The following is a 71,741-nucleotide window of genomic DNA, read 5'->3' as shown; positions in this document are numbered from 1 at the left end:
TCTGAAACAGGTGTCACTGAGCTAAATTCAAGGTGTCGGCAGGGTTGCCTGCCTTTACAGGAGGCTCCAGGGGAGACTCGTTTCCCTGCCTTTTCCAGCCTCTGGAGGCCACCCACATTCCTTGGCTTGTGGTCCTACCTCCATCTTCAAAGCTGCTCGAGTCCTTCTCGTGTAGCATCCCTCTGAGGCCCCCTCTCCGCCTCCCTCTGGCTCATTTAAGGACCTCTGCCACCACGTTGGGCCTACCAGGGTAATCCAGACTCACCTCTCCACTTTAAGGTCAGCTGATTGGCAACACTAATTCATCTGCAACCTTAATTCCCCTTTGCCATGTAGCAGCATATCATCTGCACGGTTTCCAGGAATTAAGAAGTGGACATCTTTGGGAGGCCATTATTTTGTCCACCAAAGCCCATCAATTAGTATCTTGGGCCCTAGGTACTGTGCCGAATGGATAAACTGGCCCTGAACCTTAGTGTTCTCACTTCATAGCTGAGAAAGCTGAGGCTCAGAGAGTGCAAGCAATTCACTAGAGGCTGCACAGCTTGGAGTTGAGATTGCCACCCTCTGAAGTCGGGGATGGGGCGGGCAGCTATGGTCAGGGTCCTGGGGAAGGTCATGCGAGGGCATCAAAGCCGTCTGCACCAACAGGTAGGACACTTGGAAGGGCCTGGGTTTGGTGGGGGGGCCTGGTTGCTGGGGGCTGACCCAGCCCCTCAAAGCTCCCAGCACTCTGCAGGAAGGCGATGCTGGCAGGTGCCGACAATACAGAGCCGGGGGGCCGGGGGCTCCATGATTCACGGCCGAGCAGATGCCTCCCTGCACCAATGTGCTGAATCTTAATAAAACAGATTCATTTATCTCTGACATTTATGACCGGAGACAGAAATCACGTTGGGGGAAATGTATTACTTTTCAAATGCACATTTGCTTCATCCTCATCACCTACCAGTCAGCAGATGTAGGTAAGAGTTATTTATTTGAGGTTCCTATTAACCGGTAATTAAGTTGCTAACACACTATGAAAAATGCAATTATCTGGGTGAGGGCATCCTCTCCGGACGGGCAAACCAGGCTGCAGAGCTGGCTGGAGACCCCGCTATGCCCCCGCGATGTGGGGACTGTGACCCAGAGAACCCAGAGAGGCCAGAAGGGGAAGGTGGGGGAGGCCGGAGGTACGTCCAGCAGAGGTCAAGCACCCTCAACTCTGATTCTGGGAATCCGGTGATTCGAGAGGCACCAAGGAAGGTGATGATGGGTCATGCTGGGGCCGCAGTGGGGCTCACAGCAGGACACAAGCATGGTAGGAGAAGGACGGGTCCAGGACTTAAGGGTGGGGGCCCAAAAGTTCATTAGTGCACCCTCCAGAATAGTAATTCCTGCCATTCACAAAGCGCCTACTATGCGCTGAGCACCTGGCAGAGAGCTCCTTGAACCCTCTGTGATAACCATGGCTAACACATGCTGGCGTGCTGACTGTGGGCGGCACTGCCCCTGCATCTCACACAATGCCTGCCAAAGTGTTCCCAGTTTTCCAGGTGAAATAACCAAGGCACAGAGAGGTTAATTCACCTGCCCATGGTCACACAGCTTGGGGACCAAGATGCATATTTAAGTGGCTGGGCACCAAGGGCAAGAGGACCAGCCCCTCCTTACTTGCTGGGAGACCAAGAGTCTCAGGGAGTCCCCCAGACCCTCCCTCACCTCTGCAAATCCACCATACACATCAGGCCACCCTACCACTGACAAGGGTCTCAGGCCAGGAACAGAAAGGGAGGCAGGCGAGGGAGGCGAGAATCACCCCTCTCCCCAGCTGCCTGCCCAGATGGCCTCACAGATAATTCTCCCTAATGTTTATTGCCTTTCCGCTTATTTATTAGCCAGGCTGCCTTAAAATTTATGCCCTATCAATGTCGTAACAACAGCTCAGCTGAAAGGATTGATTTCTTTTATTTAAGATGAAACTAGTTTAGTTTGGAGGCCCTGAGCAAAATCCTCATGTTTGCTGAGAAGATGCTGCTTGGCAAGGGGATTCCTGGGAAGAATCCCAAAAGCTGGAGCCCCTATGGGCAAGCTGCCGGCCTTCAAGGCTCATGGTTCCCAAGGCAGCGCCACTAATGCCAAGGAAGGCAAAAGAGGGGAAGACGTGTCACTGACCAGGGCACTGCCACACATACTGCCTCAGTCATGCTGGGAAAGGCGTGTCTCCTCCCCTCCAATTCCTAAACGAGGCCACTGAGGCACAGAAATGTTGAGAAACTCACCCAAGCCACATAGCAAACTAGGTTTGTCTACCTCTAAGTACATGAGTCTTCTCTGAACCTAGTGATGATGGGAGGTTTTTCCCCAAAGTAAATTTGCTGAGTTTCTGAAACCACATCATAAAATGAAACGTGCAGAACACGTTTCCCCGCAGGAATGATGTAAGGTATTCAGCTTGGGATCCTGATCAATGGCTGGGCATCCAGTACATCATAAATATGACTAGCCCCGCATCATAAATATAAACGTACAATAACTGTAAATGTCTTAATAATCAGCCAAGATGTAAACCCTAAATGGTCATGTAAAATTTGTCACAAGTCCTAGAACTTGGGAATAAATACAGCATGCGTATTTGTCACGGGAGAAACCCTAAAGTATTATAAATAATGCACGCATTCAGTGCATAAAAAAATAGAGTTCTCTCATATCATAAACTTGACTTTAATGAGTTGCTATAGCAGGGAAAGGAGGGACCTTAAATTTTATTTTTCCTAGTTACCATCTGATGCTGGGATCCCCATCACAACAGCATTGCCAGAGTCTTCCAGCCTCCACTTGAACACCCCCAGGGACGGGGAGCTCACTACCTCTATGGCCTCCTAAACTACTGTAGGTTACATTTCCCTTGCTGTTCCCCAGCATCCTATGGTTACTTGAAAGGAATAAGAACAGCACTCCAAGCAGGGTGTAGCTAGCAAGGATCTTGTCCTTGATTAATGTTCTGTCACCAGCAAGCTGTGTGACCCTAGGTAAGCTACTTCACTTCTGTGAGCCTCAGTTTCCCCACTGAATGATTTAATAGTATCTACATCATACATTGTTATAAAGCCCACATAAGGTAATTCATGTTAGCATTACTTTTAATATTATTATCCTATTGACTGAGTGTCCTCAGTTTCTCTCATATGTGTCTCCCTTGTCTTTGGGCAGCTGCTCTTGATTTGTTTTTCTGTTTTTTAATATTTATTTATTTATTTATTATTTATTTATTTATTTGGCTGCACCAGGTCTTAGTTGCAGCACACAGGATCTTCATTGCCGCGTGCAGGATCTTTGTTGCGGCATGTGGGATCTAGTTCCCTGACCAGGGATCGAACCTGGGGCCCCTGCATTGGGAGGGTGGAGTCTTAGCCAACGGACCATGAGGGAAGTCCCTTGATTTGTTTTTTAAGCCCAGGTGCGAGGCCTTGAACTCATCTTTGTAACGTCACATATTGTTATTTTGAACCATTTCTTTACCCTGTTAAGACGTCTTTGGCTCCCGACCCTATCACCCAACACGTTCTCCATCCCATCAGGGTTTGAATAGCTCACTGCTTTGATTAGTAGACAATCAATGTCTTCTTCTAAGTCACTGACAAAAAATGCTGATCTAGATGGGCCTGGGATGGAGCCCTGTGACATACCACTGTAGACCTTCCTCTAGGTCGGTGTTTCCCAAATCGTGTTCCACAGAACCTTTATTTTCCATGAGATACAAATGTGTGTTTAGGAATAAAGGAGCCTTTTATCAGATGAAGTTGATACACACAGATAATAAAACAGCATTTGCATGAAAAAGCAAATATATAACATCTAATGGTAAGCTTCCAGGCTAGATGGTTTACCTTCCAATAGTATGGGAGGTAGTATTTAAATCCATTTTGTCCACTAAGATTTAATTTTATAAAAGAACTCCAGGAATTCCCTGGTAAAGAGTCCGCCTGCCAATGCAGGGGACACATGTTCGAGTCCTGGTCCAGGAAGATCCCACATGCCGCGGAGCAACTAAGCCCGTGCATCACAACTACTGAGCCTGTGCTCTAGAGCCCGTGAGCCACAACTACTGGGCCCGCGTGCCACAACTACTGAAGCCCGCGCGCCTAGAGCCAGTGCTCCGCAACAAGAGAAGCCACTGCAGTGAGAAGCCCGCGCACCACAACGAAGAGTAGCCCCCACTCGCCACCACTAGAGAAAGCCCACGTACAGCAATGAAGACACGACACAGCCAAAAATTAAATAAATTTAAAAAAAAAAGAAAATGGCAGCTGCTTTTTTAAAATAAATACATAAATAAAAGAATTCCAAGCTACATGTAAAGATGTTCAATGTCACTAGTCATTTCAGACATGCAAATCAAAACCACAATGAAATATCTCACTGCATACCCATTAAGATGGCTACTATAAAAAAAAAAGAAAGTAACACATTTTTGAGAACGTGGAGAAACTGGAAGACTTGTGTACTATTGGAAGGAATGTAAAATGGTGCTGCCAGTATGGGAAACAGTATGGTGGTCCCTAAAAAATTAAAAATATAATTACCACATGATCCAGAAATTCCACTTCTGGGTTTATACCCAAAAGAATTAAAAGTAGAAACTCAAACACATATTTGTACCCTCATGTTCATAGCAGTACAAAGCACAATAGCCAAAAGGTAGAATCAACGCAAGTGCCTATCGACAGATGAACAGGTAAGAAAATGTGGTACGTGCATACAATGGAATATTTTTCAGCCTAAAGAGGAATGAAATTCTGACACATGCTGCAACATGGATGAGCCTGGAGGACACTATGCTAAGTGAAATAAGCTGGTCACGAAGAGAACAAATACTGTTTGATTCCACTCACATGAGTCCTGGAGTAGTCAAAATCAAAAGGACAGACAGTAGAATGGTGGCTGCCAGGGGCTGGGTGAGGGGAGAGTGGGGAGCTACTGTTTAATGGGTACAGAGCTTGGTTGTGCAAGAGGGACAGAGTTCCGTGGATGGGTGGTGGTGAGTGTGCACAGCAGCGTGAATGTGCTGAATGCCACTGAACTGCACAGTTTAAAGCAGTTAAGATGGTAAATCTTCTGTTATGTGTATACCTCCTACGAGCGCGCTCCCCATAGCCAGTCACTCCCTCCTTCCTCGGATGCTTTATTTCTTTCAACGTCCCTGCCCCTGGTGAGAACCCCAGCCATGCCAGAAACTAAGAGGTTCTGAGGCACTTCCTAGGGGCCCTTTGTTTGATCCCACAGGAGCGAGCAGAGTAGGCAGCTGCCATCAAGTTTGACTCATCTCTGTGGGCTCCTATTTAGACCCTAGGCACCAGCTTCAAGGGGCTGCCCCCCAGCACAGCCACCTCAGGTGCCCCACCCCACCTGCCTCCACTGGAGCCCCTCCCAGGGCCAAGAACAGACCTGATGGGACCACAAGGGATTGAGTACCCCAAATATTCTATGCTTCCCCCACCCCGATGTCTGAGAGCCAGCACCACCTCAGACCAGACCCACAGTGGCTGTCTGTGGAATGAATCAATGCCCACATGGAGGTGAGCCGAGCTTTCCTGCCCAAATGAGTATCCATCATTTCAGATTCCTTTCTGCCTCCCCTTCCAGCCCTGCCTAGGACCCAGCCTCCCCAGTGTTAAAGGAAAAATATATTTATGGTACTTGTTAAAGATGGTAGGGCAGACTGTATTCAGGACCACTGCCATAGGTACAGGCACCACTGCAATAAGATTTGGGGTGGGGGGTAGGGGGATTGGGCCCAACTCTGAGAACAGCATTAACAAGTGGGAATTTATAGCCAAGGATCAGGATGAGTGGGGGTCAGTGGATGGAAAATTACTAGGAGGAAACATCAGGGGTAAGGGGAATTCTGGCTAAATTGACCTAATAGGATTCTTGCTGAAGACAGGCCAGGGAGCTCAGACATCACCTGGAGGATGCTGGAGGGTGAGGAACCATATTGGATTTCGAGGCTCTGGTTAAACTGACTTAGCAGCATTCTTGCTAAAACTAGATTTTTCAAGGAAGTACACAGATGGGTCCAGGAGAAAGTTACAGACCCTGAGTCAAGTTGGATCAAGAAGAGACTCTCTCTCCAGCCCCTCCTGGGGTTTGTGAATGACCTCTAATCAGAAGAGCTTAAACATGAAACCTGCCATCATGCCACTCTCCTTCTCTCAAAAGACATCTTTTGGAAACATGGGCCCACGTTTCCCAAAAACGTCTGTCTAAGCAACGTGAATGGTCACCTTCTCTCCTCCCACCTGTGTCCCCTGAGAACACAGTCATTGGAAGTCCTGAAGCTGCTCGTCAGTTCTCATAAATGGCCACTAGATGGCGATATCGTGCCTCAGTTACTTTCCGAAAGAGAGCAGCTTGCGGAAACAACACCCAGGATCTATATTAAGCAAAAAGTAAAGAATGGGAGGAAGGAGAGGAAGTGGAAAGGCAGGGACTTTGAATTCCAGCTCCCCCTCCTGCTACGTGGCTATATAACCTTGAACACGCCCATTAATCTCCCAGAGCTTCTGCACCTATAACAGGGAGCTAGTGGTAGGAACTGCTCCTAAGGCAGTCATTAGAGTCCTGGGTGCACATTCGGATCTCCTGGGGCGCTTTAAAACCCAGCGAAGTCTAGCCCCCACGCAGACCAGTTAAATCAGAATCTCCATGTGTGCCTCTCCTCAACCTAGCACTTAGGAAAGAAGCAAAACAAAACAAAAGCTCCCCAGGTAATTGCAGTGTGCAGCCTGGAGAGAAGCACTGCTCTAGGGCGGCAGTTCTCACGCTTGCGTACATCAGAATCACTCGATGCTCTTAAATAACACAGATTGCTGGGCCCTACCCCCAGAGTTCCTGATTTAGCAAGCTTGGGGTGGGGCCCAAGAATCGGCTGATGTTGCAGGTCAGAGGCATACTTTTTTTTAAAACATCTTTATTGGAGTATAATTGCTTTACAATGGTGTGTTAGTTTCTGCTTTGTAACAAAGTGAATCAGTTATACATATGTTCCCATATCTCTTCCCTCTTGCGTCTCCCCCACTCCCCACCTCCCTATCCCACCCCTCTAGGTGGTCACAAACCACGGAGCTCATCTCCCTGTGCTATGCGGCTGCTTCCCACTAGCTATCTACCTTACGTTTGGTAGTGTATATATGTCCATGCCACTCTTTCACTTTGTCACATACTTTTGAGAGCCTCTGCCATGGAGAGAGAGAGAAAGTCAGCTAATGCATATAAAGCGCCAAGCACCGCGCCTGGCACAAAGGAAACCTTCAGTGAATGTTGGTTACTCTTTTCCTTAACCCACTGCCATGCTTCCAGGCTATCTGTGGGTCACCCTGGCACCAATCTGGGCCCAGTTTTGAAGTCAGACACCCTGCCATCTACTCGCTATATGCCCAGGAATGAATCGAGCCTCAATTTCACATCTGTAAAATAGGAGTGAAAATTCCTGCCTTGCCAGGATGTGATGAGGGAAGGTAATGTATACATGGCACAGGGTAAGTCCCAAGAATTGGCAGCTCATCTTCATGACCTTGAATTAGGCAATGGTTTCTGAGGTTTGATACCAAAAGCACAACAGACAAATGGAAAAAAAAATATATATATATATATATAGATATAAATTGGACTTCATTATAACTAAAAGCTTTTATATTTCAAAGGACACTATTAAGAAAGTAAAAAAAACAACCCAGAGAATGGGATAGAACATTTGTAAACCACATATTTGATAAGGGACTTATATCTAGACATATAAAAAACTTGCAACACAAGCAAAAAAAGGACAAATAACCCAAATAAAAATGGGCAAATGATTTGAATAGACACTTGTCCAAAGAAGATATACAAATAGCCAATGAAAAGATGCTCAACAATATTAGTCATCTGGGGGCTTCCCTGGTGGCGCAGCGGTTGAGAGTCCGCCTGCCGATGCAGGGGACACGGGTTCGTGCCCGGTCCGGGAAGATCCCGCATGCCGCGGAGCGGCTGGGCCCGTGAGCCATGGCCACTGAGCCTGCGCGTCCGGAGCCTGTGCTCCGCAACAGGAGAGGCCACAACAGTGAGAGGCCCGCGTACCGCAAAAAAATAATAATAATAAAATAAATAAATAAATATTAGTCATTTGGGAAATGCAAATCAAAACCAGAACGAGATACCACTTCACACTCACGGTAATAGCTAGAATCAAAAGGACAAACATTGACAAGTGTTGGTGAGAATGTGGAGAAATTAGAGCCCTTGTATATGGCTGGTGGAAATGTAGAATGGTAGAGTGGCTCCGGAAAACAGTTTGACAATTCCTCAAAGATTAAATCTAGAGTTACCATATGACCCAACAATCCTACTCCCAAATACATACCCCAAGAGAATTAAAAACATCTTCACACAAGGACCTAATCAAACTTATAAGCTTCTGCACAGCAAAGGAAACTATAAACAAAAGGAAGAGACAGCCCACAGACTGGGAGAAAGTATCTGCAAAAAATGCAACTGACAAGGGCTTAATTTCCAAAATATACAAACAGCTCATGCAGCTCAATATCAAAAAAACAAACAACCCAATCAAAAAATGAGCAGAAGTTCTAAATAGACATTTCTCCGAAGAAGCCATACAGATGACCAACAGGCATATGAAAAGATGCTCAACATTGCTAATTATTAGAGAAGTGCAAATCAAAACTACAATGAGGTATCACCTCACACCTGTCAGAATGGCTGTCATCAAAAAGTCTACATGTACTAAAGGCTGGAGAGGGTGTGGAGAAAAGGGAACCCTCCTACACTGTTGGTGGGAATGTAAATTGGTACAGCCACTATGGAAAACAGTATGGAGGTTCCTTAAAAAACTAAAAATAAAGTTACAACATAAGCCAGCAATCCCACTCCTTTATCCAGAAAAGACGAAAACTCTAATTTGAAAAGATACATGCACCCCAATGTTCACAGCAGCACTATTTACAATAGCCAAGACGTGGAAGCAACCAAAGTGTCCATCAATAGATGGATAAAGAAGATGTGGCACATATATACAGTGGAATATTACTCAGCCATAAAAAAGAATGAAATGCCATTTGCAGTGACGTGGATGGACCTAGAGATTGTCATACTAAGTAAAGTAAGTCAGACAGAGAAAGACAAATATTATATGATATCACTTATATGTGGAATCTAAAAAATGGTACAAATGAACGTATTTACAAAACAGAAACAGACTCACAGACATAGGAAACAAATTTATGGTTACCAAAGGGGAAGGGGGGGAGGATAAACTAGGAGTATGGGATTAACAGATTAAAAAAAAGAAGGTGTGTGTGTGTGTGTGTGTATATATATATATCTCCAAATCACTTTGCTGTACACCTGAAACTAACACAATACTGCAAATCAACTGTACTTCAATTTTTTTTAATCTTTACACAAAAGCTTGTAACAAGCGTTCAAGCAGTCTTATTCGTAATAGCCAAAAAGCAGAAACAACCCAAATGTCCATCAACTGATGAATGGATAAACAAATGTGGAATATCTACACATTAGAATATTACTCAGCCATAAAAGAATAATGAAGTACTGATAGATACACAGCATGGGTGAACCTTGAAAACATTATGCTAAGTGAAAGAATCCAGTCACAAAAGACCAAATATTGTTTGATTCCATTTACAGAAGATGTCCAGAAAAGGCAAATCCATAGAGACAGAAAGTAGATTCCTGGCTGCCAGGGGCTGGGGGCAGAAGAGAACTGGGAGTGACTGCTAATGGGGTACTGGGTTTCTTTTGGGGTGATGCAAATGTTCTGGGATTAGATAACGGTGATTGATGCACAACTTTGTGAATATACTAAAAAAAAAAGAAACAGTAAATAAAGGTTCTTACATCTATAAAATTCTAGAAAAGTCCCAACAAATCTATACTGACAGAATCCAGATCGTCAGTTGCCTGGGGAGGGGAGATAGGCAGGGGATACAAAGGGGCATAAGACAAGTTTGGGGGGTGATAAATATGTTCAATATTTTGATTGTGGTGATGTTTTCACAAATGTATACATATGTCAAATACTGTCAAACTGTATACCTTAAACATACGCAATTTACTGTATACCAATTATTCTTCAATAAAACTTTAAAAAATACATAAAGCTCAATAAAGCTTTTTTTTTTTTTAAGAGGGGTAACTCTATTGTTGTTTGTCACGGAGAAGATGATATTTGGATTGAATTTCAGGAAGCTTTAAGGACTAGAGTTTCTTTGGGAGGTGGAATTCCAGGCAGTAGGATGGCACATGCAAGGGCCCTGTGGCCTGACAGAGCCCTGTGCGTGTAGGGAACTCACTCCCCCAGTACAGCTGGAGCTGAAGGGTGAGAAGCAGGACTGCAGAGGGCAGCAGGGTCTTGAATACCCAGCTGAGGAACTTGGACCTTGTCCCAAAGAGCAAAAGATGTTGGTCATCAGGCAGGAACTGGCACCAAACAGCAGACCAGTGAAAACACAGGTGGGGTGGGGTGAGACTATGTATGACCCTCCCAGAGTGAGGGAGGGCCATAGTGAGAGTCCCAGAGCTGAGGCCCTGCAGCGCTGGCCTTCAGGGTGGGAAAGGGTGGCAACCCATCCCTATCCAGCCTCCCTTGTCACCAGGAGTCCAGACCCTCCAAACCCCACCACCCTAACCCCAGTCTTCCCTCACTCCAGCCAACGACCACCATGTGTTTCCTGTGAGTGACCACAGCCAGGACTCAAAAGCAGAAGGAAACTTTCCCAGAAGTACAAACAGAGTGGGAGGACCTGCTCTCAGAAGTGGTCCTTCAGCCCAAGGCAGGGGAATCCCTGATGATGGCCAGATTCTCAGACACAAGGGGGTACAGAAACAGCCCAAGCCTTTGAAGAGCCGTCCATACAGACAAATAGACCCCCAGTTTCCTCCTCTCCGCTGGCAGGATTGCCACAGCACCACCCTGCCCTCCCTGCCCGCAGGCTTGTTAGAACCATACGTAAACTGAGTTAACAGGCTCAGAGACAGCCCTGTGCCTATGAGCGTGAGCCCCGGGGCTGGGGAGGGTTGATTTGGGCCAGGTAGAGTCTCTCGTTTCCCTCCGGGTTCTCAGTGGCATGGCAGGTGGATGAAGCTGGGGGACCCCCAAGACCTCCACCAGCTGTGATCAGTTTCCCCCAGTCTGCCCTGAGTTCTCCCTGGCAGCTTCCTTCCCCAAGACCAGCTCAGACCCCCACCACCTAGCTGGACTGTGCCCATAAGATCTGCCTCACAGGCCACAGGGGGCAGGGTCTGGAGACAGCTGAGGGGCCTGGAGAACGGCCAGAGCCCTGTTTGCCCCATCAAGAGGCAGGATCAAGCTGCTCCTGACCCACCTTCCTGCCCCACAGATGGCAAAGCCTCCGATCCATTGTTCTCTGGGACACTCGATGCAGGACGCAAGCAACGCGGGGCCCAGAGGTAGGAAGTCCTGGCTTCCGTGTAGCAAGCTCTCTGCCAGACTCAGGCTTGCCCTCCAATCAGGGAGGAAGGGCCCTTGGTCCCATCCTGCCACTCCCGGCTCGCTGGGCCACCCTGGAGCAAGGCCTTGACCTCTCTGGGCTTCTGCAGGAGATGAGGGTGCACAAGGCTTGGTCAACAGGGTAACAGAGACAGATGATTCCAGATCATGGAGGAGAAAGGGGCTGCCCCCAGGCCTGGCCCTCCTCTGGCCCAGCTGTACCCCTCAGCCCACTTGTGCACCCACAAACATGCGTGGCCACATCAATGTGGGCGTCTTACATGGTCCACGCGAGCTCTGGCACGTGCACGTGTAGCCACACGGCTGCCAAACAAACGCCGCGCACATGCAGAGGCCGCGCTCACACCCTCACACGCGCGCCCCCCACCATCAACTTCTCTGTGGCGTCACTGTCATGACTAACGTTTATCGAGTGGCTACTGTATGACAGAGACAGCTCTGTGCACTTTACTTGAACCTTCTCAATGAATCCTTCCAGCAACCCCACGAGGAAGGCACGCAATCACTCCCATTTTACAGAACGGGAAACTGAGGCACGAAAGGTGCGTCCAGGATCAGCGGGACGGTAAGCAGCAGGCGTGCCCGGGACCTCAACCCTCACGTCAGGCTGCTCCTGGGTACCCCTCAGCCCTGAGCTCAAACACCGCTTCCTAACAGCCTGCCCGGATGTGGTGGGAGAAAAGTGAAAAACATCTGGGAAAGTGCTGTGCAGACAAGGTATCGTTCTCACTGTCGGGAATTCAATCCCTGTTCAATTGGTCCCTTCCTGGCCAAGGAAAGGCCTCACTTAGTCCAGCTCCAGCAACTGTACACTCAACAGCCGCAGCTTGTGGCTCCCCAGCCTGGCCATAGGCCACCAGACTGGACGGGGCGAATCACCTAAAATTCAGGGCTCCTCGGGGCCCGCCCGGTGAGAGGTGCCCTGGGGTCCCCAGTGTGGCTTGAAAGGCCCCGGCCGCCTGGCTTCACTCCAGCCAGTCCCTGATTTCCCCCACCCAGCAGCTCAACGCTTCCACCCAGGGAATGGCCTCTCCTTCCCAAACAGGCCTCTGTGCCTCTGACCTTGCTGTTCTCTCTTCCTCTTGCCCTGCCCATCTTCTGGCAGCTCCCCAGGCTACCTCCTCCAAGCACCCCCAGCACAAGGCACACACCTCTGTCGCCAACCTGGCTCCACCAGCGCCGCTTACACTGGTCTGACACATCGAAAGCGGGGACCCAGCCCAGTCACCTCTGCATCCCCCATGCCCACCTCAGAGCTAGACAAAGCCTGCACATCATGAAATGTATTTTTTTAATAATAAACAAGCACAAAACACTATCGAGCAATGACCTGCTGCCTGGAGTAGGATGATGGTGCAGAGCGAGCACTCAACCGGGAACTGGAAGACGAGGGCTGGAATCCTGGCTCCGCTGCTCAGGAGCTGTGTGACCTTGGGCAAGTTACTCAGCTTCTCTGAGCCTCAGCTCCCTCATCAGGGAAATGGGAATATGAATAGTACCTACACTTCTCCGGGCTGTAGTGAGGAATCGTTATATAAGCGGGGAGGAGCCCAGTAGGCTTTGGAACTGAATGAGTGGGGTACAGGTGAGATGGGATCCTTCCAAGGGGCAAGATGCTTTCCAGAATGGGAGTTTAGCAGGGCTGGATGGAGGGGTGGTGCTGGGTTGGGCTAACAGAGGTAGGAACGAAGAGCATCCTGGGTGCAAGGGAAACCGTGCAACTCAGGTTGGGACTTGAGCCCCAAGAGCCGGGACTCGAACCCAGCCAAAACCCAGACTAGGACTTGAACCCATGTTCTTTCAACTGAGATCACACACCACCTGGTCTCAGGACTTAATGAAGCTCAGGTCCTTGATGTCTCATTGCAGAAACAATTCAGTGAGAGACAAAGCGGTAGGTAAGAAGTGGATTTGTTTAGAGAGAAACACACTCCACAGAGTGTGGGCCTTCTCAGTTTTTATAGGGGTGGGTACTTTCATAGGTTAATGAGTGGGAGGAGTATTACAGCTATTTTGGGGAAGGGTTGGGGATTTCCAGGAATTACGTCACCGCCCACTTTTTGACCTTTATGGTCAGCCTTGGATGGAACTGTCATGGCGCCTGTGGGTGTATTACAATGAGCATATACTGAGGGCTCAAGGTCAGTGGAAGTCAACTTGTCCGCCATCTTGGACCTATTTGGTTCTAAACAGTTTATGTCGTGTCCCTGGACTATGTCATCCTTTCAAAGGTTGTGCCCTGGCCCCTTCCCTCGTGTTTCACAAGGACAGCACAGGCAAAGGCCCGGAGGCAGGCGGCTGCAGCAGCTCAGCCTAAGGTGGGCCTGGGGTGTTCAGCAGGGCTCAGCACGTTTGCGGGAGCCCTGGCTTGAGGTGGGCAGTGCCGCCCTGGGCTAGCTACTCAGTGCTGTAAAAGGGGCAGAGCCATACGCCCCCTCAAGGTCGCCCTGCGTATTAAAAATAAGGCTCAGGGCTTCCCTGGTGGCGCAGTGGTTGAGAGTCCGCCTGCCAATGCAGGGGACACGGGTTCGTGCCCCGGTCCGGGAAGATCCCACATGCCGCGGAGCGGCTGGGCCCGTGAGCCATGGCCGCTGAGCCTGCGCGTCCGGAGCCTGTGCTCCGCAACGGGAGAGGCCACAACAGTGAGGGGCCCGCGTACCGCAAAAAAAATAAAAAAATAAGTCTCAGAGCCTGGGCCAGGACATACACATAATAGGTTGGTGACTGTAATTAAGTCCACCCCAGTCTCAGAGTTTATCAAGGGACAGCCTCCTTCACCTCCCTGGGTCCCCACCCCCAGCCGGCACAGAGCTGGGCCCCCAGCAGGGCTGAGAGGCTGACTGACTGATTCAGTGCCTCCTTGAAGCCTCTGAGAAAAGGACCCACTATGTGCTGGAATATACCACGGACCACAGCTACACGCTACACTCGCCCCTCGCCCGGGTCTGTCTCAACGTGCCGGCGACTCATGCAGCCACTCATCCATGCTCTCATTCGCCCATTCATTCGTTCAATGACCCCGGCTCTGGGCCCACCCTGAGCTCAGCTCTGAGTGCCCAGAGGTGAGTCCAGCCCAGCCCCTGCTTGGAGCAGCGCTCCCTGTTCCTTTCGGAGCCACAGCTGAAGGTGAGGCTCCTCCCCTGCCCCTCCTCCCTCCTGAGCCCCTGCAGGCTACCCTACACCAACCCCGCCTTCTGTTTCCTCGGAAGGTTGTGTTCACTGCCCTCTCCACAGCCAGGGGGCCTTCCCCAAATCCCTGCTGCACCAAAGGCCGAAGTGCTTTCCTTTCGTCTAAAACTCAGCAGGCTGCTCACACAGCGCCCTGCACTCAGGCTCACGGGTAACACAGTCCTCTCCTGCCCACCCCACGCCCGCCCCCAGTGGGCAGCCTGGGAGCCCAGGGCACTCAACTGTCCCCTCTGTCCCCCCAGCACAGGGAAAGTCTGAGCCTCAGGTACCCACACTCCTCATCAACTACAGGTTTCGACCAATCATCTGGAGAAAAGAGGAAGGAAATGAAAAATATTTCAGCCACGGAGTATATCCCAGGCACTTTCACAGGAGCATCCTCACTTTATCCCTCCCTGCGTGTTCTGTGACACTACGTGCTGTGCTCACGCTCTCTGCCAGGGCTTTGCCTACAGGTGCGGGGCCACCCCGTGCAGGGGTGAAGAGCCCTACACACCCACACACACCCTGCAGAAGTTGCAGATCGGATCCACAGTGGGCTGGCTGCCCTTCTAGGAGCCCACGGTTTCAAGTCCACGTTTATGGAGCGCTCCCCCCGTGCTGTGCGCCCACCAGGAACAGACACGCAAAGGAGACACAATCCAGGTGCAGGGAAGAGAGAGAAGCAGATGAGCGAGGTGGTGGGCCGTGAAGGGGGTCTGTGTAAAAGGCTTCAGGGGCCCGGAGGAGGGAGCGGAATGGCAGAGGAGAGGGCGGAGGAGACAAGCTCTGGGGGGATCAGGGGATGGGGGCTCTGCAGGCATGTGAGGGGGGCAGAGGAAGCAGCCCAGTGAGCGGAAGAGTGTGGGCAAAGACCCGGCGGCCCGGCTTCCCTGTGCCATCCTCGGGCCTCCCACACTGTGGGGAAGAAGGAACGGGATCGCTTGCTGAGAAGCCCCTGCTGTGTGCCAGGCAGGAAAGCTTGGTGGGTGAGGAGGTGGCCTCTGGACACAGAGGCCTGGCTGGGAATTTCCAGTCCACCACTGACAAGCTCTGTGATCTTGGGAGCACTTAGTTCCCCGGCTATGTTTCCCCATCTGTATAATGGGAATAACAACAGAACCCTCCCCCAGGGTTGTCCTGAGGATTGAAAGGGGTGTCCCACGGAGGGAGAGCTCCCAGGCCAGGGTCCTCCAATGTGAGCGTGCAAACACGTGGCCTAGGAGCTACATACGTGCAGGTCTCAGGGTTCCGTTGCCAGCCATTCTGCCTCTGCCGCCCTGCTGGGGCCTAGGAATCTGCATTTTCAACACGCGCTCCCCAGATGATTCTGAGACAGGTGGCCAGAGGACCACACTTTGAGAAATACCTGTTCAACGCATGTGTGCTGTTACGATCATTTATTTTCATTGTCTCGTCTGCTGCTCCGACAGCCCTGCAAAGTCTGAACTGGTGACTCATTTCACAGGTGAGGAAAGGGGTTCAGAGCGGCAAGCTCCAGGTCACACAGCCAGTGATAAGCTGGCATAGAATCTGCACCGGGTCTGTCCACCCCCAAGCCTGAACCCCTCCAAGCAAGATGTCATAGGGCCCCCTCCCCGGTCAACTTATGTCCTGGCAGAGGCCTTGTTATCACACTCCCCAGCCCACCCACACCGCCTCCATTGTCACTTCCCCCTCCAGCTACTAATCAGGTCCCACAGACCATCCCGTTTCCTGCCAGCCCTCGGGCTGCCTCCTTTGCCCCTGATGGTACCTTCCTGGCCTTGTGTCCTCCCGTCACCTCCTCTGCCTCCAGAGGGGTTGGAATCGGGACTGGGCAGTGGCAGAAATCGGGCAGGAGACCCTGAGGGGACCCTCAGGGGCACGAGCTTCCCTCCGTGGCCTGGACTACCTCTCTGTGGAGGCCCCATCCCCACCCCCGGGGCACACGCCCGGATGACCAGCCCCTTGTTTACTAATGACAGGAACAGTGGGGTTTCAGGGCAGAGTCAACTTCCTCCCAGACTGAGATCACAAAGGGATGGTGCCAGGACAGACCCCATCCCTGTCTGCCACCAGGGCTGAGTCTGAGACCCAGCAGGAAGTGATGCCCGGGCCTGGACCAACCTCACGGGCACACAGACCACAAGGGCAGGCAGTCGGCACAGGCGGGTGTGAGAAGTCAGGCTGAGGCACGAGGGACGGAGCCCTGAGCCGGTCCTGGCTTCTCTGTGGCCACCCCACCCCCTGGCAGGAGAAGGCAGAGTTAATCCTGTTGGAGAAAAAAGTGCTGAGCTTTTGTTTGTTCATTCCACGAACAGCCAGTGATGTGCGGCTTCCCGCGCAGAGGCCCGCCTCAGGACCATCCTCCCTCCAGCGTCATCTGCCTTCCCTGCTGCTGGAGTCCCCTCAGCACACAAACATGCCAGCACTGCTTTAAAACAAAACCTAAAAGCCGCCCATCTCTCTGCTCCATTCACTGCAAGTCTGGGGGAAGGAGCTGGGATCACACGCCTCTATTTCCTGATCCCCCTGCACCAGCCGCCCCCCTCAGTCCCTCATGTCGACTCCCTTCCCTTTAACCTGCTCTGGTCACAGCCATCAGTGACCTCCCACTTCCAGATCCAGTGGTCAAGTCTCAGTGCCCACCTTTCCCAGGCTGACCCAGCCAACACCCCTGGCTTCCCTCCTTCCTCCCTGGGCTCTCTCCTAAGGAATCTACAAATCTCAGAGGCCCGGGGCCTCCCTCCCTGTAAGCTCGTCCACTGCCAAGGCCTCAGGTGCCAGCCATACGCTCAGGGCTTCCAAAACTCACCTCCAGCCTGAGTGTCTCCAACTGTATCCACCCTGTCTCCCACTGTCTCCAACTGTAGCCACTAAATCCACCCCTGCCCCCAACTGTATCCACCTATATCCAACTATCTACCTCCATCTCCAGCTGCCAATCTGACATGCCACTTGGGTGTCTAAAAGCCATCTCAAACTCAACATGCCTGGAACAGGGAAATCTTTATCTTCCCCTCCCCCCAAAATACCCTCCCACTCCATTCCCCATCTCCACACCAGTGTCCACTGACTTAGTGCCCCTGGGCAAGGCTCTCTCCCTCTCAGGTCTCTGTTTGCCCAGCTGTATAAGAGAACCAGTTCGGGACTTCCCAGCCATTCACCCATCCATGGAAAAACAGGGGCAACTAGGCAAAGATTCCCACTACCTGCCCTGGGAGATTCCAAATCAGTTGGACTGGGGTGGGGCCCCGGTACCTGCAGTTTGTAAAACCTCCTCTTGTAACTCTCATGATTCACAGAATCCGAGCGCCTTCTGCCCGCAGCTTCTTGGTTCTAACGGTCCCTGGTCCTGCCTTCAGCTTCCCCATCTTCCACGCCCCTCTTGGACTCTTGTTTATCTCAACAGCCATGTGAGGCTGAGGTTATATTATCCCCATTTTACTGAAGAGGAAACTGAGGCTGGGGTGGAGGTGCATGACTGGCCCATCAGGCACCTGGCTCAGCCTGATATTCCTAAACCCAGACGGCGCACCCCTAACCCCCAACACCCAGGCTGGCACCTTACAGCTGGAACCCAGGCCCACGCCCACCGGAAGTCAATCCAGTTCACAGACCCAGGAGCTGCAGCCTGTTCCCATCTCCTACCCACCCCACCGCAGGGGCCCCTGAGGCCTCCCCAGCCACTGCAAAGTCTGCCCCTCCCCCAGCATGTCATGGAGTCACCTGGGAAAATCTGGCTCTGGGCCCAGGGTGACCCAGGCTGGATTTCTGGCTGTGCTACGCCCCAGCTGAGTAGACAAGCACCTTAAACTTGCTGAATTTTTAGTGTCATGAGCTAAAAAGTGGGGGTGACGGCACCTGCCCTCGGGGTCACAAGGAAGATGAACGAAGCCCCTCGGCAGGTGTTGGGCTCAAAGCCCCAGAGCTGAGGCCTGGGGTTTGGGCCCGAGTTAAGCGTCCCGGCCAAGTCCAGGGCTAGGCCTCCATGGGGACAGCCCAGCTGGGCCGAGGAAGCCGCCCACCACGGGGCCTGCCTCTCTGCAGCCAGCCCGGCCCTCACAAACGAACAATAACAGGAAACCATCCTTGGTGGGGGTGGGGGGGTGCACGTGGGCCAGGGCCAGCTGGAAAACCTGAAGGGGCGGCGGCCAGGCCTCCCTCACCGCCGGGTGGGGCTCCCCTCCAGAGGCTGTTGGCCGAGCTCTGCACAGTTCCACGGCACGCTCAGCCCTGGCCGGACAGCCAGACGGAACGGACACGCCTCTCAGCCCACAGGCAAGGTGAGTGAGGGTCCTTGACTCCCCCATACGTAGAATGGCCATCATCGGCTCCCAGGGAAGCGCCACTCCTTGGGGTAGACTGGTCTCCTGGCTCACAACAGAGCTGGGAAAGGTGGACCCAGGGGTGGTGCCGCGGACACGAAGGGATGTTCTCGGGGAAGGGGTGAGCTCGGCTCTCCCACAGGTAGACTCCCAGACTCAAGGGCCCACTGGCTTCTGTGGGTGCTGGGCTCAGATGCTCAGAGGGCAGGATTCCGCCTGAGTCGCCCAGCATGCCAGGGGCAGAGGACTGGCACCCAAGTGGTGCCCCTTCCCCCACGAGAGAGGATTTACCACGGATGACATCATCCCATCCCCTCGAAGGCTCTGTGCTGGGATTGGGAGAGGAGCCCTGGAAGGGGAGCTTGGAGCCTCGCCCCTCCCTGTCAGCCACTGCCCCCATTTTCAGTACAGGCAAGCTGAGGCTTGACTCTGGGCACCTGAGGCCCTACCTGTGGAATCCCCTCCCCTCCTTCCCCAGACACCGTAGGGGCTGGTTACGAGCTGCGGAAGCTGTAGTTTTTCTCCCCCAAAACCGAGGTACCCGTAGATTGGGGCCCAAGGGACCCAGCAGCCCTCATAATTTTAGAGAAGTTCCCCCCAAAGACTTGGAGGCAGGCGGTCTAGGGTGAGAGCCGTCCTGGATACAAATCCCAGCTCTACCACTCGCTTCCCGCGTGACTTTGGGAAAATTACTCAGTGTCTCCAAAACTCAGTTTGCTTCTCTGAACAATGGAGATGGCGATTCTTTTTGCGGTTCATCATGAGACCTGGAAATGATGTCTACAGGAGGCTCTGAAGCACTGGAGCTCACTACTTTATATTACCAGCAAGCCGATGAATTAGATACAGCCTTTCTCCATTTCTCAGTTGAGGCAACTGAGATTTGGAGCAAGAACTCGTACCCCAAAGCCCAGGCTCTTTCCAGAACCATGCAGCTTCTCATGTGCCAGCCTCCTTATCTGTAAACTGGAAGAAAGGGTCTTTTCATGAGGCAGTTAAAGGAAGCGATATATACACTTGGCACTGGGAACGGATCGTAGGAGGGGAGCTTTAAGAAATCACAGCTGAATTTACCTGCCACCCAGAGCTGACCATGGCTTGAGTGTCACAAAGGTTTTGACCCCTGAGGTCGGTCAGTCCCCAGTAGGTGAGAGATGCGTCAGCTCATCCTCCAGCGAGCGCTCTGGGCAGCTACTCCACGCCAAGCACTATGCTTGTTCCTCACCCCCACCCCATGGACATTTCTGCCATGGGTGGTGGGCAGACAGGATCCTGATAGGAGACGAAGGGCATTCCAGGGGAGGCAGGGAGCCTGGGCAGCTCATTGGACCTGGAGAGGCCAGTGCAGCCAGAAGGTTTTCAGAGCAGGGAGTGGCAGGAGGGCCAGTGATGCAGAAGGCCATGAGTAAGTAGCAGGACCGAGAATTTTGGTTCATCTTCAGGTGACCAGGTGATGGGGAACAGCGGGACCCTCCCATCTGGCCTGAGTCCAGCCATGTGTGGGTGCCAGCCTCGAGGTGATCAAGGGGCCCAGGAGCTTCTGCGCCCCCAGGCAGCCCTGCTAATTCTGGCTTCCAGTGGTGAGGGGGTAGGCGAGGGGCCCACTGGCCTTGCAGGGGTTAAGCTGCCCACCCTGCAGTCTAGACCTGAGCGATTGTGCTGCTGAACAAGGGCCGGACATGGGAGCAGGAAGCTGGAGGGGCCATGCTTATTTTCTCCCATAGCTGGATGACTCACAGCTCTGCTGCTGCCTCGGGGATACACAGTGGACACACTGGCCACTAGCTCAGGGAAAAAAATCTTGAGCCCCTTGCCCATGGGATCCATCCCTTACTACTTCCATCACCTCTCTGCACCCCCTCGGCATCCTTGAAGCTACTAAAAAATTCCCATTTGACAGACACGACCACAGAGTCTGAGAGAAGCTGAGCAGCCAGTCCAAGGTCACACAGTTACTATGAGGTGAAAGCAGGATATGAATGAGGCCAGCCCCTTCTGACCCCACTGCCCTGTCACACTCCATAGGGAAGCCTGGAGAGGGGAGAAGCAGGGGAGGATTGAACCTGACAGTTCAAGCCACAGAAGCAGGCACCAGGATGAGCCAGGAGCCCAATGATCCTGGGGGAGGAATGTTCTAGGAGACAACTGCTGCCCTCAGTAGCTTAGCTTCTGGCTGGAGAGATACTGACAAGCCCATCGTAACCCAGATCCAAGCTGATGTTGGGTGGAGAAATCACAGAAGACTCCCTGGAGGAAGAGCAGGAGCCCCAGAGGATGCTGGGAGGTCTTGGGTCTGCTCTCTGAGCTTCAGTCTTCTAATTTCTCCAGGGCAAGGGATGGACCACATAGTCTCTAAACTGATTCAAGGACCTCCAGATTGTCTGCCACAGCATAACGATCAGATTCTGGCAGGTGCAGACACTGGGAGGAGGGGGAAGTAGGGCCCATGCGGCTGGGCCAGGAAGGCAGTGAATGAGATTTCCTTCTAGAGGAGAACAGACAGGAGCAGGAGGTGGGCCCAGGGCAGAACCAGGAAATGAGGTCAGGTGTGAGTCGGCCAGTCAAGCCCACAGCTGCCAGGCCAGGCTGAGTGGGTAGGTGAGGGTTGAGACACCCACACATTTACTAAGCACCTACTGTGTGCTGGGCTTTGTTCCCATGATCTCATTCAATCCTCCATTAGAGATGAGGAAGCTAGAGCTCAGAGAGGGCAAGGAATGGGCCTAAGGCCACACAGCTCATGAGCAAACAGGCAAGTGTGTGAGACTTGTTGCCGCCAATGACTGCCTCAGAGCCCCAGGCAAAGTCAGAAAGCCCAGAGGAGGCTGGAAAAGGCTCTCCCAAGGGTGGGTTTTCTCTCCTTCAAGCTTTGAGCTGCCCCATTAGGAGATAAGGGAATGACCCAGAGACCCCAGGACAAATTTGTTTCGAATCGTACACTAGGTCTGGTGAGTTGGTTGTATCTAGCTCAAAAGACTGTATTGAGGATTCAGGGGCTGAGTTCAAGTTCGGTGGGAAACTAACACTGTAATTGATTACTGATGTCTGCCGTGAGTATGTGAATGGCAACCCATGATCTCTGTTTTGCCAGCCCTACCTTCGGAAGCCCCCTGCACACGGGTGTATGTTCATCAGGGACCCATAAGAAGGATAATCTGACAGTCCTCAAAGGATCAAAATCCTAATGGTGGTGTGCCTGACAAAGTGATGGGTCATTAGAGATGCTGTATGGTGACAGGAGGAGCTTCTCTGAGTTCTGTCAACCACTGTATGTGCTCTGACCACCCAAGGTGTTGTAGGCAGATTTGTGCAGATTTGTTTTAAATCCTCTGAGGAAGGAGGGAAGGAGTGCAAGATCAGAGCTGGAGACCGAGGCAGGCTGACAGACAGCAGTAGGGACACCGACACCTCAAGGTCCTCTGGGCCTTGAGTTCACGCCGCTGGATGCTGGGATGAAGCGGATGCCTGGTCAGAGACACTCGCGCCAGCAGGCAGAGGCTGCGCTGGAGCGGGAGCCAATCAGAAGACCTTGTGGGGGGTACGGACTGGGGCTTGAAAAGAAGCAGAGCACTCACCCAGGGGCCACAGCAAGGAAGGGCATTCGGGCAGAGGGAACAGCCTGTGTATTCCATAAATGTCCAGTTCTCCTCGAGGCTGGGTGGGGCAGGGAGGTGAGGGAGAGGAGAACCAGAGGGGTGGGCAGGGACGCTCCGTGCTGGGTCTTGAATGCTGGCTCAGGAGCTAGGTTTCACCCTGCAGGGTGTGGGGAGCCAGGGAGGAGCGGTCAGCAGGGGAGCAGCGTGGGCAGCTCTAAGGGGAGCCGAGGGAGGGAGGCTGTTGGCAGAACCCGAGGGGAGAGGATCGGGTCTAGGACCCGCAAGAGCAGGTCACAGGGCTGAACTGAGCCCCAAACCAGGATAAAGCCCCAAGGGGCCAGCTCATAGCTGCCCGGCCCCACGGCCCCTGGGGACTCACCCTTCATCCTCCCAGTGCCGGTGATCCCTGAACGAGTTTGGGGGTCACTGGCTCCAACCTCGACCCCAGACTCAGGCTCGAGGTGTGGAGTGGGAGGGCGGTGGGAGAGCCGCCCAGGGCCACACAGGGGGCAGGGGCTCTAGCGCCCTCACCCCCACCCCTGCAGGTTCTGGGCCTCTCCTCCCACCTCCTGGCCCCTCATCCCTGACCCAGGGCCTCTGGGCTGCAGCCCAGAGCCTGCAGGAGGCTGGGCTGGGACTGAGCGTCCAGTCCACCCTCCGCGGCTTTGCCCGGGGCCGGGCTCTGCTGCCAGGTCTTGTCCTAGCTGCTGGCGGGCTTGCTGGGCGGGAGAGGGGCCAGCCCCGCAGAGAGGAGACTCTTCGGGGGACAGGGGTGTGTGCTTGTGTAGGCAGCACGTTTGTGTGTCCGTGTGGCCTGAGGATGTCATGTGTGTATCCCTGACCTGGAGTCTTCCTCTACCCCACCCCCAAGGGCCCTCCAGTCTGCTCAATAAACGCCCAGACTTAGCCCCTGAAACCTAAGGCTTGAACAGGGTCGGGGCAGAACCATCCCGGCCGGGGGCGTTTGCCAGGCTGCCCGCTGAGCAGCTCCCAGCTGGCCCAGGCTTCCGAGGGCCCATTTAACTACAAAAGGAGGAGCCCCAACCCGCCCCCTTCCATCTCCCTCTGGGTCCCCCTGGCTCCTTCTTTTAAAGAGCACAGAGCTGAGCGGACCTCACAGCCCCTTTGAAAAGGCCAAACGCCAGTGACAGAGGGGGTCCTGAGAAACAGACCAAAGGGAGTTTTGCCTACTGTCTCACAGCAGATCAGAGAGAGGCAGGATTCACTGCTGGGCTGAGACCGTCCGAGAAATCAGGGCCCTCCCCTCTCTGCCCTCTCACATCTTCCTCTACGCCTCCATCAAAGCACCACAACTTGAAACTGTGTTTTTTATCAAGTGGTTAATGTCTCTACACAAGGGTGCAGCCTGTGTAGGCTCCCCACTTGTAGTTCAGTACCTGGCACATAGTAGGTGCTCAATAAATGTTTGTTGAATGACTGTATAACCTCCAGGCTCTAGAGAGGGCTTCAGAGAAGTGGTGACATGTGACCTAAGTCCAGGCAGAGGTGAGAGAACGGCAAGTGCAAAGGCCAGAAGCTGTGACCAGGCCTGGTGGGTGTTACCATCCCACAGGCTGGGGCTCCTCTTCGAGGCTCACCAAGCAACACCCCCCCTTTTTTAATTTTTAAATTTATTTATTTATTTTGGCTGCACTGTGCAGCATGCGAGATCCTAGTTCCCCCAACCAGGGACTGAACCGGCGCCCCTGCAGTGGAAGCACGGAGTCCCAACCACTGGACCGCACCCTTGAGACCCAGACAGGGAACTGGAGAGGAGCAGAGGCACACAACCTCTCCAGCCCCCGCCAACTTGGCTCAGCTTTCAGAGCCAGTCCTCAGGCCCAACCCAGGCATCTAGGTTCTGAGCTCAGTGGTCCCACCCACTGTGGACACAGACCCAAACCCAGGAGTTCTCCAAGGCCTTGCCCTCTGATCCGGGCATGACTGAGCCCAGCCATCCCCCAGATGCTCTGAGCTTCCTCTGCCCCTTCTCCTGGGCTCCATGCCCATTACCAGGGGCCTGGGCCCCACACTCTGTCCTCTCATTTTGGGCCCCCTGGACCTTCCCAGACTGACCGAGGGCACAGAGGGCCCACCCTCATCCATCAGTCCATTTGGAGCTGCCCCCAAAAGCCTCTAACACAGCTCCAGGGACTGAGCATCATCACGGATCCTGGGTAACAGGGACACAGGCCAGCACCTGGCCTCTGGGTGCCCAGCAGGCACGTCTGAGCTGCCGAGCGAATCCCCTCTCCCCCATGTCTGTTGTCAGGAAAGGCCCCGGGGCTACTCAGCTGGGCATTTCTGAGCACAGAAATCAATTCCAAGATCCTCAGGCCCACTACACATCTGTGGTACCGCAAACCCAACCAGCAGCGGCCTGATCTCTCCAAAAACTTGGTGAGAGCAACCAAGAGACGTGACTCCTACTTATAGGAAAGTAAAGGGCTAAAATAAACCTGACCCCAGCTGTGCTCTGACCACACCTCCAGAGGTGTGGCCAAGGGAAATTCTGTTTCCCGCTGTGGGTCCAGCAAATCCTGCCGGCTGACTTCCTCTCCAACAGCAGGAGGAGGAGGAACCATTTTTCGATTTTTCGACAAAACCCTTCCTCTCAGCCCCCATTTACGTGGACAAATTTCTAACACAAAAGGCAAAAGACACAAATAAACATGGCTTTTCAGATGGAAAAGTCCCTCAGAACCCTCTGAGATTGGGTGTAGAAGGAGCCCAGGATTTAGAAAAAGATAAATCTGGGTGAGGGTTCCAGATCTACCACTTACGAGGTGTTTGGGTCTGAGCCTCAGTTTCTTCCTCTGTGAAATGGGGATGATAATTCCTACATCCTGAGGACAGTGTGAAAACTAAATGAGATTTAATCTATGAAAGTCAAACATGGAGAATAGCTGCTTATTATTACTATTATTACTACCATTATTATTATTATTACATGTTAATGTCACCGCAGAAATAGAGAGAGAGTGGCATGATGGAAAGGCACTATTTGGGGTGAAAGGCAGCCTAAGTTCAAATCCTGGCTCAACCACTCGCCGCTGTGTGACCCAGCAGGGCTCACTCCACCTCTCTGAGCCTCATCTGCAAAATGGGATCACTGACAACTACCTGGCAGTTTGCAAGGTTTAAGTGAGATAAGGTTTCAGTGTGCCACTGAGGAGGTGTTTCAAAGAAGAGACTTCATGAAGGAAACACTTACAGAGCTGTGAGCTCAGTCAAGGGAACAAACGGGATGTTGAGTCCTGCAGAGACCAGCAGCAGACCACCGCAGGACCAAAGGGACAAAGAGGAGGGAAGGGTGTTTCCCGAACCCAGTGAGGGACGGATGGGAGCCATAGAAGCTACCGGGATGGAGAGGTGCAGCCACAGCAGTACAAATGAACCAGAGCAGACAGCAGCAGGGAGGAAGTACCCCAACTTTTCTCCTCCCATCCTCAGACACCTGCTAGAGCCCCCACTGGCCAAACACCAGAACCTCGCGCCTGTAGGCCAAGGGTCAGTCCCCTTGACACAGAGCAGAGGTCAGGGGAGGGGTGGGGGAGTAGATTCAGCAGGGTGGGGACCTGCAAATCCCCCAACCAAATGGTTGGGTGTTCAGAAACAAGAATGGTAAGCTAACTACTCAGTAGAGCAAAACAGAGTGTCGGTGAGGATTCATACATGCTTGGTTTTATTCTTAGCTACTTTTTTGGCCATGTTACAAATGTTTTTTTTAATTCGGGCCTGAAAACAACCCTGAGAGGTAGACACTAGTGTTCCCATCGTACAGATGACGAGACTGAGGCTCAGAGAGGTAAAGAGTCTCGCGCACGGTCACAGAGCGGCAAAGCAGCACAACTGACATTCTCTAAACCACAGACCCTGGAATCACAGCCGTCACTCTGCTCTGTGTGAACCCAAAGAGGAGAGAGCCATGTGTCAGGTGTGGCTGGGCCTTGGGGAAAAGGGAAGATGTAGACAGGGCAGGTAGAAAGCCATTCTCCAGGAAGGGAAGGAAGCTGTGATTTGAGCCCAGCAATGGGACCTGGGTGTCAACCCTGGGACCAGCCCCAGGCAGTGCTGCAGTGGAAGATGCCCAGGGATGCATGAGATGCAAGGTGAGGACCAGGGATGGCTCCCCAGAGGAGGACACTTGGGCTTAATCCTGGATGACAAGTTCATGAGACAGAGAAAGAGGAAAGACCTATGGGGCTGTCCTGGGCCACTTCTCCTCCCTCGCTACCTGTCCTCCTTCATGTTCCAGCCTCACAGTTTGAGCACCAGCCACGTGAAGGGACCGTCTGTAAGCTGCTCCAGCCCCACCTTCTTCCGCACTCCAGGCCAGGTCTCCAGCAGCTGCTGGCCATGGCCACAGAGATGTTTCATAGCAACTCCAACCTGACACAGCCCACACAGACCTTTTGGTACCACTACCCGTCTTCCGAACCTCAGCAAAGCCCTGCCCCCGCCAACTGCTCAGGCCAAAGACTCGAGAGCCATCCTAGATTCCTCTCCATCCCTCACCCCCTACATTCCATTCACAGCAAGTCCTGTTAACTCCACCTCGAAAACACATCCCATGGCCACGCACCTCTACAGCTGGTCTGGGCCACCATCAACTCTCGCCTGGATGACAGTGACCTCCCCTGCTGGTCTCCCCTCTCTCCCAGCCCGTCTCCTCACCTCAGCCAGCGATCTCTTCAAATCAGATCATGTCACCTTCCCTCGTGCTTAGGAAAAAGCTCTCTCTAGGCTGCCCTGTACAACCCAACTGCATTAGTTTCCTCCAGCTGCTGTAACAAACCACCCCAAAGGTGGCTGGCTTGAAACAACACCAATTTATTTATTTATTATAGTTCTGGAGGTCTGAAGTCCGAAATGGGTTTCGGCGGGTGAGAATCAGGACTGTTTCCTTCTAGAGCCTCTAGGGGAGAATCTATTTCCATGCCTTTTTTGACTTCCAGAGGCAGCCCCCATTCCTTGGCCTGGGGCCCCGCAGCACCCCAACCTCTGTTTCCATCATCACGTCTCCTTTCTCCTGATTCTGACCCTCCTGCCTTCATCTTTTAAGGACGCTGTGATTGTACTGGGTCTATCCACATAGTCCAGGATAATCTCCCTATTTCAAGATCCTTAACTTAATCCTATCTGCTGAAAGTCCTTTGCCAGGGAAGGTAATATTCACAGGTTCCAGGGGTGAAGACATGGACACCTTTGGGGAGCTGTCACTCAGCCTACCATCCCGACCTGGTCACCTCTTCTGGAGCCCCCATTGCTCATCTGACCCAAGGGCCTTCTTTTGCCTCTTCAAACAAACGAACCGTTTTTCTACCTCAGGGACTTTGCACTTGCTGACCCTTCTGCCTGGAATACCCTCCCTTCCCCTGGCATTCCTAGGGCTGACACTCCGATGTTGGCATGAGTATCATCTCTCTGACAGGCCTCCCCTGGCCTTGAAGTCCCAGCCAGCTGCCCCCTCGCCCTCTGCTGTGTCCCCCAGTGTAACTCCCGGAGAGCCTCTGGTCAGCAGCTGATGTTCTTCCCCATGTACTTATTTTCCTGGGGTTCCCACGACAGCGTGCACTCCCCGGGGACAGGTCCTGTCTGTCCCGCTCACTGCTGCACCCCAAAGCCTAGCACACAGCAGATGCTCAATACGCATCCGCTCAGGGCGTGGCCTCGTATCTTGTCCTGCCCAGGGGCCTGAGAACTTCTCTCTCCCCATTTCTCAGTTTCACTTCTATCTGTTTTACTTTTTCATTTTTTGAGTCACTTCTCACTTGAGGGAGGAAGAAGGGAGCAAGACATGCAGTTCCTTTTGAGGCAAAGAAGGAAATGACCCACCGGGCCTGAGCCCAGCGAGGCTGGCCAGGGGTCACAGCTGCCACCTCCCCTGAGTCAGGACCAGCTTCCTGGCAGAACTCTCAGCTCCCTGAGCCTTTGTTCACTGCCTTCCTCCGGCCCAGAGCAGCTGCCCTTTTCACAGCCCACCTCAAAGGGCACCAGGTCTCCTCCAGTCTGACCACCTCATTGAGGACTGAGGGAACTGGGACCGGAAGCCTTCCCAGGCACATGGCACCTGCGTTCCAGGCCCGGCTAATGCTCTGTCCCAGCCAAACCCTGCGAGCCCACTTCTGCCTGGGCCAGCAGCTGGGGGCCACAGGGATGCTGGATGCTAAGCTCAGCAGGCCCACAGGCCAGTCTGCACACACACCCCCGGCCCTCACTGAGGACAGCCCGGCGCCAGTGTCTCAGAGGAAATGTTACTAGAGTTTAGAAACCTCCTGTGCTGTGCAAAATCCAGCTTCTCCCTGCGGCCAGGGCGGGCGACAGCCAGGGAGGTGGCCTCCCATCCAGCACCCAGTGGGTCCTTGCCTCTCTCCAGGCAGGAGCCCTGATTCTGACTCCCACTCCCACCCACCAGCCTTCTTCCTCTGAACCATCCCAGGAGCCACAGGTCAGTGACACAGGGACCAGCAAGGGTAGACTGATGGGGTCAAGGGCTGAGAGGGCATAGTGACAGCTGAGGTCACAGCCTCTACCCACCCTGGGGCAGTGAGACAAGCCCTCTTCCTTCTGGAATTCAGGATGAAGCCAGGCCCTGATCTCTGGGTGACCCCAGATCCCCCTCCAGGTTGATCCCATGTCCCAAGGGCTGCCTTCATGGGGGCAATCACATGGGGTCTTGTGCTTAAAAGGACCCCATGCTGGGTTTCACGTTCTTCCGTCTCTGTCCTGAAATTCTTAGTAACTTTTGAGAAAAGGACCCCATGTTTCCATTCTATACTATGCCCCACAAACTGCGAAGCTGGTCCTGCGAGCCCAGCCTCTCTACCCACCACCCCATCCCACGAGAACCCCTGTTCTCGTGACAGCTCCTAGGCTAATCACCAACTGTGAGCGCTGCGTCTGGTGAGGGCCTGGCCCTCTAGGTCACCACATTTGGGTTTCTTAAGAGCCTTCTAAAGACAACATCAAAGCAACACTGCCACAGGGGCTCTCGGACTAGCCGGGGGGCATGTTTGTTCAGAGGAGTCTTTAAATCCCACCACACAGCAGCTGCTAGGTCAAGAGGGCGCAGTAGGAAGAGGCATGAACTTTGGGGCCAGGCCGACTTGGTTTGAGTTTGACTCTGAGGCTTCCCGTCTGGGTGATCTCAGAAATGTTACTAAACCTCTCTCTTCCTCTGCTCATCTATAGAGTGAGGGCCACAATTATACCCACCTTTTGGCTTACTGGGAGGATTAAGTGCGATAACACATATAAAGTGCTTGGAAGAGTGTCAGGCATTCAATAGTTATTGATATTTATTTTTTGGTACTTATGATACTTATTGATGACACTTACTGATAAATGTCAGCTGCTGAGGTCAGACACCTGGGCTTTATTCTCAGCCCCACCATTTACTCCACTGTGAACTTAACTTCTCTGTGCCTCAGTTTCCCCGTCTGTAAAATCCAAGCTGGGTGTCCACTGCACAAGGCTTTGGCAGCTACCATCCACATCAGCATTGCTCTCTCCTCCAGGAAACCTTCCCTACAGCTCTCCTCTAGCCTCCCCTGTCACCCATGCTTGCTTGCCCAATAGCACACGTGACTCTTAAGTAGGAATTGTTTCTGTGTCTGGCTTCCCCTCCCAGACTAGGAGCTCCACGGGGGCAGGAAGAGGGTGTGGTTCTGCTAGTCTGAGCAGAGAGTGAAGGATGAAGGGTTAAACAGCTCAGTGCTCCCCGGGAGATGCTCACACCCCACATTCCCTGATGGTCTCTCTCCTCGTCCCTCAGAACCGTCCGTCCCGGGAAGATGCAGGTGTTCGTGATGCTGCTGGCTGCAGGGGGCACCTGCCTGGGCCTGCTGGCAGCAGCTGCAGTGGCCGTCAACCCTGACCGACCCAACCCCCCCAGCTCGCTGCCCATTCACCGGCGCCAGAAGAGAGACTGGATCTGGAACCAGATGCACATCGATGAAGAGAAAAACGGCTCACTGCCCCACTATGTGGGCAAGGTAAGGCTCAGGCCCCAGAGCGGGAGAGGCGTGCCGTGGTGGTGGTGGTGATGATAAAGACAGTGACAGGTGCTGTGGTGGCTGCAGGGATGGGGATGATCGTTGCGAGGGTGATGGTAATAGTGGGAGAGATGGTGGAGGTGGCAGATGTCATGGTGGCGGTGACTATGGTGATAGCCAAGGAGAAGGTGGTGGTGGTAACAGCGGTGGTGGTGGTGATGACGATGATGATCGTGGAGGTGGAGGTGGAGGTGGAGGTGGAGGTGGAGGTGGAGGTGGAGGTGGTGGTAGTAATGGTGAGCACAATGGTTCATCTTTCTCGCAGACTTTGGCCTATGGAGTGAGTATCACTGGCAGAAGGGCCACCCCGTGCACAAGCTAAGGAGGGCAGCCTAGCATGGGGGCTCAGGGCTCAGGGCAGGACCAGCCAAGGCTGCCATTAACTTTGCGCATCTGAGAGGTCTGGAAGACCTGAGCAGACTTCTACAGAACTGTGCTGGTGACACGGCTCATCATCCAGGCCACGGTTTGCCATCTCTAGTCGAGGCCTTTGAACCTCCTCAGAAAGCCCTGTCTCTCAGGGTGTTTTGCCCTAGCATTTAGGGCTTTATGAGCTCCAGATCCTAGGACACCCATAACAAGGCACTTGACCCAAGCCTGCCCTCCAGGGCGGTGCCTACGACTCTAAACCCTCATTTCATCCCATTTAAAACGTGTCCACCCTCAGTCACCTTCCTAGAGCTTGGAGCTAATCTGAGGGACTAATGAACTATCTTCCTGTGTCAAAAGGTCGCTGAGGTCAAAACCGTACACTCTAATTGAAAGGAATGGCTCTAGGGGCTTCCCTGGTGGCGCAGTGGTTGAGAGTCCACCTGCCGATGCAGGGGACACAGGTTCGTGCCCCGGTCCGGGAAGATCCCACATGCCGCGGAGCGGCTGGGCCCGTGAGCCATGGCCGCTGAGCCTGCGCGTCCGGAGCCTGTGCTCCGCAGCGGGAGAGGCCACAACAGTGAGAGGCCCGCGTACCGCAAAAAAAAAAAAAAAAAAAAAAAAGAAAGGAATGGCTCTAGTGGTGGAATTTCACACACAACGACAGGGAGATGGATTAGGTATTTCAAGAGTTTTCAGTGAGGAGAAAAATTCCTTTCCAATGCTCTAAAATCTCACCACGTCAGTTTCTTGGAAGCTAAGCAGGGTCAGCTAAAGAAAGATCAGTGTACTGGTGAGAGGAATTATGGTCCCAAGCACAAGGCTGGGCTCTGGGACATGGTCAGGGGGCAAAGACAGACATGGTCCACACCCTCATGGAGCTTGTGGTCTAGAACAGGGGCTGGCCACATGTAAATCAGTGAAGTTAGAACACTCCCTCACACCATACACAAAAACAAACTCAAAATGGTTTAAAGACTTAAATATAAGACATGATACCATAAAACTCCTAGAAGAGAACATAGGCAAAACATTCTCTGACATTAATCACAGCAATGTTTTCTTAGGTCAGTCTCCCAAGGCAAAAGAAATAAAAGCAAAAATAAATAAACGGGACCTAATCAAACTTATAAGCTTTTGCACAGTAAAGGAAACCATAAACCAAATAAAAAGACAACCTATAGACTGGGAGAAAATATCTGCCAATGTTGTGACTGACAAGGGCTTAATCTCCAAAATATATGAACAGCTCATGCAGCTCAGTATCAAGAAAACAAACAATCCAATCAAAAATGGGCAGAAGACCTAAACAGACATTTCTCCAAAGAAGCCATACAGATGGCCAACAAGCACATGAAAAGATGCTCCACACCACTATTAGAGAAATGCAAATCAAAACCACAATGAGGTATCACCTCACAGCAGTCAGAATGGCTGTCATCAAAAAGTCTACAAACAATAAATGCTGGAGAGGGAGTGGGAAAAAGGGAACCCTCCTACACTGTCGGTGGGAATGTAAATTTGTGCAGCCACTATGGAAAACAGTATGGAGGTTCCTTAAAAAACTAAAAATAGAGTTACGATATGAGCCAGCAATCCCACTCCTGGGCATATATCCAGAAAATATGAAAATTCTAATTCAAAAAGATACACGAACCCCAATGTTCAGAGCTGCACTATTTACAATAGCCAAGACGTGGAAGCAATCTAAGTGTCCACCAACAGATGAATGGATAAAGAAGGTGTGGTACCTATAAATAATGGAATATTACTCAGCCATAAAAAAGAATGAAATCTTGCCATTTAGAGCAACATGGATGGACCTAGAGGTTACCATACTGAGTGAAGTAAGTCAGACAGAGAAAGACAAATACCATATGATACCTCTTATATGTCAAATCTAAAAACATGATACAAATGAACTTATTTACAAAACAGAAACAGACTCACAGACATAGAAAACAAACTTACGATTATCAAAGGGGAAAGCAGGGGAGGGATAAATTAGGAGTTTGGGATTAACGTATACATACTACTATATATAAAACAGATAATCAACAAGGACCTACTGCATAGCACAGGGATCTATATTCCGTAGGTTTTAATAACCTATAATGGAAAAGATGTATACACACACACACATATACATCACTTTGCCGTACACAAGAAACTAACACAACACTGTAAATCAACTATACTTCAATTAAATAAATAAATACATAAATAGGGGCTGGTAGAACTGCCCCGCCATGCGGTTTTGTAAATAAAGTTTTATTGGAACAGAGCCACACCGTGCACTTAACAAATGGTCGTGGTTGCTTTCACGCTACAATGGCAGATTTGAGTAATTGTCCCAAAGACCATATGATCCACAAAGTCGAAAATTTTTACTATCTGGCCCTTTACAGAAACAGTTTGCCCACCCTGGTCTAGAAGGGCAGCATGTATCAGACAAAGAACCCCACACATGCTGGAGATGGGGGAGCCCTATGGTTATAGAGAAACAGGCCAGAAACGACCCCTAGATGGGGAAGGGTCAAGTCTGGCCTCAGCACCAGAAATGCCATGGCAGATGGCGGTGGAGCCAGCTGGGGAATCTATACTCACAGCCCTGCCCACGGCCCTCTCCACTGCTCACTGTGCCCAGGCCTCCTCTGGCCACCAAGAATGGCTGGGAAATTCAGATCCTTCAGTCCGGCTACTCAGAGGGGAAGGCGCTTGCCCAGGGTCACACAGTGAAACCAGGATAGAGCCCTAGGAAAGCACAGGGTTCCTGACTCCCAACACTGATGTGAACTCTGTGCCCTAGAGGAAAATGCCATCGGCCCATCTACTCCTTCCCAAGGGGATGAGTGTGCCGTGAATCAACCTCCAAAGAGAATGGCTGCCCCCCAACGAATATCCACGGGCTGAGTCAGGGACAGTCAGCGGCAAGCAGGGCCACCGGCATGCCGCCCAGCCCGGACACGGCAGACCTTGGACGGCTCGCCCGAAGTCCTCTGCGCAGCAGGAAGAGCCTCAGGCCTGCCGTCCCCTGCCAACAGTGTGCACTTGGCACCTGGCATGGGGACAGAGGGTCCCGTGCAGTCCCCGCCCTGGGAAGAAGCAACAGTGTCTGGGAGAGGCAAGGACAGGGCTCCAAGGATCACCTCCTGGCTCCAAAGACGTCATCGGAGGGAAGGAAGTCCCTGATTACCAAGATCAGAGCCAGGAGCCTTTGTTTACAGAGCTGTTTGCTGGACAATGGGAGCTGAGTGGCCTTCTGAATCCACAGACATGGGTCAGCATAGCTTTCGGCATTAAGATGTTATATCCAAATATAGAGATAATTTTAAAAAGGGGAGGGCCCCCCAAACCTATAACCGCAGTCTGTCTAATCGTGAGGAAAACATCGGACAAATTCCAATAGGGGGCATCCTACAAAACACCCAACCAGCACTCCTCAAAACTCTCACGGTCATCAAAAACAAGCAGAGCCTCACGGACAAAGAAAACAAACTTATGGTTACCAAAGAGGATAGTGGGGGGAGTGGGATTAACATCTACACACTACTATGTATAAACTAGGCAAACAACAAGGACCTACCATACATCACAGAGAACTATACTCAGTATCTTGTAATAATTTATAATGGAAAAGAATCTGAAAAAGAATATATATGTATATTTGTGTATATATATATATATATATATATATATATATATATAACTGAATCACTTTGCTGTACACTTGAAACTAACACAACATTGTAAATAAAGTATATTTCAATTAAAAAAAGAACCATGGAGAATCTGAGAAACTGTCCCAGCCAAGAGTAACTTAAAGGAACATGACAACTAGATGTAATGTGGTATCCTGGGTGGGATCCTCAAACAGAAAAAGGACATTAGGTAAAAACTAAGGAAATCCGCACAAAATATGAACTTTAGTTAATAATAATATATCAATATTGGTGCATTAATTACAACAAATGTACCATACTAATGTAAGATGTTAATAACAGGGAAATTGGGCACAGGATGTATGGGAACTCTCTGTACTATCACCTCAATTTTTCTATAAATCTAGAACAGTTCTAAAATATAAAGTCTATTTAAGAAAAGTTGGAGGGAAGGAAAACAGAAACTCATATCCAAATGAAGTCTTCTTAACACTATTTATTTGATGATACTGAGAAATTATCAAAGATGTTTAGGTGTGAGTCAAACGGAATCTCAGGCAGAATTCCAGTAACAGATCAAAGCTGACTCACGCCCCCTTGCTACTCCTGCCCACATGGATCCTAATGCACCCACCAGAACCAGGTTTGGAATGACCATCCTATCCTAACCCTGAGTAACTCAGACAGGGCCCCAGACTGTCCCTCCTTCTTGACCCCCACTGTCCTCCCGCCCAAGTCACAGGTTCCAGCGCTGGCGCATCACTTCTTGCCTCCTGCCCATCTGTTCATCGTATGTCCCGGCCACTGGGCTTCGGGACCTCCCCACGAACCATCTGCCCCTGCACACCCGCAGCCCTGCTCCAGGGTACTTCTTCACTACCTCCAGCTACAGCCTCACCTCTCTCCCGCCCCGCCCACCAAGGGGGAGGAGCCTCACTCCCTGTCCCCACTTCCTCACCTCCCAGACTCTTTTTAAAGCCCTGTCACCCGGGAGCTTCCCTGGTGGCGCAGTGGTTGAGAGTCCGCCTGCCGATGCAGGGGACACGGGTTCGTGCCCCGGTCCGGGAAGATCCCACATGCCGCGGAGCGGCTGGGCCCGTGAGCCATGGCCGCTGAGCCTGCGCGTCCGGAGCCTGTGCTACGCAACGGGAGAGGCCACAACAGCGAGAGGCCCGCGTACCGCAAAAAATAATAATAATAATAATAAAGCCCTGTCATCCGGCTTCTCAATCCACCACCCCCTAACGCTGCTCTCACCAAGGGCTCCGATGACTGCACCGCTGCTAAGCCTAGGGATGATTTTCAGACCTCGTGGGATCTGACCACACCCATCTTGATGCTCCCTCTTCTGTCCTGAGACCCCACTCTCTCTCAGGTTCTCCTCCAGCCTTTCTGATGCAACACCTTCACTCAAGGCTCTTGTTCCAACTGACCCTTAAATGCTGCCCTTCATCAAAATCTCAGCCTCTTCTGCTTCAAACCAGGCCCTGAAAGAAAGAATGGGGTCTGGACTATCTTTATGCTCCCAGGCTGGCACCTTGTAGGCATCTGATTTTTTTCTTTTACTTTACTGAACTCTATTTTTTGAACACCCTAACCACCTATGGGAGGACCATTCAACATGTATGAAATATGATTAGCTTATGTTCCTAATAGCCCCTGTTTCCAAGATTCCATAAATGAAATGTTCAGCAATTCTAAACTTCTAATATCCTTTAATGTAGGCATCTAGTCTGAATAACAACTAGCATTTATTGAGAGCCTGTGCAAATTGCTTTACACACATTATTTTCCAAGTCTTATTCCTAAGGACACTAACAGTATGCGTAACAAAGAAAAAGGATTCAGTGGTCTAACAAGTATAGGAAATCCTGAGTTAAACAAAGCTCAGTGGAGTTCTTTTCTGCAGAACTATATGTTGTAAATCTCCAAAAAGAGAACATTTTATGCACCATTCCAAAACTAAATGACTGAGACCACTGATGTGCTGATAAATAGTTGACAACTGGCTTTTGAGGGGAAAAGATCCTGTTTGTAGCATTTGCCAATTTCCTTGGTGTAAATACTTTCACCATGTCTGTTGCAAGCGACCAACTTGATGCCACTGAAGGCAGAGTTGGGAACAGATGTGCATTAACACAGCATTATCCAATATTTCCATCATTCAATACGATCAACATAAAAACTCAAGAACAGGGGTGGGATACGGAGGGTGGGAGGGAGACACAAGAGGGAGGAGATATGGGGATATATGTATATGTATAGCTGATTCACTTCGATATAAAGCAGAAACTAACACATCACTGTAAAGCAACTGTACTCCAATAAAGATGTAAAAAATAAAAAAGTTTTTTAAAAAACTCAAGAGAACATAGTAAAATGTAGTAAAATGACAGTATTAGGAAGCAATAGATTGATAGTACGTTACCTTTGTTTGTTTGTTTTTGCGGTACGCGGGCCTCTCACTATTGTGGCCTCTCCCGTTGCGGAGCACAGGCTCCGGACGCGCAGGCTCAGCGGCCATGGCTCACGGGCCCAGCCGCTCCGCGGCATGTGGGATCTTCCCGGACCGGGGCACGAACCCGCGTCCCCTGCATCGGCAGGCGGACTCTCAACCACTGCGCCACCAGGGAAGCCCCTACCTCTGTTTTTAATATGATTCATTTAATTGTAAGTTGATATAATTGATTTTTTTAATAATGCCATGCCCTGGCACACTCACACGGGCACACACTCACACGCACACAGCCACCACTGCTATTTCCAGTTCACGGCGCCTCTCCTTTCCTAGATTAAATCAAGCGTGAACCGCAAGAACACCAAGTACCAGCTCAAAGGAGAGTCTGCCGGCAAGGTCTTCCAGGTTGATGAGAGCACGGGGGACGTGTATGCCTTTGAGAGGCTGGACAGGGAGAAGATCTCTGAGTACCACCTCATCGCCCTCGTGGTGGACAAGAACACTGAGAAGAACCTGGAGTCTCCTTCCAGCTTCACCATCAAAGTTCACGATATCAATGACAACTGGCCTGTGTTCACGCACCGGGTGTTCAATACCTCCGTGCCCGAGATGTCAGGGATAGGTACGTACCCGGTCTGTCTGTCTCCCTCTCCCCTCACTCGTCCCTGGCATGGAGGCACCTCTCCCATTGGCAGCTTCACTGCCTGGGGCAGGATTCAGTGAGTTCCGGGCAGCTATGGGGATGCCCATATTGCCACTTTATATGACTCGAAAGGAACTCTGGTCCCTAAAGACTAAGCTCTGACCTGGCCCCAGACGGAGTCCTGACCATCACACACACACACGTCTTGTTACTCTTTGGAGCCAACGCCACCCACTGCTCTGACTCTCAGGGCTGGCATGCCAAGAGCGTAGCCTTTGCACATGAAGGAGGCCAACTCTTCCACCAAGACAAGGAGTCACCTTTGGGGTCCATACAGGAGTGGAGGGGGGCGGGAGAGGGACACACCTCATCCCAAGGTGTGTCAGCAGCCTGGACCCCAGGCCTCCAGAGGAGACTATTCCTTCCTCAATTCTACCCCCAGCCTCCAGGGGGTGCCAGAAAAGGTCTCCCTTCCCCAGCCCTTAGTCCAGGCTCTCTCGCCAGGTCTCAGGACCAGACCTTCCTGTTAAGTATGGGGAGCCTGGAGTTCAAGGGGAAAGAGATGTGAACCCAGCCCTTTGGGGGCCCTTCCTATTCTCTTGTTCTCATGCTTCCAGAAGGAAGAAGCAGCCCTTACTCTTTCTCCCCATGACCTCAGCCACTCACCTCTTCCCTCATTTCCCCCATAAATGAAAACCACCTGTTCTCTTTGCCCTTCATGTTTGATGGAGCTGGGCCTCCACCACTGCCAGCGCTTTGCCCCCAGGCAGGCTCCTCAGAAAACAAAGCAGCCTTTTCTCCCTCAGGACCTGGGGGAGGGGGGTTCAGGGAACAGCCTGAGCCCCACCGGCCCTCATCTGGGAATGGGGTGAGGGGCTGGCCATCGCAAAGCAGCAACCCTGGATTCTCTCCCCACAGGGACCTCGGTCATCCAGGTGACAGCAATGGATGCAGATGACCCCACTGTGGCAGACCACGCCTCTGTCGTGTACCAACTCCTGAAGGGAGAAGAACATTTCAGCATCCGTGGTTCTGGTCTGTGTGACTAACCCCCCCGGGGGCGGCACTGGCTTGGAGGGGGTGGAGGTGCAGGCACCGAGGGAAGCCCAGTCTGCCAGGTGTCACTGACCACTGACCTACACCACCCTTTGGAGGCAGTCGGTACCCTACGTCAAGACAAGGTGGCTGGTGAGGGCAGAAGGAGGCAGACAGGTGCCCAAGACGTGAACTCAAGTCCAGGGGACAAAGTCAGGACCCAAGCACTGACACGAGAGGTGGAAGAGAATGCTGGTTAGCAGCTCCAGCTATGGAATCAAATGGATCTGGTTTCAGAACCCATTTCTGCTCCTCACTGCTTCTAAAGACCTTGGGCAAGTCAACTGACCTCTGTGAGAGCTAGGGCCCTAATCTCAAAACGGGGGAAGCTTATATTCACCTTGTACGGTAGGTGTGAAGTCTGAATTAGGTAACGTATAATGAGCACGTGGCCCATCGTCATTATCCACTCCACGTGACCCAAAAAACTGTAAGGACTGAGTCTTGGGAGCAAGACAGAAGTCCAGGTGGTCAGGCCTGAGGCAAGCCATCTTTCAGAGTGATGGCAAACACACAGCACAACCTACGCTGCACCAAGGCAGCCATCACTAACCCATCACAGCACTCTTCCCACTCTGAGCCTAGACGTGGCCTCAGGTTCTTGCTCAACTCAGTGCTCCAGGTGGCTGGGACCAATACTGGACCGAAGCGTTTGGCCTAGCAGTGCAGGGCATGGAGGTGGAAGGTGGTTCACCCCTGGCTCTCAGTCCTGGCTGCACAGTGAAATCACCTGGGGAGCTCTTAAGCCAGGCGCCCTATGGGTAGCGGCCGGGCATCACTATTTTTTAAAAGCTCCCCAAGTAACACGGCTCCTGATGTGACACTTTTTGCAGGACTAATTGTCACAGCGAACAAAAACCTGGACCGAGAGAAGCAGGCCAAGTACGAGATCGTGGTGGAAGCACGAGATGCCCAGGGCCTCCGGGGGGAATCGGGCACGGCCACCGTGCTGATCTCTCTGCAGGACGTCAACGACAACTTCCCCATCTTCACACAGTGTGAGCCCCTCCCCTAGGGCCCCGGGCAGGGCGAGGGTTGGGATACTCCAGGCTCCGTGACCCGGGAGCTCTCAGAGAGGATCCTGGCATCTGTCTACCTCTCTCTCCAACCCAGGGCGGGCCTACGTCAGGGGTGTCTTTCCGGTGTTCCCCATCTATGAACACGTTCCCAAGGCTGTCCAACTGCCCCTGCCACGGAGCCCTCACAGGCCAGCAGGGAGTCACACTCCCTGCTGTGTGCCACCGTGTGCCCAGAGTCCCACTACCAGATAGGACCACTTTCACCCAGATCCCATGGGCTCAGGAAAACCCAGACCCCAGCTAGAAAATCCCCGTGAGCTGGGGAACAGGGGTTCAGCAAAGCTCCAGAGCCAGAGACAGGGCTGGGCTCTGACCCATCCACAGACTGATTCTCCCCCCTTTTGACACACCCTGGGTGGGCTGGGGAGGAAAGTCAGATGACTCATCTCTTACAACTCCAATGCTGACGGCTCAGGCAGAGGCTCAGCCACCCCAAGGACAGGCGGGTTTTCCCGAAGTGGCCTCCTTGCGTACGGCACAAGCTCCGGAAGGCAGAGATTCTCAATTGTCAGTTAACAGGTCCCCTAGCAAGGTGCCTGCCATACAGCAGACGCTTGATAACTACTTGTCAGGTGGATGGAAGGACAGAGCACAACCTCTTTGCCTTGGGACACAAAGTTCCAGAGGAATTACTACTACTACTACTACTATTTTATTGTGCCCGCTTCCTGTAACAAAATGTATTGGGATAGTATGGGGACAGTCGCCTCATCTATCTCATTAACCCAGTGCCCTTTGGGGCGCCTCTTTGCATCAGCCAGGTACATGTTTTCTGTGCCTGAAGACATCCGTGTGGGCAGCCCCCTGGGCTCTCTGTTTGTGGAGGACCCAGACGAGCCCCAGAACCGGAAGACAAAGTACAGCATCGTGCAGGGCGAGTACAGGGACACCTTCACCATCGAGCCTGACCCCAGCCGCAACGAGGGCATCATCAAGCCCATGAAGGTTCGCAGACCTGTGGCAGTGACATCAGATGTGGGGTTGGGGGCTCCCGGCTTCCTCAGGACTCAGCCAGGGGTTGCTCCCGGATCAGAGGCCACCAAAGGTGCACGTTCTGGGTCAGTTTGGAGCTGGCCGTGTGCTCGTGGACACTGTGACCCTGGCGCTGGGAAGGGGAGCCAGGACAGAAGGGTCAGTGCCTTAGGCTGGGCTACCCCGGAAGCAGACCTTGAGGCAAGGATTTGGGTGTAAATAGTTTACTTGGGGAGTGATCTCAGGAAGCCCCAGGAGCAGTGAGATGTGAAAAGGAGGAAAGCGAATACAGGCTCCTCAATGAGCAGGTGAACACCATGGGCGAGTGGGGTGCAGTCCCGCTGGGGACATCTGGGGGACCGTGTGGAATATGCCTCAGAGTCGCAGCAGCTGTGGGCTGATTGAGGGCTCCTGGGGGCTCACTCCCCAGCACTTTCTTCCTTTTTTTTTTAAGATTTATTTATTTATTTAATTTATTTTTGGCCACCTCAGGTCTTAGTTGCAGCATGCAGACTCTTCATTGTGGCCTGCGGGCTTCTCTCTAGTCGTGGTGTGTGGGTTTTCTCTTCTCTAGTTGTGGCGTGCAGGCTCCAGGGCGCGTGGGCTCTGTAGCTGTGGCGCGAGGGTTCCTAAGTGCGTGGGCTCTGTAGTTTGCGGCACACAGGCTCTCTAGTTGAAGAGCGGGACATCAGTAGTTGTGGCACGTGGGCTTAGTTGCCCCGTGGCATGTGGGATCTTAGTTCCCTGACCAGGGATCGAACCTGCGTCCCCTGCATTGGAAGGCGGATTCTTAACCACTGGGCCACCAGGGAAGTCCCCTCCCTGGCACTTTCTGATCTGCCCTGGGCACGGGCCAGGAAAGCCCTGGAAGATTACAAGTGCTGGCAGCTGAAAGCCATCAGCATGTAAGGAAATAGTGAATGCCGTGGGGAGGGGGTGGCCATTGGCAGTGGCTGCTGCTGAGAAAGCAGTTGGACTGGCTGAATCCAGAAGAGGAGGGAAGGTCTGCCAGGGGCACAAACTGCTTCAGAACGGCCATGCAGAGGACTGGGAGGCCAAGGCCAGTGATGACCTGCCTCAAAGGGGACACTCCAGAACCCCTCTGCCTGAGCCAGGCCATTCCTCCAGCAGACCTCTCCCGAGTCCCTCTCTGGTCCAGCCCTGTGCTGGGGACTAGATATACCCAGAGGAGTCAGACGGCCTCCACGGTACCAAAGCTCTCAGCCAGTAGGGAGGACAGACACACAGACATAAAGGGTACCCAGGCAGGGAGCAATTACCTGTGTTGGGAGGGGCAGGAATGGGTTCTGAGAGGGCATCTGATTACCTTCAGATTGGCTTCCTGAGGGGTGAATAGGAGTATGCCAAGCGGGCAAGGGCAGGAGAAGAGACTTGAGCAAAGGCACAAAGAAAAGGAATGTCTTTAAGGAGCTGGGGATAGAACCACTAGTCTGTGGTCCCCTTGATAGCAAGACTGTGGCTGATCCACTGGTTGTCCTCAATACCTGGAATTGAGCCACGGTCAGGATACACGGGAGACAGCCGAAGACAGCCAGGCCACAGCCCCTCATCTGTAAAAAGGGGGTCATCCCAGTATGACCTCGCAGGGTTGCTGTGAAAATCACAACCACGTGCTTGGCTCAGAGCAAGTGCTCACCATAGTTTTCCCTTTGCAGCCCCTGGACTATGAACGCATCCGGCAATACAGCTTCACCATCGAGGCCACGGACCCCACCATCGACCTCCGCTACCTGAGCAGCACCTCCACCAAGAACATCGCCCGTGTCATCATCAACGTCACAGATGTGGACGAGCCCCCCACCTTCCAGCAGCCCTTTTACCACTTCCAACTGCGGGAGAACCAGAAGAAACCTCTGATCGGCTCAGTGCTGGCCGTGGACCCCGATGCCGCTAAGCGGAGCCTCAGGTAAGGCGGGTGGAAGGCGTGACGATGGTGATGATCACAACACCACCCAGGCACTGAGGCTCTTAGGCCTGCTGGACTCACCAGGACTCAGAGGGGGAAACTGGCTTCTCCTGGAAGGTACAAGGGACATGCACAGAGGCACGACAAGAAGCCCAAGCTCTTCCACTAACCCATGTGGCCAGGTGGAATCTTGCTCTGCCCAGGCCAGCATGGTCCTGGCCATCAGAGCTTCCCGTTGTCTGCTCTACCTTGAAGGGGAGGTACGAGCTCCCACAGGTCCCGTCTGGGGAGATGTGACAGTCAAGAGAGCAGCCAACTTGACATCCATGAAACCCCTTCGCTAAACATGATTTATTACATTTGTCTTCCCAAAACCACAAAAGGAAAAAGTGTTTATTTCACACAATCAAACAACACAAGGATCTATAAAGAAAACATCATAACCCTCATTTCCAGACAACTCATGTTCATGGTGTGCTGTGGTCCTATCATGCCTGTCTTCGTGACCACACAAACATCTACATACATTTATGGTGGATTTGTCCTTTGTTTGTTTGGGGGATTTGATTGTTTTAAAATTTTTTTGGATCATACTATACCCATTTCATCACTACGGCAAGTCCCTCCCTCAAGTGTTTTTTCACTTTATATATCTTTAATGCATTCTCAAACATTCATTCTTCCACGTGAACCATAAAATTCTTCAGTTTTTAAAAAAGCATCAGAATTCTCATGAGAATTGTGTTTATATATCAATTTGGGGAGAGTTAATGTTTCTCTGTTATCAGGTCTTCCTGTTAAAGACAAATGTGTACCTCCATTTTGATCACATCTCATAAGTTTTAGGACAACTGTTTTCATGGCCATTCTATTCTAAATGGTCTATAATGATAATTTTTATTTCTTCATCGATCCAATGGTTTATTTAAGAGACTTTTTTTTCATTTACAATTGGTAGGGCATTTTTTGGCTTTGCTTTAACTTGTTCTGTGATGTAATGCAATTGTCTTCGTGTGTCTTTCTGTCCATTTTTTTCTGGAATATCTAAGCTTTTGCTTTATGTATTTTTTCTATTCAGTTAACAAAGGTTTATAACTATTCTACCTTCATTATGACTTGTCACTTTCATCCTTATGACATTTTGTCCTCAATTCCATGTTGCCTGATGTAAAGTTTGTCCTGTTTTCATGTTACTCATGTTTGCCTGAAATAAATTTTCCAACCTTTACTTTTAATTTTTTCTAGGTCATGGGCAGTAAGTTGTCTCTTGAAACTGGAATGTAATTGGCTTTGCCTTTTTTTTTTTTTTCCATCTTTACTGGAGTATAATTGCTTTACAGTGTTGTGTTAGTTTCTGCTGTACAACAAAGTGAATCAGCTATATGTATACACATATCCTTATATCCCCTCCCTCTTGAGCCTCCCTCCCACCCCGCCTATCCCACGCCTCTAGGTCGTCACAAAGCATCGAGCTGATCTCCCTGTGCTCTGTGGCTGCTTCCCACTAGCTATCCATTTTACATGTAGTAGTGTAAATATGTCCATGCTACTCTCTCTTCATCCCAGCTTCCCCTTCCCCCCCGTGTCCTCATGGCTTTGTTTTTTAATCTAAACTGAGATGCTTTGTGTTTAACCTATTTACATTTTTCATTGTAAATGATATGTTTGATCTTACTTCTTTTATCTTGTTTTACATTTGCTATTTCTCAAACTTAATTACTTTTTTCTCTTCCTCCATCTTTGTTGTAGAGTCTATTTTTTCATGTTATTTTCTCGTAGATATTTGGATAGAGTACATGCATTTTTACTTCTACCAGTGAGATTTACTTCTATCTGTAAAATTTTAAATGTTTTCCTGGACCAATATTTTCTAGTTAAAAATCTCTGTCTCTCTCTCTGTCTCTGTCTCTGTCTCTCTCTCTCTCTCTCTCTCTCTCTCTCTCTCTCTCACACACACACACACACACACACACACCATTGCCTTCCTATATATGATCAAGATATCAATAGTTTAATTTTAATTCCTCCCAAACCAGATTTTTTTTTTACTTTATTTTGAGACACTTGTTAGATGAAGTGAGTTTTCAAAAAAATTTTTTTCAGGACCCATCTTGTGGATGATATACTTCCTGAATCCTTGCATATTTACAAATCAAAAATATTATCAATGTGTCCTAGCATTTAACTTTGTGAGAATGTCTGGGGTGAGTCTGATTTCTCTTTCTTTATAAGGACGTACCTTTTCTGTCTGGACTCTTTTTGGTTTCTTTATATAGCTCTGAAATTCAAAAGTGTCATCAGGATATAGCTAAATATTGATCTCTTTTTAAAATTACGCCTGATATCAATGACTCTTCTATAAACTTGGGCCTTTCTTCAGATCAGGAAGTTTTCTTCTATTATATCTTTTGTTATTTCTTCTGTTCTCTTTGTTCTGGAATTTTCCTCAGTATTAGAAAAATATATATTTGGAATGTTATATATTTTCATCTCTCTTTTCTTCTCTTCATGCCATTTTCCTTAAGAACTTTTCCAATTTTTACTTCACAAATTTAATTTCCTTTCAATCACTTTGTACCTCTTCCAGCCCCTTTTTTTATTTCTTCCTGGCTCTTGCCCAACTATCTTTTCATTAATCACAAAATGCGATCCAAGCTGTGGTATAGTTGATTATAGTGCCACCTGCCTCAACTGTGAAAGTGCTGTTGATGGAGTCTCAAGTACCACCCTCAGCCCAGTGATGGCAACACTGCCAACATCAAAGGGATTATCTCACTACTCTGACTCCCTCTGGGTGGTCAAGTGCAATGAGCAGTTAGAGGAGGAAGGGGGATGGATGCAAGGGACAGATCCTGAAGGGTCTCATCTGTCCTGCTGGGGAGTTTGGACTCAGCAAAGAACAACGGAAAACCTTGAAACTCTCTCCCGTGGGCAGATACTCCATCCGCAGGACAAGCGACAAGGGCCAGTTCTTCGGAATAACCAAGCAGGGGAATATTTACAATGAGAAGGAGCTGGACAGAGAAGTCTACCCCTGGTGTAACCTGACAGTGGAGGCCAAAGAGCTGGATTCTAGTGGTGAGTGGCCCCATTTGCCAGGGGACCTGGGCTCCTCTCCTTTTCAAATCATCAAAATCTATCATTTTGGGTCTCCAGAGGTACTATAAGCACCCGCTGATGCACCACTTGGTTGGGATGCTATAGCGCCTCCATCCCCAAGTGTGGATGGACCAGCTGCATCCACGTCATCTGAGACTTCGTTAGACGAGCAAAACATCAGGCCCCAACCCCAGACTGAATCAGAATCTCATGCACACTACAGTTTAAGAAGCACTGTTCCAAAACAGGCTGCCAGATGTCCCTGTGATGAGAATCACCTGAGGCACCTCTTAACCACAGAGCTTCTCAGATGCCTCCCTGGAGGTTTTGGTCCAGTGCGTCAGAAATGGGGCCAAGGAATGTGCACTGAACGAGTGCCGTGTGGTCGTTTGGAAAAGGCTGCTTTGGAGGGTGTTTATATGCCAGTTAGTGGGCTGAATTCAAAATCTGAAGCAGTTTCCAACTCCAAGACTGTTAGATTCTCCAGAAATTAGGGTAACTGCTGCCAAAGGGAAAGGCAAGTATCGGAGTTGTGCACTCTTAGCCTCTATGAGAAAATCACAACTGTCCTCTGGGAGAAGGATCAATATTCCCACCTCACACAGAGAGCACAAGGGCCCAGAAAGGGGGTGACTTGGCCAGGGCCCCACCGGTGCTACCCTGAAGGGCCCCTGCTTCCTGCTGGCAGCACGTCCCCCACCTGGCAGCCAGGTCAGCTTCAATGGACTCCTGCCTACTGTCCAGATCAGTCTTTGCCCCTTTCTTCCCCATCTAATCTCACTCATACAATTTTTAAATCTTATAGTAATAGTTTGCTGCCCATTTTAAAATACGGAAAACACAAAAAAGGAGAAGAAAATTATACCCTCATATTCCCACCGTACACAGATAATTACTGTTAGCACTGTAGTGTACTTCCTCTGGTCTTTTTACGATATGTATTTTTATACAAGTGAGATCATAATACTTGTATAAATATCATATCCTGCATTTTTACTTAACCTTATTCCAGAATCATTTTCTCATGGTACTAAAATATCTTTTTTAAAAAAACTGTAATTTTTAAAATGTAATTTACCTGGGCATTGCAAACAGCCACATAGTCCATTCTTTTAAACTGACGTAATTTATTAATGCAATCTCACTTAGATCGTTTACCTTTTCAATTATTTCATAATTAATTTATTTAAATTAGTTGGCTTAAATTGCTGAATTGATTTAATAATTACTTAATTGATTTAATTAAAACCTTTAAAAATACACTTCTGTTGTTCACCTTTTCGATTCTTACAACTAATTCTTTAGCAAATATCCTTGTGCTTGAAGCTTTACCCCCTTCCTCTTCCACTCCCTTCGACCAGGAGGCCATCCCTGGTCTCCCTTCCAGATGTCCATAATCCCCTCTTCCTGCAAAAAGAGCACCCCTCCAGGACTCCCATCCATATACATTCTAATCCCAGGGCTGGCACCTGCTGAACCCACTGTAGTGATGAGTCCTTTCCCCTGCAGGGACCCCCACGGGCAAAGAATCCATTGTGCAGGTCCACATCGAAGTTTTGGATGAGAACGACAATGCCCCAGAGTTTGCCAAGCCCTACGAGCCCAAAGTGTGTGAGAACGCTGCCCAGGGCAAGGTGAGTCTAACTCAGGTGGGAGGGCAAGGCAGCGTCCGCCTGGGGCAGGCCGAGGGGCAGCACCTCCCAGCCACGGTCAGCCGGCATTTCACTAAGTTTAATGTAACTTGTACAACAGCCTTGAGGAAAGGTGACATATTCCCCACAGAGGGTGAAACTGAGGCTCAGAGAGAACGTGTAGTGAGTAGATTGGCGGGGAGGTGGTGGTAGAAAGAGTGGCTCTGTGGAGACCATTTAGGTTAGTGTTACAGGGGAGAGGCAGCCACGGTCAGGTCTAAACCCAAAGTCCCTCCCCATCACTGAAACCCCGGCCAACCCAACACCGCTAATGACCGGCCCCCATCTTCCACCCTCTAGCTGGTCGTGCAAATCTCGGCAATAGACAAGGATATAACACCACGAGATGTGAAGTTCAAGTTTTCCCTGAGCACTGAGGACAGCAACTTCACCCTCACGGATAATCACGGTGCGCCTCAAGGCAGTCAGGCTGGCTCTTGGGGGGCTCGGGGACGGGGTTGAGTCTTGAAGTGCCAGGGTCAAGGACCAAGCCACTGAACTGGGGGCAGGCCCTCAGTGGGGCTTTCAAGTTACAGGAGGTTTTGTACAATTCCCACCACATACCTAACTGGTCTGTGCAATGGTCAGAGCCACCCTGGCACACTGCTAAGTCCACATGGCCGGCCCTTCCCCAAAAGATGCTCAGGTTACTGAGGAGCACAGAACAGATATGCGGTGTAGACAGCTTGGTTCACAAACCAGCCAAAGACTCCTTCCTGCGCTCAGCACAACTGCAAATTGCTCTATGACATAGAACTTTGAGGTTGCTTCCAAAGAGGCAAAACTGGACATTTGAAACCCGAAATGCCTAGGATACAGTGTTTTAATTTGGCTACAATGACTACTTACCCGCAGGTGTCCTCGGGACAGGATCTGGTCCACCAATCACAGCCTAGAGAGCCCTGTGATGTCAGTAGCGGCCAATCAGAATTTCTCATGTGTCAGCGCTGAGTTGACTGAATTCCAGCCAAAAGCAGACAGGCTTCCATGGCTTCTGCACCTTCCTGAGAAAAACACAAAAAATCCCCCTTGGGTCTAAACAGAACAATCCTTCACCCAGAATGGGGTGGAATCCCTGCCCATCCCTAACTGGCAACACTGTGGTTGGTGAGGATCCCTGTATAGAAACAGCCATTGCCACCTTTGAGGAAGGTCAGGGAGTGGGGTCCCTGAGAGCGAGAGGCAGACCCAGGGGATCGGCCACAGACTCGTCCTTAAGGAGCCTCCTGTGGGACGGGGATGGTGGCTATGATGCGTGGACAGTCAATGACAGACCATTCAACATTCCGCTGTCTTTAGTAGTAAATAATATGGAAAAAATACCCGTCACCCCATCCCCAGTGCCCACCTCAATCCTGCCTCAGAGGAGGGCTGCAATGGAGAAGAAAGCTTAAACACCAACCCAAAGACACCCCATATGTGACCAGGAGACTAGCTTGTTGATCTCAGATTCACTTAGAACATGAATGTCCTGCTACAATATTAAATGACTATAGTGAGAAATCTCTAATTTCCCTCATACAGTGTCAGTGGCCATATTGTTATTATTTTCAATTATAAGAGACATGGCTACTTAATAATGAAATGTAATTGGCTTCCATTTGAAATCTAAAAGATGGCCTCCTTTGCTTTTGGCTTCCTGAGTGTGCCAACCCCGCACAGCTAGGTAAACCCTGGAACAGGGAGTCCCTGGACCCTCTAACCATCATCATCTCCTAGGAGCCAACAAAGGGCAGATTATCCAGCCACTGAATCAGAAAGGCGGGAGAGGGGAGGGGGAAAAGGAAGGAGGAGTGGAGGGGGGCGGTTCTGAAAAGCCAGCATGTTAAAAAATCTCCCTGGGGAATTCTGTACATGGATTGATTGGAGCTGAGAGGGAGAGCCTATGTTTGGGCCAAAGCGCATTCTCAATTCCAGCCTGACCAGGGAATCCTCAATTACATATGCAATCATTCCCTCAGTGCCCCAGGGAACTGTGCATTGTTTTTACTTTCTAATGGATTTTCAGGGATAGCAAAAACAGCCTTAGAAGTTAGCCGGATGCTAAAAGACTTTTTAAGACTTTATTTCCCCCTGATTGCTCATCAAAGCTTGAAACAATGCGTTAATTAGCTGACAGTCACCTTTTATTGAAGTAGAGTTAGGGGTCAGGCATATCATTTGCCCACAGAAACAGAAAGCAAGGGTTTTACATTCTGGCCAAGTCCTTCTTAGAGGCTAGGTCGAAGCAGCTGCCCAAAACATGCCCTCTCTGGAGGAACAGACCTGCGCTCAAATGGCTAAAACCTGAGGCAGGGGGTGCCAAGGGCAGAGACACAGCCCAGGCAGCACGTGGGCTGGCGCAGTCACCAAGGGCTTCCTGGAGGTGGCAGGCAGCGTGGATGAGAGGATGGGCACTCCAGGCAGCAAAGCCTGACTCCGAGGACTTGGTGTTTCCAGATAACACGGCCAACATCACAGTCAAGTACGGGTATTTTGACCGAGAGCGCGCCAAGGTCCACCACCTGCCCGTGCTCATCTCGGACAACGGGAGGCCAAGCCTCACAGGCACCAGCATGCTGGATGTGACCGTGTGCAAGTGCAACGAACGCGGCGAGTTCACCTTGTGTGAGGAGGCGGCCGCCCAGGTGGGCGTCAGCATCCAGGCGCTGGTAGCTATCTTCCTCTGTATCCTCACCATCACAGGTCAGTGCCCAGGAGGATGGGAGGGGCACTGAGGGGGCTGCACAGGAGAAGGAAGAGGCCAGGGACCCAGGCCCAGCCCCGCCTCCAGGCCCTAGTGCAGGCCTGTGCTAGGTGTAAGCTTCACCTCCTTGGGTGCCTAACTGTGGGGATGGCGGAGGACGGGGGGGGAAGAAGGGGGGACTCAAGTCTCCTTCCCCAGTTTAAAATACTTTATATATAACATTCACTCATTCAACTGACATATTTTGAGCACTTACTGTGTGCCAGGCACTGTTCTAGGCATTTATTTATATAAAACCTCTTCTGAGGGAACTCGCTGGCGGTCCAATGGTTAGGACTCTTCGCTCTCACTGCAAAGGGGCCGGGTTCAATCCCTGGTCAGGGAACTAAGATCCCACAAGTCGCACCTGCTTTGAAAAAAGAGGATCCAGTTCTTCTTTTGGAGAGAAACGGAAAGTTTAAAATTTCTAGTTTAGATTATCGCCAGTGGTTTTCTTTCTATTTTTAGGATTTCTCCAGACTTGATATCTCTTTTCCTCTTGTTTGGGCCTCAGAAATTTTAGGAGCATTTTAGGCCTTGCCTTAGTTTGGGCTCCCCAGGAAGCAGACCCTGGGACCAGGATTGGGGTGCACATGGTTTATTTGAGAGGCACTCCCAAGAAGCCCCAGAAGGAAGAGGGGGAGCGAGACTGGAAAGGTAGGCAGCCGATCAAGGGCAAGGTGTCACACAAGCTGCCACCATGGGACACTGGGGCTTCTTCTCACTGGAGACTGGGTGGCGGTACTCACAGCCCCTATTTTTCCAACGATGCCCGCCAGCTGATGGTGGGGCTCCTCCCAGAGGTATAAGCTCTGCGTTTCACCTGGGGCAGGGGCTGGCCCTCCAGAGGAAGCCCTTGGGTGGTTAGAGGTCACCCTGTGTACTACAATGACAGGACTGACCGGGGGACACGGTGAGGGACCCGCATCGTCTGCTCCAGGCCTTTCCTGCCAGCGGCTTCCCTGAGGGGCCCCCTGGCAGTGCCCCCACTTCTGGGGCTTCCGTGGCAAAGAGTCCAGACCCAGATTTTCCTCTCAATAAAAATTAGTAATAATGATATACTGGCATCACCACCACACACAGAATTGCACTTAACCTCGTAGCCACCTTATCAAATATAAACAGAGCAGAGGAGTCATCACTTCCATTTTATAGGCAAGGAAACAGAGGCTCAGAGAGGGCATCCTGGCTTTTCTTATGTACGGAACAGTTCGTTAAGTCACTCGAGGCTAGAACGACAGAGTCTAGGGATGCTCTGAGCCTACTTCTAGGAGCTCTCTGCCCCACGCGGTCCACTCCTCCTAGGGGCTGGCAACCGTCATGCAGTCACACACCTCAGAGCTTTGAGCAGGGCCAACATCACACCGCTGCCTGATCATGGGACTCTGGGCATGTCACTCAGCTTCTCTGAGCTCGGTTTGCTCATGTAAAATGGGGTATTAATACCTACTTTGAGTAAAAGAACATGAAAATGTGCCAATACCATGCCAGCATGTACACAGTAGGTGCTCAAGAGTAGCTGCTGCTACTGCAACGGGTGCCATGTCCACCAGCACCGCCAAGACCCATCGTCATCATCATGGCTCAGAATCCCTGCACTCCGAGTTCCAACTCCATCCCTTTCCCCATCTCTGCCCCAACCTCTGGCCTCCTGGCCTTTGGACAAGACACAGAAGGATTTGCCACAGTGGTTAAGAGGAGGGAGGAATTGAGGATGCGGGTAGATGGGGAGGAGAGTGGCAGGAGATGAATGAACTTGAGGGAGGCCCGCTCTGTTGCTCTCCCCCCAGCCCTACTGTGGCCAGGACACCAGCAAGGATGGATCCTGGGTTGGGGGGGGGGTGGAGATGACTCTGGAGTGGGAGTGAGGGTGGACCCACCAGGTGTCTAGACCAAACCAAAATTTCTGCATTGGCCCAGCTGTCACTGGGAGCTGGGCTGGCCCAGGGATGCCCAGGGAGGAGGGGAGGGTGCAGGTAGACCTCAAGGCGGGGGTGTTGGGGGGAGTCCCCCGGTCTGCTGGGCCATGGCTGACCGCCCTGGCTCGCTCGTTCGCAGTGATCACCCTCCTCATCATCCTGCGGCGGCGGCTCCGGAAGCAGGCCCGCGCCCACGGCAAGAGCGTGCCGGAGATCCACGAGCAGCTGGTCACCTATGACGAGGAGGGCGGCGGCGAGATGGACACCACCAGCTACGACGTGTCGGTGCTCAACTCGGTGCGCCACGGTGGGACCAAGCCCCCGCGGCCGGCGCTGGACACGCGGCCGTCCCTCTACGCACAGGTGCAGAAGCCGCCGCGGCACGCGCCTGGGGCGCACGGGCCCGGGGAGATGGCCGCGATGATCGAGGTGAAGAAGGACGAGGCGGACCACGACGGCGGCGGCCCACCCTACGACACGCTGCACATCTACGGCTACGAGGGCGCCGAGTCCATCGCCGAGTCCCTCAGCTCCCTGGGCACCGATTCATCTGACTCGGACATCGATTATGACTTTCTCAATGACTGGGGGCCCAGGTTCAAGATGCTGGCCGAGCTGTATGGCTCGGACCCCCGGGAGGAGCTGGTGTATTAGGGGACCGCGGGCCTCTGGGCCTGGGTAGCTCAGGCTAGTCGGACACGGGCACTGAGCCCTCCAATCGTAGCACTCATGTCCCAGCCTAACAGCCCTTTCTCATGGGTCCCAGAGACCTCACCATCTTGGATGGCAAAATCCAAGTCCCTGAAATGTCCAGGAACGTATTTCAGTGATGGCTACTCCCAAAACGCTGAAAAACACCAGGCTGGTGTTCTGTCTGGGCTGAGACATCCACATAACCCTGTCACCTGCGACCACGGGTCCAACTCAGAGACTTTCTCAGTCTTCTCAAAGCAGATTACGCTCAACTGCCAGGGGGAGGTCTTCCCCTGAGGTCCCTGAACCCCTAGTGGGGGGGGGGTGGGGGGGGGGGTCCTGGTGCCTCTCACCTGGAGGCAAGGGGCTGGATGGCATGACTGTGGGGCAAGACTCTCTGTAGCCCAGTCCCCCAGGAGACTGGGCCCGCCCCCCAGGCCTGCCCTGCTTTAGCTTCCTCACACCCTCCCAAGACCCCCAGCATTCTGCAGCCTCTCCCCAGGCCTGTCAAAAGGAAGGAAGGGCCTCTTGACATCTCCCGACCTTGGGTCTTGAGGTGACCTCGCTGGCCTGCCATGCCTGTAACTATGCTGTACTGGGTACTGAAAATTCATCCAAGGTCAGGGAAATGGCTCGTTGAACTTTAAAGCAACTGTGAATTCATCCTGGAGGGACAGTGGAGACCAAACGAGACCACAGATCATAGGGTGAGGGCCACCTCCACACCCACTCCCTCCAGAGAGGGCCAGGAGTCGCTGTGACCCCAATTTGACACTCACGACACCCCTCCAGTTTTGCCTGGGAAGTAGGGCAGATGTTTCCGGAGCAGAAGACCTCTCCCTGCCTCGCCCGGTCACTCATTCATGCTCTTTCTTTTTTCTTTCTCTCCATCTACTCTTGATCTCTTGACTTAGAGGCACTTAAGGTGTGACCCACATCAACTCTGGCCAAAGTCCAAACCCAAACATGACTGCGCAACACAGCTGTGTCATTTGCCTTTACACCTCGTTGTTGCCACATCTCAGGGAACCCCAGCAGGGCCCCATCCCTACAGAAGGCAAGGCCCCTGCTCAGGCCCAGTGGTCACCTGTTCCTCTTCCACTTTCAGCCATGTATGGAACTTTCCACTGCAAACACACCTTAGGGAAGTGGCATCACTCAACGGGGGTGCGGGGAAGGAGGCAAACTCTCTGACTCACCATTTGTCATGGATCAAGGTTCCTGCTCTGGGCAAGGCCCCTCAGTTCAGGGGACTGTAGATAACACTGACTTTTTATTTTTAACCAATAACAAGTTTTTCATATTTTTTTTTTTTACTAATAATACTTACACATTTCTAGCTCTCACAAACATATAGAATAGGGTTTTTGCATAATAAGCAGGTTGCTATTTAGGTTAACAATTTTAATTCAGGTTTTTTAGTTGGATAAACAAATTCCTGTAACCTTCTATTTCCTATCATTGTAGTAATTGCCCTAGTGATAATGACTATATATATATTGGCTACACTGGTGCATGGGACATACTGTATTTTTTTATAACTAAATAAAGAAAAATCTTGAAATACTTCTCTTTCTAGAGCTGAGCGAGCTCATGTGAAACACAAGCACATACACCACCACCATCATCAGAGGAACCCAGGGTGCAAGGCGACATTTGCAGTCAGGATTTCAGAAACACACTGCAGGAAAGTGATTGCAGCAGAGGGACACCTAGTCCATCCGGGTCTCCTCTCAGAGCCCCATGCCTTCCCTCAGCCTCTGTACGTGGCCCCCAATCCCACCCCGACTCTACACAGCAGGCAGGGCCTCTGGAAGCTGGAGCTGCCACACATTTTCCAACTGAGAAATGAACCAGACGAGTGATATACATCAGCAGTGAGGGAGGAAATCAATCTAATTAGCTGGTTGACAACAGTGATTGAGCGGCTGGCATTTAGTGGGGTGTGTGGACCCCAACATTGGGGTCCTGCCTGGAAAACCTCACAACCGAAAATGAGAACAGGAAGCCTCTTTGCCAGACTTAGGACTTGAATTGGGTAGGTGGGAGATGAAGCTCACTGCAGCAAGGCCCCCACTCCTTCGTTTCCTGCAGCATTTCCGGGGCAGTGTGACTCCCAGTGATGAGATTTTGCAAACTGTGCTCTGGATGAACACTTTCCTGGAGCTCTCAAGGGGCAATTTGTCTTAATTCCAATTTCGCTCTAATTTCATTGGGATTTCTTTTTTGAGCCATTGGTTATTTGAAACGTATTGTTTAATTTCCAAACATCTGTGAATTTTCCCAATTTCCTTCCATTATTGATTTCTAATTTCATTCCACTGTGGTCAGAGAACATAAGTTTTATGATTTAAATCCTTGTAACTTTACTGATACTAGTTTTATACCCTAACATATGTTTTATCCTGAAGAATGTTCCATGTGCACTAGAGAGGAATATGTATTCTACCGTTGTGATGGAGTGTTCTATAGTGGTATGTTAGTGTTGTTCAAGACTTTTATTTCCACACTGATCTTCTGTCTAGTTAGTCTATCAATTATTGAAAGTCTAATGCTAAAATCTCCAGCTATTACTGTTGAATTGTATATTTCTCCCTTCAACTCTTGTCAGATTTTGCTTCATATATTTTGAGTCTCTGTTGTTACGGGCATATAATCTTATAATTGTTATATCTTCTTGATGGATTGACCCTTTGAGCATTATCAAATGCACCTCTTCACATCTAGTCACAACTTTTATCTTAAAGTCTATTTTGTCTGATATTAGTATAGTCACTCCAGCTCTCTTTTCGTTACTGTTTACATGGTATATCTTTTTCTGTCCTTTTCTTTTCAACCTATTTGTGTCTTTTAATATAAAGTGTGTCTTCTGTGAACAAAACATAGTTGGATCAGGGCAGTTTATCCATTCTACCAATCTCTCTTTGACTGCAATGTTCAATCCTTTTACATTTAATGTAATTACCAACAAGGTAGGGTTTATGCCTGTCATTTTCCTATTTGTATTCTTTGGCTTATGTCTTTTTTGTTCCTCTATTACCCCATTATTGCCGTGTTTATGTTAAATAGATATTTTATAGTGTACCGTTTTAATTCTCTTGACGTTTCTTTGACTATATTTTATGTTTTTTTCTTAGTGGTTCTCCTAAGGATTATTCTTAAAATCTTAACTTATAACAATCCAGTTAGAATTTGTACCAACTTAATTTAAGTAGTGTACAAAACTTTGCCCCTAATAGATCCACTCCCTCCCCGCTCCTTTGTGCTATCGCTGTTGTACATATTACATTTTTATACATCGTATGCCCATCAACATAGATTTATAATTATTGCTTTATGCAGTTGTCTTTTAAATCATATAGGAGGGAAAAAAGAGTTACAAACTATATATATACTGCCTTTTTTATATAAATGTATTTATTTTATTTATTTATTTTTGGCTGCATTGGGTCTTCGTTGCTGCGTGTGTGCTTTCTCTAGTTGCGGCGAGTAGGGGCTCTTCTTCATTGCAGTGCGCGGGCTTCTCACTGCGGTGGCTTCTCTTGTTGCGGAGCACGGGCTCTAGGCGCGCGAGCTTCAGTAGTTGTGGCTTGCGGGCTCTAGAGCACGGGCTCAGTAGTTGTGGTGCAGGGGCTTAGTTGCTCTGTGGCATGTGGGATCTTCCCGGAACAGGGCTCAAAATCGTGTCCCCTGCATTGGCAGGCAGATTCTTAACCACTGCACCACCAGGGGAGCCCTATACTGTCTTTTATATTTACCTATACAGTTACCTTTATCGCTGATCTTTATTTCTTCATGTGGATCCAAGTTACTGTCTGTTTTCTTTCATTTCAGCCTGAATGATCCCTTTAGTATATTTTGTAGAGAAGGTCTGCTAGTGAGGAATCTATTTTATCTGGGAAGTCTTGATTTCACCTTTATTTTTTGCAGGAAAGTTTTGCTAGGTATGGAATTACTGGTTGATAGGCTTTTTCTTTCAGCCCTTTGCATGTCATCCCACTGCCTTCTGGCCTCCCTGGCTTCTGATGAGAAACTGAGTGTTAATCTTATTGAGGAAACGTTTTATGTGATAAGCTGTTTCTCTCTTGCTGCTTTCAATATTCCCTCTGTCTGTGATTTTCAACAGTCTCATTATGATGTGTCTAGAGTTGATCTTAGGAGTTCATTGAACTTTTTAGATGTGTAGATTAATATTTTTATCAAATTTGGGAAGTTTGGGACTATTATTTCTTCAAACATTCTGTCTCTTTCTCTCTCTCCTTTCCTCTGGGACTCTCATTATGCATGTATTAGGATGCTTGCTAATGTCCAATGGGTATCTAAGGCTCTATTAATTTTCTTTTTTCTGCTCCTCAGACTAGATTATCTCAATTAACCTATCTTCAAGTTTGCTGACCCTTTCTTCAGCTAACTCACATTTGCTCTTGAGGTCTTCTAGTGTATTTTCCTTTCACTTATTGTACTTTCAACTCCAGAATTTCTATTTGGTTCTTTTTTATACCTCTTTATTGATATTCTCTATTTGTTGACACACCACTCTCATACTTCTCTTTCATTCTTTAGACATGGTTTCCTTTAGTTCTTTGAAAAGATTCTAAATAACTGGCTTAAAGTACTTGTCTAGTAAGTCCAACCTTTGGGTTTCTTTAGGGATAATTTCTATTGAATGCTTGTTTTCTTGTGAATGGGCCATTCTTTCTTACTTCTTGGCATGTCTCATAATTTCTATAGAAAATTGGATATTTAAATAATACAATATGGCAACTTCAGAAACCAGATCCGTGACCCCCAGAGTCTGTTGTTGCTGGGTTTTGTTGCTTCTGCAGTTTGTTTAGTGACTTTCCTAAACTAATGCTGTAAAGTTTGTACTCTTTGTTGTGTGCGGTCACTGAAGTCTCTGTTTGGTAGTGGTCAGTTAGCAACTGGACAGAGGCCCTTAAATGCCTGGAATGAATAAGTCTCTCAGCATTTGCCAAGGTGTTCTGTATTTTGGGGAACTCCTCTGATACTCAGGCAGGCAGTCTACAAATCTGCCTTAGCCTTAACTTTTTGTTGCACAGAGCCTCCAGGTCAGTCAGAGGTGAGAGCTTAGGGCCTTCCCAGGTCTTCTCTGAGAATGCGCACATCCCTGCACATGTGAGTGGCCTTTTAGGTTCCCAGGAATATGCCAAAGTTTTTCAAAGCCCTCTGTGGACAGCTCATGCCCTAACTTTTCCTTTAAGACTTTTGGTTAGCTCCTTGTTTGCCCCAGTTGTTATCATTGCCTCAGGCAACTGTGATGTTAAATGACTGCCACTGATTATTTTCAACAAATGCCCCCAGGAAAAAAGGCTTGCTTGCATTAAGCAAGCTTCAAGCCAGGTCAAATAAACACAACCTTTCAAGGGAGGTCATCTAGGGAACCACCAGATGGGTCAGATGATGACAGTTACCTGGGAAATTGAGCTTTGGAGGAGTTGCAATTCTGTTTTTGCTCCTTCCAGTGGCTTCCAGGCTGCTGATTTTCGCTGTTAATTGTGGAGCTACTGGGTTTCAAGGCTACTACAGGACTGGAGAGAGGGGAATGGGACTATGGAAAGTTAAAACACTACAAAGTTCACTATTCTTACCAAGATTTAGCTGATTGTTTTTAATGAATACTCCTTGGATTGTTTCCAGCCTTTGCTTAATTTCCGGAGTTCTGAAAACGTTGATTTTGATCATTTTTTTCCAGTGTTCTCATTGCTTTTATGGAAGAGAGGATTTCCTTATTCTGCCATTTCTGCTGATGTCACCCCCTCAGGATGGTTTTTGTGTTCTATTTTCCTACTTGTCTGAAGTGCCTGCCCTCTGAACTCACAGTTTTCCAATCCCTGGAGCCCATGGGATCTCTTCACTACCTCCTCCTCCAAGAAGCCTCTCAGGCAGTCCCAAATCAGGCAGCCCCTCTCCCTCCAACCCTCCCAGAGGGGCCCAGCTCTGAGCACTTTGCCACCCTGGCCACATCTTCTCTGACTCCTATTTACCCTGAGGCGGGAAGAGTGATCCTCATGACAGCTAAGGGCTCACCTCTCAGTCTGGAACCTTTAGTGGACACCAGGAAAGGGCACAAACCCAGTGCTCCCTGGAATCTGCTTACCACACTGCACACACCTGCTCGCTCCATGGGCCCCCCCACCTGGCCAAAGTGGGCAGGAGCCGCAAAGGCTCTGAGCCCTTCCCCAGTTCAAACCTATGAAGCCAGCATGACCTTCCTCATTTCACAGATGACTAAAGTGAGACCCAGAAAGGGATCTTTCTGGAACTCTGCCTTTCTGGGAAGGCCCCAAGCTCTCTTCTCTGGCTGACCTTGAGGCTCTGTGCAATAAAAAGTGGCCAGAGTCACACAGCGAGTTAAAGAGAGAGTTGGGAGTAGCACCCGCCTCCTGGCTCCCAGGAAAATGTGGATCTGTGGGAGACTTCCTCAGACCTGGGGGCTTGGAGGGTGGACCAAGAAACATCATCCACGCCCATTGTGCTAGTCATGGAGAAAATGACCACTAGGGGGTGCGCGGCCTCAACACGTGCTCAGGACTCGATAGCATCCCGGGGATGGAACACCACGGTATCCTGACACAGACCTCAGGTTCCAAGGGGCCTGGACCTTGGCAGAACCCAGATCAGAGAGGCAACCATGGGGTCTGGCCCCACAACTCACTCTGCACTTCCCCTCCTGTCAGTCTCTGATGGGGAAAAGAAAGGCAGGTGCCTAGTTCCCCATAGGTACCTGTGGCCTCCAGCAGCACTGATGACAACAGAATCTCAACTAGAGGGAGCAGCTGGCCCTGGCTGTGGGATCCCTGGGCATGTGCACCCCATTATCCTTTCCTGCACCAGGGCCCCCTGCCTCAGTGTCCACACTCAGCCCTCCTGCTCTGCTACACCCTGCTTTCACCAAGCCAATCCTGGAGCATCAAATCTGGGCCAGAAAGAGCAGCCATCCTTGAGCACCCTGGTTCCAGGCATCGTGCAGGTCAAGAATCCTTACCATAAATTCTACTGTCCTCAAAATGATAGGTTGAATCTCTGATCTTCACAACCAAAACTCCAGACCACCCAGCAATTCCCCTTCTAAGGACATAGCCTAAGAGACAAGTACAGCATGTATCTGCCACAGTGTTAATTTCAGGTATATACAAATCAAAAAATAGGAAACAACAGAAATGCCCAATAATAAAAGACTGTAAGGTAAAATATGGCAGGATCCATAAAACAATACTGGCAGCCATTAAGTCGTGACATGGTGATCTTGAGTTGAACTCAAGGTCAAACAAAAAAGCTGAATTCAATGCATTATTTACAGTCAGATCTCAACTTTTTCTAGCAGATATCCATCTCCAGGCTTGGGAATTATGAAAATTTTTTCTTTTTAATTCTGTGTTTCCCAAATTTTCTATAATCAGCACGCATTATGTTTATAATCAGAAAAGAATGTTATTTTAATGTTAACTTGTAAACACTTCCTTCTCATTGAAAAACAGTAAATTTGATAAGCAAAGTTTGTCCCCACATATCATTTAAAGTTTTTGTTTTTTAAAAAAAAACGTTTTTGGTTTACTATCTATTAATGCAACAGATACTTTTTTTAAATTAACTAATTGCTTTTGAACCCAGCAAAACAAGTTGTTGATTTTTTTTTAAAATCATTCCTTTGAACTTGGTCCTGTGGGATCTTCATCTCTTAGCCTTTGGAGTTTTTTAACCCCAGATTTCCAGCAACTTTCTGGATCAGAGCTATTATAGTCCATGGGATGAGGAAAACCTGGTTTTCCAGCCAAGTGACCCCCATAGGATTCTGCAATGCACAGAAATATCCTAGGGACTTCCCTGGTGGCGCAGTAGTTAAGAATCCACCTGCCAATGCAGCAGACACGAGTTCGAGCCCTGGTCAGGGAAGATTCCACATGCCATGGAACAACTAAGCCCGCCCGTACATCACAACTACTGAACCTGTGCTCTAGAGCCCACAAGCCACAACTACTGAGGCCACGTGCCATAACTACTGAAGCCCACACGCCTAGAGCCTGTGCTCTGCAACAAGAGAAGCCACTGCAATGAGAGGCCCATGCACTGCAACGAAGAGTAGCTCCCACTCACCACGACTAGAGAAAAGCCCGTGCTCAGCAACGAAGACCCAATGCAGCCAAAATTAATTAATTAATTAATTTTAAAAAGAGAAATATCCTACATTACTCTTATACTACATTACTCAAACATATAAGAGAAAAAGCTGAGACCAATTTCCCATAGTCCATCCAGAGACCATCTGGGGATGTCTCGGAAAGCTGAGTGTCCACCAACTCTCAGGGACTTCACAGAACTTTGCAATGTGCTTTTGTAGCATAAGGTGTAGGAAGTGCCGTTAACCTCTGATGCTCCTAAGTAACGGTTGCTGGTGGGATGTTTGATGATGTTACACAGGAAGCTGCGCAAAGGGGTTTTGTTTTCATATGGGACTCTGAGCAGGAAGTGAGTCTTTACATCAAAGGAAGAAAACGAAACTCTACCTTTGAGCCCAGGGAACCAGAGAAGGCTTTTCCTGACTGAGCAGAGGGAGACCTACAGGCATAGGGTGCTCGGCAAGAAACAGAAAAAACCCTGCCTGGGGCATCACATAAAGCAACCAACATTTTGCAGAGTGTAGAGAATAACAAAATGTGACCAGGGGCTTTTTTTTTTTTAAACATGCACACAGTACAGCCATACAATTAAATACTATTGAGTAATAGAAACACTGATACATGCAACAACTTGAGTGAATCTCAAATGCATTACACTAAGTGGAAGAGAATAGATTTAAAAGACTACATACTGTATGATTCCATTTATACAACATTCTGGAAAAGGCAAAACTACAGCAACAGAAAACAGATCAGGGTTTCCAGGAGTTGGGGAGGAGGGATGGTTTGATTAACAAAGAGAAGCTGCATGAGAGAGACTTTTCAGCATCTTAATTGTGGTAGGGGCTACATAATGTGCATTTGTCAAAATCATAGAACTATACTCCAAAAAAGTGAATGTTACTGTATGTAAATATTAATTTTTTTTTTTTTTTTTTTTTTGCGGTACGCGGGCCTCTCACTGTTGTGGCCTCTCCCGTTGCGGAGCACAGGCTCCGGCAGCGCAGGCTCAGCAGCCATGGCTCACGGGCCAGGCCGCTCTGCGGCACGTGGGATCTTCCCGGACCGGGGCACAAACCCGTGTCCCCTGCATCGGCAGGCGAACTCCCAACCACTGCGCCACCAGGGAAGCCAAAAATTTTTTTAATTATTAACAATTTTTTTAATGGAGAGATATTTGATCAAGGTCTCACTTTAAAAGTGATCGATTTATTGGTTACTTCACTGGTGTGCAAGGTCCAGGTACACACACTTACTCGTTCCTTCTTTCTCTCTAAGTTATCTGTTGAACAATGTGCCAAATTCCCTTCATTCTACTCCTGCCATTTCTTGAAGCCCTCTCCTCCTCTCCTCTTACTGTTTCAACCTTAGTTGGGGCCCTCTTCATTCTCTCTACTATGGTATTTCCAAAATTTCCCAATTGCTCTTCCTGTCTCCAGCCTCCAGTCATATTAAGCTACCTTTCCTCAGACATTTGGTAGGTTGTCTTACTGGTCAAAATATGCACTGCTCTTCTCTGTGGGAGGATTACACATTCCCTAACCCACTGATGTCAAACTTGGCCAGGTGATGCACTTTCTCAAATAAAATACGTATGCAAGAGACACTTGCCACTTTGGAGCCGAAACTTTAAGAGTCAGCTCATGGTTCCACTACCTCTCTTCTCCCTGCCACCAGCGATGAACACATAACTTGAGTGAAAAATAAACCTTCACTGTTGTAAGACACTGAGATTTTCAGGTTGTCACCAAAGCATAATTTAGCCTAAGGTGACTAAAACTCTCCACGTAAGCTTCATAATTGTTCACTTTGTAACCTCTATGCATAGTACAGACACAGGGCTGGCACTCAATACACATCTGTAGAATGAACAAATATAATAAGTGAATGAATAAACAGATGACCCCTGGGCCTCTGCACATGCTACTCTCTCTCTGTAAAAAATGACCATCTCTGCTTCTTCACTTGCCCAGCTATTCCTCAAATCAAACCTCAGAGATATCCTCCTCAAAGAAAGCTTGCCTGCCCATCTCTCTATCCTCCCTAAGGTATCTACGTATATTTCTGCTCTCATAATAATTGTATGACTCCCCCCGACCATGAGACCCTTAGGCAGAGCCAGGTCTGTCTCACCTTGGTGGCCCTGTTCCCAGCAGAGCCTGGCCCAGTACAAGTTGGTGGCCCTGTTCCCAGCAGAGCCTGGCCCAGAACAAATGAGTGGATGAATAAATGAAGGAGTAAAGGTGTGGAGAGTTTTCTATCCCTTCAGCTAGCCACAGACTTTCCGCACTCCAGGCCTTTGCGCAGGCTGTTACCCTACCTGGAACATCAGCCCCTTCCCAGTTTGCCGGCCTAACTGTTCCAAACCCTTCAGCATCAGCTGCCCCGTCCCCTGCACATCCCTGTGTCACAATTAAGTCACTCCCTCTCCCTTGCTCCCACAAACTTAACACATCCCTTCAACAGAGCCCTTGTCACATGGTGCTGAGAGCTTCCAAGCTCACTCGCTCGCGCTCTCTCTCTCTCTCTCTCTCTCTCTGAGCACTCTGAGGGCTGGGCTTGAGTCACATTTGTCCCTATGTCCTCATACCTAGGACATTTTTTTTCTTTTTGGCCGCGCCATGCAGCATACAGGATCTTAGTTCCCCGACCAGGCATCGAACCCGCGCCCCCTGTAGTGGAAGTGCAGAGTCTTAAGCACTGGACCGCCAGGGAAGTCTCATTCCTAGGACTTAATAATAATGACAGCAACAACAAATACAATAATAATAACCAACCAGGCCTTACTCTGGTCAAATAAATGGGTGAATGAATAGCTGAGTGAATGAATTAAGGGACTGGGTTCTAGCATGTTCTTACACCATCCATCAGACAGCCCAGGCTTCCCATCAGAGGATGAGTGACTGAATGAAATGGGGCTGAGCTGACTGACACTTTGTTACCACAGCTGACTCCTCTCCCAGACCTCTGCTCCTGTCCCTAACCTCAAGGGCCACGAGACCCCATCACTGGTGAGTGCAGGGGGGCCGTAAGGCCCAGCACACGGTCCCACTTCCCAAATACACCACCCAGTTCTCCCAGCAGACCTGGCAGAGATGTCCCAGAGAGTGTAACTCCAGGAAAGTGTGTGCACTGGGGTGCCAGTCCTGAAGCGTCCTCTAATCGATTACCAACAAGGGACAACTGGGAGAGGGGAGGAGCAAAGTAAGATATGCAGAAAAAGAGGAGAAGCAAGAAGGAATCTGGACCATCGCAAGGTCACTGTGCTCCGCTAATTGTATAACTGACTGCAGATGTGATCGGGAGCGCTGACTATGACGCTAATCACCTCCACAGAATGCCGCCCTCCTCTGACTCCTGCTCCAGAGAATCCCAAGGGAATCAAGCAGAAGGAGAAGGGAAAGGAAAAAGAAGCACTTATCCAGAACTAACCCTAAAGACACACCTCCAGGAACCTCAATCACCTGGAAACCAACCAGGAACCAGAAGCAAATAAAAAACTTATATGTAACTGAGCAATACTCATCAGAGATGTCAAGTTCACGAAAGCAAGGAAAGAATCAGGAACTGTTACAGACCGGAAGAATCTGAGGAGACACAACCATAAGCAAGGTGGGATCCTAAAGCAGATCTTGAAACAGAAAAGGAACATTAGGTAAAAACTAGTGAACTTCACATAGGATACAATAACACTATTGTACCAATTGTTAATTTCCTGGTTTTGATCATTGTACTACGGTTATGTAAGTCGCTATCATTAGGGGAAGCTGGGTGAAGGATATACGTGAGCTCCATTTTTGCAATTCTTCTAAAATTCTTTTAAAATAAAAAGAGTGTTTTGTCTTCTCAAGGACTGCTATGCAGCCAGCAGTGTCCTGGTAAGAATGCAGTCAGTCATTCTCACCAAACGTGGTTTTCCTGAATTGTCGGTGAATTTATTTAGCAACCACGGATACTGTTCTCTCAAGAAACCTACAGTTCTTCTGTGAAGCTTATAAGTATCAAATGGAAGGAGGAGGACAGCTAGAAGTAACACACTGAGAAGGGGCAGGGAGGGAGAAAGAACTAGAACACCACAAGGGCAGATGGGGCCCTCCAGAGGCAGCCCCCTGTTCCAGCACAGTTGCTGGTGTCTTTATGATCTAACTCCACTGGTGCAACAAATGTTTATGGAGCCCTGTGCCAGACCCTGAGCTGGGGCCACAGTGATGAATAAGATTCTGTTCTTCCCCTCCAAAGGCTCACAAATAGGGAGGCATGTATGCACAAACACACAAAAAAATCTTATGCAATTTCTATCATTTTGAAATGTGAAGTGTATCATGGGGCCTCAGATGAAGGAGATATTAATTCAACCTAAGGGAAAACAAGGTCAGAGAAGCGGCTGAAGAAGGGGGCATTCGGATGTTAGAGATGGCTGGAGCCCAAGCGGTGAGGGGGAGAGTGACTGGAATAGAACCTAGAGAGGTGGGCAGGGACCAGATCAGAAAGGACCCTGACTGTCCTTTCCAGTGTGGACCTGACCATGTAGCAATGGGTAACTATTAAAGGGCTTAAGCAAGGGTGTGGCTTGATTTAAGGCAGTGCCAAGGCTGCAGTGGAAGGGTGTCCTTTCTTCCAGACTGAGCTGAGAAAAGGTTACATTGAGGGCAGCCTGTGCCGTGCTTTAGGGGGAGCGGGATGCTTGTAGCACGTTGTATGCCAGTGAAAATGAACAAGGTGACAGTCCAAACAGAGATGCTGAGAAACAGCTTATTCCCCACAGGGTCAAATTCACAAGACTCTGCAGGACCGCTGCGCTGCCTCTTCCCAAGTGCAAAGGCTCAGCTACTCCAGGCTGGGGGCGTAAACTGTTCTGTACTGCATTCGGGTGACACGATTAACATGCTTCTCAGGGACAAGTTCTCCCAGCAGCATTTCAAGTCCACCCTGGTCAGCTCAAAACAAACAGCAGACAGACGCCTCCTAAGGGATGGCAAAAGAGGGGCCCATCTGTCTCTGCCAGTCCAGTTTCCAGCTCTCCTAGGTTCCTGAGCTGCTAAGCCTACTTTAAGGGGAGCAGATGCCGGGGGTTAGTGAAACTCCCCACAGCCATCTTGTTGGGTTCTGGGATTTCCTGTTCTTTTGAAATTTGTGGATGTGAGCAGGTGGCATGAGGATGTTCCCGAGTTACCAAGAGTCCCCAGGAACTCTGGTGGAGAGGACCAGGACAGAAAGGAGAGGCAGGGTTAAGAGTCCCCTTCAGAACCCTCCTACACTGTTGACGGGAATGTACGTTGGTGCAGCCACTGTGGAAAACAGTATGGAGGTTCCTTAAAAAACTAAAAATAAGAATTACCAGGGACTTCCCTGGTGGTCCAGTGGTAAAGAATCTGCCTTACAATGCAGGGGACACGGATTCGATCCCTGGTCAGGGAACTGAGATCCCACATGCCGCCAGGCAACTAAGCCTGCACGCCACAACTACTGAGCTCGTGCGCCTCAACGAGAGAGCTCACGTGCTGCAAACTACAGAGCCCACACGCCCTGGAGCCCACGTGCCACACTAGAGAGAAGCCCACGTGCCACAACGAAGAGCCCTCACGCCAAAACGAAAGATCCCGCGTGCTACAACTAAGACCTGACGCAGCCAAAAATAAATTAAATAAATAAATAATAAATAAATAAATCTTGGGGGAAAAAAAGAATTACCGTATGATCCAGCAATCCCACTCCTGGGCAATATACCTGGACAAAACTCTAATTCAAAAAGATACATGCACCACTGTGTTCACAGCAGCACTATTCACAATAATCAAGACATGGAGGGACTTCCCTGGTGGCGCAGTGGTTAAGAATCCGCCTGCCAATGCAGGGGACACAGGTTCGATCCCTGGTCCGGGAAGATCCCACATGCCGCAGAGCAATGAAGTAAGAGAAAGACAAGTACCATATGATATCACTTATATGTGGAATCTAAAATATGACACAAATTAACCTATCTATGAAACAGAAACAGAATCACAGGCACAGAGAAGAGACTGGTGGTTGCCAAGGGGGAGTAGAGTTGGGGGAGGGTTGAGGTTAGCAGATATAAGCTTTTATATATAGAATAGATAAACAACAAGGTCCTGCTGTACGGCACCGAGAACTATCTTCAATATCTTATAATAAACCATAATGGAAAAGAATATTAGAATATTAAAAATAGAAGATATATATGTATAACTGAGCCACTTTACATATATATATATATAACTGAATCACTATATATATGTGTATAACTGAATCACATATATGTGTATAACTGAATCATACATATGTATAACTGAATATATATATATATATATATATATCAGTAATTAACACAACTTGGTAAATCAACTATACTTCAATTTAAAAAAAGAGTCCCCTTCATACTCAACAGATGCTCCAGGGGAGGGGGCCACAGTCTGAAGATGCTGGACAGAAGACCCAGGCCCCAGGTGGTACCTGATGGAGACCCTTCTGCTGGACCAAGGTTCTTAAAGGACAAGGGATTCGCCCCAGGACTCACAGCAGGTGAAAAAGAGGAGAATTGAACCCAGATTTTCTGGCTCCAAGCCCAAAGCTCCTGACCCAGACCAGAGTGAATTTCTCTCTGCTTTCTGGTACTTGGAGAAAGCAGAGCCCTCGTGCGGTCCTCTGTGTTCCATCCCCATCCCTCACTGGCCAATGCCCCACAAGTGCACTGGGCACCTACTGTGTACCAGGCCAGCCCCTCCAAACCACACCCTTCCCCTGTAACATCCCCTGAAATAAATGGTGGAAATACCCAACACACGTAAGGCTGCTATAAATGTTTTCTGCACTGTTTTGTTTATTCGTACACCATGTTCCTCCAAAAAGAATCAAAGCCACTTAAATACACACACATACTATCATGTTTTCTCTAACAAGTGAGTAACTAGGGGCAAAGGAAACATACACACATCTCAACTTTTTTAAAATAAGTGAGTGAATTGGGACAAAGGAAAAATAAAGATAGGAAATAAAAGAAAAAACTCAGGATGACAATGAAAGATACAATTCCTGCACTTGTAAGAGGTGGAGTCCGAAACTGACTTTCAGTAGCAGCCACTGTAGAGGGAAGCACCCTCTACAGAATATTCAACAGATATTTTTAAATAAGTAAAAAGAAAAAAATTATTGTTCAGAAGAAGTGAAACTATGTTTGTTACTGAGCCTCGAAACCAAGTTCTCCCATGGACTGAATAAATATGAGTTCCTTTCCCTTTGCCCCCTCTGCCTAGAAATCGAATTCCTTCTCAATCACCAAGTGGGGAGCCTGCCTCACCTGCCCCGGCTGGGCAGGTGCATAAAGATGAGGCACTCTTTCTTCTGTTTTTAAAACTTTTTTATCAAACTAGATCATATATACATTAAAATGCACGTTAAGTGTGCTGTTCTGTAAGATTTTACAAAATACACCTGTGTGCCCAGCACTCGGATCAAGAAACAACATTACCAGCATGCCTAAAGCCCCCTCCCGGCCAACACCTTGCCAAGCGCAAACACTGCCCAGACTTCTAATACCATAGATGTGCTTTTCCTGTTTTGGAAATTTACATAAATTGAATCATTCAGTGTCTGGCTTCCTTTGCTCAACCCTGTGTTTGTGAGTTGCCCATACATTGATTGTGGCCGTAGTATGTTCATCTTCATTGCTGAATTCTGTCGTGTGGCTATACCACAATTTAGTCTCCTGCAGATGGGCAGGTCCATCCATCCTTGGTCAGGAAGATAAAGACAACCACAGGTTGCACAGGGGTATTTTTAACTGAGTTAACTCTTAATGATTTGTTCAAGTGCTTGAGTTTGGAAGATGCCAATGTCATTTTCCTAAACTTTTCCTAAATTTGACTTAAACACAGCATCTGAAAACTGTCAGTCTGGCAGCTGACATTATTTTGATCACTAAAATCCAGTTTTGTAATGAAACACGTCTTAGTCCTATGGCTAAGGGACCAAAAAACATATAGAAAAAAAAAAGAATTTTTTTCACTCTTTTGCAATTAGACATTCAACATTTACAGACAACATTTTACTGAAACTTTACTGTGTGTCAGGAACTGGACTAAACACTTTGTATGTACTATTTCTTTCAATCCTGACAAAAACCCCAGCAACAACTTACAGCTTTGCCCTCAGCACCTAGTGTAGGATCTAATACAAACCATACGCTAAAAAGTGCTTATTAGGGGCTTCCCTGGTGGCGTAGTGGTTAGGAATCCGCCTGTCAATGCAGGGGACACGGGTTTGAGCCCTGGTCTGGGAGGATCCCACATGCCTCCGAGCGACTAAGTCCGTGCGCCACAACTGCTGAGCCTGCGCTCTAGAGCCCGTGAGCCACAACTACTGAAGCCCACGCGCCCAGAGCCCGTGCTCTGCAATTAGAGAAGCCACTGCAATGAGAAGCCCACTCACGGTGACGAAGAGTGGCCCCCACTCACCGCAACTAGAGAAAGCCCGTGAGTAGCAACAGAGACACAAGGCAGCCAAAAATTAATGAATTAATTAATTTTTAAAAAAAAAGTAACACATGTCCATGCTTGAAATTTTTTTTTTAAAAAAGTGCTTATTAAATAAGTCAATGAATGAATAATAGCAGATACCATTTATAGAGCCCAAAGTATATACCGGAAACTGTGCCAAATGTTTATATTCATTACCCTATTCAGTCTTCTCAACAAACCTGAGATAACATAGGAGACCACCTTGGGGGTGTTGCCCACCTCACAGGTCCCCACTTTCTCTGAAAATTACCCCCTGCTTAAGACAGGGCCTGACAACCAACCAGACTGGGGACCAGCCATGCCTACCAGACCACCCACAGTTGTCAGCCTGCCACAACAGAAGGACCCACACTATACAAATAGGGGGCACACCTAGAGCCTAGAGCTCTGGTGACCGGAGGGGAGGGTGCTGCTGGGATGCACAGGATGTCTGGTACAGAAGGCCACTTCTCCAAGGTCAGGAAATGTAACCAACTACAAGATACACAGAAATAAAAACAGCAAATGAGGCAACATGAGGTGACGGAGGAACATGTTCCAAATGAAGGAACAAAATAAAACCTCAAAAGAAGAACCAAGTGGAGTGGAAATAGGCAACCTACCCAATAAAGAGTTCAAAGTAATGATCATAAAGATGATCAAAGAACTCAGGAGAAGAATGGATAAACAGAGTGAGAAGCTAGTAGTTTTTAACAAAGAATTAGAAAATATAAAGAAGAACCAAATAGAAATGAAGAATATAATAGCTAAAATGAAAAATACACTAATAGGAATCAACAGTAGATTAAATGATACAGAAGAATAGATCAGTTAGCTGGAAGACACAGTAGTGGAAATCACTGACGCTGAACAGGAAAAAGACTAAAAATAAATGAGGACAGTTTAAGAGACCTCTGGGACAACATAAAGCATGCTAACACTCTCATTACGGGGTCCCGAAAGAGAAGAGAGAGAGAAAGGTGCAGGGAACATATTTGAAGACATAATAGCTGGAAACTTCCCTAATGTAGGAAAGGAAACAGACGTCCAAGTCCAGGAAGCACAGCATCCCAAACAGGGCCAACCCAAAGAAGACCACAACAAGACACATTGTAATTAAAATGGCAAAAAAAAATTTTTAAAGAGAGGATATTAAAATCAGCAAGGGAAAAGCAACAAGTTACATACAAGGGGCCTCCCATGAGGCTATCAGTTGACTTTTCAGCAGAAACTTTGAAGGCCAGAAGGGAGTGGCATGATATATTTAAAGTGATGAAAAGGGAAAAACCTATAACCAAGAATACTCTACCCAGCACAGCTTTCATTCAGATATGATGGAGAGATCAAAAGTTTTACCTACAAGCAAAAGCTAAAAGAGTTCAGCACCACCAAACCAGCTTTACAAGAAATGTTAAAGGGACTTCTCTAAGCAAAAAAGAAAAGGCCACAGCCAGAAACATGGAAATTATAAAAGGAAAAAGCTCAGTGGTAAAGGCAAATATACAGTAAAGGTAGTAAATCAACCATATGCACAAAGCTAGTAGGAAGGTTAAAAGACAAAAGTAGTAAAATCACCTATATCCACAATAATCAGTTGAAGGATACACAAGACAAAAAGATGTAAAATATCATGTCAAAAACAGTAATCATGAGGGGAGGGGAGTAAAACTTCAGGGTTGTTAAAATGTGTTTGAAATTAAGAGATCAGCCACTTAAAATAATCACAGATAGATAGACAGATAGATAGACAGCCTGACCTCACGGTAACCACAAACCAAAAGTCTATAATAGATACATACACAAAAAAGAGAAAGGAATCCAAACATAACACTAAAGGTAGGCATCAAATCACAAGGAAAGAGAACAAAAGAAGAAAAAAGGAACAAAAAAGAACTATAAAAACAAGCCCAAAACAGTGAACAAAATGGCAATAAGAACATACTCATCAATAATTACTTTAAATGTGAATGGGCTAAATGCTCTAATCAAAAGACACAGATTGGGTGAATGGATACAAAAACAAGACCCATATATATGCTGCTTATACGAGACTCACTTCAGATCTAAAGATACACACAGACAAAGTGAGAGAAT

General features: G+C 49.5%; 1 protein-coding gene across 1 annotated transcript; it reads left to right on the top strand.

Moving 5' to 3' along the window:
• The first annotated feature begins 18,895 nt into the window (after positions 1–18,895).
• Positions 18,896–54,576, top strand: CDH5 (cadherin 5). The gene is made up of 12 exons (XM_029211706.1): positions 18,896–18,969; positions 30,385–30,604; positions 37,487–37,775; positions 38,715–38,831; positions 39,725–39,889; positions 40,728–40,915; positions 42,619–42,869; positions 45,805–45,947; positions 47,478–47,602; positions 47,960–48,068; positions 50,099–50,344; positions 52,443–54,576. The coding sequence occupies exons 2-12, from the start codon at positions 30,404–30,406 to the stop codon at positions 52,955–52,957; spliced, it is 2,349 nt and encodes a 782-aa protein (XP_029067539.1). The 5' UTR covers positions 18,896–18,969; positions 30,385–30,403; the 3' UTR covers positions 52,958–54,576.
• The last annotated feature ends 17,165 nt before the right edge of the window (positions 54,577–71,741 follow it).

Source organism: Monodon monoceros, unplaced genomic scaffold (assembly GCF_005190385.1).
Source record: "Monodon monoceros isolate NGI ecotype Baffin Bay Population unplaced genomic scaffold, NGI_Narwhal_1 Super_Scaffold_10, whole genome shotgun sequence".
NCBI lineage: Eukaryota > Metazoa > Chordata > Mammalia > Artiodactyla > Monodontidae > Monodon > Monodon monoceros.
The sequence above is the reverse complement of the archived record's forward strand: the minus strand, read 5'-3'. Positions and strand labels throughout refer to the sequence as shown.

Bases quoted from the DNA above. Each gene is read 5' to 3' on its own strand.
- CDH5 (XM_029211706.1), top strand. From the start codon at position 30,404: ATGCAGGTGTTCGTGATGCTGCTGGCTGCAGGGGGCACCTGCCTGGGC. The intron at 48,069-50,098 runs GTGCGCCTCAAG...TGGTGTTTCCAG, and splicing joins CACCCTCACGGATAATCACG to ATAACACGGCCAACATCACA. The intron at 50,345-52,442 runs GTCAGTGCCCAG...GCTCGTTCGCAG, and splicing joins CTGTATCCTCACCATCACAG to TGATCACCCTCCTCATCATC.